The sequence below is a fragment of the Mesoplodon mirus genome (assembly GCF_964341445.2).
Source record: "Mesoplodon mirus genome assembly, chromosome: 16".
NCBI lineage: Eukaryota > Metazoa > Chordata > Mammalia > Artiodactyla > Ziphiidae > Mesoplodon > Mesoplodon mirus.
Window position 1 is genome coordinate 16,003,738 of NC_138992.1, and position 72,089 is coordinate 16,075,826.

The 72,089-nt window shown below is 45.5% G+C and overlaps 1 protein-coding gene across 1 annotated transcript; it reads right to left on the reverse strand.

Annotated features, from left to right (window-relative positions):
- Positions 1-18,457: 18,457 nt before the first annotated feature.
- Positions 18,458-34,866, reverse strand: ZHX2 (zinc fingers and homeoboxes 2). The gene is made up of 2 exons (XM_082600822.1): positions 32,129-34,866; positions 18,458-19,680 (listed from the first exon to the last, which is right to left on the reverse strand). Exon 1 carries the CDS (start codon positions 34,647-34,649, stop codon positions 32,133-32,135), a length of 2,517 nt encoding a protein of 838 aa, XP_082456948.1. The 5' UTR covers positions 34,650-34,866; the 3' UTR covers positions 18,458-19,680; positions 32,129-32,132.
- Positions 34,867-72,089: the final 37,223 nt, after the last annotated feature.

Genomic DNA, 72,089 nt, shown 5'->3' on the forward strand with positions numbered 1-72,089 from the left:
GAAGCCAAAAACCTCTCCCCTATTTGTCCTAAGGAAACAATCAGAGACACAGGAGAAGAAGGATGAACAAAGATGGCGGTAGCAAAAAAGTTGGAAACAGCCTGCCTGCCCATCAGCAGGGCGTTGGGTTAAATAAATCATGGTCTGACACTGGAAATGACTCATTTCAAAATCCACTGAAACTGATCTGCATGTGTTGACATGGAAACAATGTCCAGAGCAAGTTGTGAAAGGAAAGGAGTTGGGTTACAAAAGAGGGCACATGGTGGGGTGCCATTTTTGTAAAAAATAATCTTGATCTGTTTTGCTCTATCTCCATATCCAACCGGGCAGTCCTACAACCTCCAGACTTTAGGCCCATTGGCTCCTCCGTGATTCCAAACACACCTGTAAGGCTCATGTCTCCATTGCTCTTGGAGAACTGTTCTTCCTTCACGATGGTGCCAGTGCATCTCCCCATTCCTTCCTCCCGTGCTCTTTCCTGGAGCACGTTGCTCATCTCTGTGACAGCGCCCATTGCACTGGGATGAAGTTACTCACCTGACCTCCTGTCTTCCTCACTAGTGAGTACATGGATTCAATTTGGGGGCTCCAGAGCTCGGCCCCTAGTATGTGCTGTATGTGTTTTTTTAAATTTTAATTTATATTGGGGTATAGTTTTTTTTTTTTTTTTTTTTTTTTTTTTTGCGGTACGCGGGCCTCTCACTGTTGTGGCCTCTCCCGCTGCGGAGCACAGGCTCCGGACGCGCAGGCTCAGCGGCCATGGCTCACGGGCCCAGCCGCTCCGCGGCATGTGGTATCTTCCCGGACCAGGGCACGAACCTGTGTCCCCTGCATTGGCAGGTGGACTCTCAACCACTGCGCCACCAGGGAAGCCCGGTAATGGTTATATTAAAAAAAAAAACATGATTTTGAGTCTATTCTGATACTAGCAAATAAGCAAATGCTAGGGGGAGAAGGGAAAGCTCTTCTTCTCAGTAGAATGCCAACTAATAAACATAGAAGGAAAGATAGAACTACGAAAATCACCATTTTGCAACCATCAAAGTACTCATTGATTCAAGCGAGAATCAACAGTGGATGCCAAAACCATTGGGTGAAACATTGGAGAACAGGGTGTTTGCACAGTCTCAAAGTATCTGCCACAGATTACAGACTATTTACAAAGGGAAAAATGGGCCTTTTACAGTGGAGACAACTGGCAGACACCACCTTCACCAAATTATCAACATCTACGTCACCAGTGAGAGGACAAACTGACATCTGGTACCTCCCAATGCATGGCACTGAGAAGGCCACACCATCTTATGTAGTATTCCTACTAGAATCCTGTAGTATTCGAGAATCAAATCATGAGGACACAATCAGACACGTGCAGCAACCGGTGAGCTTTACTCTTTAAGGACGTCAGTCTCTCTCTTTTTTTTTAAAAAGGAGTTCCTTTATTTATTTATTTGTGGCCGTGTTGGGTCCTCGTTTTTGTGCGAGGGGCTTCTCTAGTTGCGGCAAGCAGGGGATGCTCTTCATCGCGGTACGCAGGCCTCTCACTATCGCGGCCTCTCTTGTTGTTAAGCACAGGCTCCAGACGCACAGGCTCAGTAGTTGTGGCTCACAGGCCTAGCTGCTCTGCGGCATGTGGGATCTTCCCAGACCAGGGGTCGAACCCGTGTCCCCCGCATTGGCAGGCAGATTCTCAACCACTGCGCCACCAGGGAAGCCCCGATGTCAGTGTCTTTAAATGTAGAAGACAAAGGCTGAGAAACGCTTCCAAATAGAAAGAGAGCAAAGCAGCATGACAAGTAACTGCAAAACGTGATTCAGGATTGGATCCTGGAAACAAAAAGTTGGTGTAAAGGGAAGTATTAGGCGATGGGTAAAATTAGAATGTGGATTATATATAAGATCGTAGGATTGTAGTAATGATACTTTCCTGAATTTGATAATGGCACTGTGGTTATGTTAGAAAACTGCTTTATTGGAATTTTGTGTGATGAAAAATTTTGAATGTACAGAAAACTGGAGAGAATAGTATAATACACATCTGTGTATTCATTATCTTAGAGATGAGTAACATAAGATCTTTGCCTCAGGGATCTCAGGGCCTAATGAAGGAGGAACAGTCACAGGAATAGATAATTATAAAACAGTGTGTGAGCTCTGCCAGAGACAGACGCTGCGTATTCCACAAGTCTGCAACTTCTGTCAAATAACAGAAGAAGAAAAAAAGAAAAATTGGTTCAAGGAGGCAGTTGGAAAAAACAACTAACTAAAGTTTTACAGGTCATGACATGGATGTCAAATTCCCTTAATCTCCTGGTCCTTCATTCTTATGAGTCAACAGGAGTTGATAGTTAAAATCATTTGATACCCCAGTTGTGCAGTCTGTTTTTATTTCTCTTCAAAGCTCCTTCAAAGACAGCACCTAATCCATGCCTCCCGTTCCAGCCAGCCTTCCATGACCACAGACATGAAAGCCAGGCTCCCAGAAAGGAGGATGGTCTGCATACGTGGCCTGGGATAGGATGGAAGAGCCCTCAGGGACTATGACCCTCTGGGCGTGTATCCACGTACCAGCCCATTTTGAATGTGTGTGTGCCCATGGGCTGCTCCCATTTTGAATGTGCGTGTGCCCACGGGCTGCTCCTATTTTGAATGTGCGTGTGCCCACGGGCTGCTTCCAGTGTTGTAATGGGTCCTGAGCCACGAAGAGCACTTGATGAAGGGCTGGAGGCTTGTGGGTAAAAGCATGGGCTTCCCTCTCAGAGAAGCCTGGGTTCAAATCCTAGCTCTGACACTTACTAGTTTCTGTGGCCTTGGGCAGATTCCTGAATCCTACCGCAACAAAATCCTTCTGAAGTCTAAACTTTACTCTGATGTGGAAAAGTAAGCAATTTCTCCGTGCAGGGGATCAACGTTTTCATGTGCCGTGGAAGTCCTTCTGCCTTGGAGCCCTAGTCGTTTTTACACAACATGCTGATAATCTGCCACACCAGGGAGTTAGAAGCAGCACGTGAAACTTCTGGGACATATATATGTGTTAACATATGGTATTTATTTTTCTCTTTCTGACTTACTCTGTATGACAGACTCTAGGTCCATCCACCTCACTACAAAGAACTCAATTTCATTTCTTTTTATGGCTGAGTAATATTCCATCATATATATGTGCCACATATTCTTTATCCATTCATCAGTCGATGGACACTTAGGTTGCTTCCATGTCCTGCCTCTTGTAAACAGAACTGCAATAAACATTGTGGTACGTGACTCTTTTTGATAGGAATCTAAAAAAAAAAAATGGTTCTGAAGAACCTAGAGGCAGGACAGGAATAAAGACACAGACATAGAGAATGGACTTGAGGACACGGGGAGGGGGAAGGGTAAGCTGGGACGAAGTGAGAGAGTGGCATGGACGTATATACACTACCAAATGTAAAACAGATAGCTAGTGGGAAGCAGCCGCATAGCACATGGAGATCAGCTCGGTGCTTTGTGACCACCTAGAGGAGTGCAATAGGGAGGGTGGGAGGGAGGGAGAGGCAAGAGGGAAGAGATATGGGAACATATGTATATGTATAACTGATCCACTTTGTTATAAAGCAGAAACGAACACACCATTGTAAAGCAATTATACTCCAATAAAGATGTTAACAAAACAAAACAAAACAAAAAACCAAAAAAAACTTCTGGGACACCCACGGATTTAAAAATCCCCTATAGAGAGCTTCATCCTGCTAAGACCAACCGAGTTCCCAGCCTGATTCCCACGTTGGCACCTGGGAGGCTTTTTCACCTCTGCAGGGTAGAGACAGTATCCGGGCAGAGAGCTGGGGCAGCTGTCTTTCCAGGGCAACTGGTCAAATGACCCCAAACAAAGCTTCTCTGTTTCTCTAACAAAGGCCATTGTGAGTGTATCATGGTTGAGCAGAGCTGCAAAGAACTATTCCTGGACAGCCAGCTTCCTTTTCAGTTTTCCCTGCTGCTATTTGCTGCTCTTTAATTAAACGCTGTTTATGGGCACACAAGCTCCTTTAAAGTTCCCTCAGGGCGGTGCTGACAAACCTTGCTCAAAAGCTTTAGAGCTATTGCCCTAAAGCTTTCTTTAGCTCACTGCTGGCCAAGTGAGCTGGAGTCTGGAGACTTTTAAGACGAGGTTGGCTCAGATCCCTATGATCGTAGCATCTCACAGTTGGAATGAATACTTGATGGTTGTCTGGTTTAAACCCCCTCATTTTTCAAACGAGGAAACTGAGGCTTAAAGAGGGGAAATCACTTGTCCAGGGTCATATAAGCCATTAGTAGTAAAGCAGGGGCCAGAGTTCAGGGCCCCTGAATCCTGGGGTGGCCTTGCCATGGATACTCCCTGTGATTGTGGAAAGTCACTTGTCCTCTGCTGCGTAACCGTGTTTCTGTCTATTTCTGGTCTCACGAGAATTCCTACCAGACAGAGAACAGTATGAACAGATGTGAAGATGAGCATGGTCCTTGGAAATGGGTAATGAGGCTTATCCTATTAATAGCAGGATATGTTTTCAATTGGTTTTCCAGTTTCATTTCACATTTACTGAAACAACTTCTCATGTAACCCTATTGAAGCTGTGACCCACATGGTCCAGTCCTAGAATTAGTTACAGAAGAATAATCCAAATAAACCAAAACATGATGAAAAGGGAACTTAATATTTTTCTCATCTTTCTCAAAGGACATTCAGCAGGCTTCCAGGTATACCCCATGGCAGCATGTCTTCATGTTCTTTGGACCCTTGCCCAGTTTTTTTATATCCCACACTCTGTTTGAAGCTGTTCCCTCACTAGAACTTTGAAGAATTTTTTCCTTCTCCACCAGCTCCAGTGGCTTCTACTTACTGGACTTCCTCTTTTTTCTCTTTTCATTCTTTATTACATAGATTGATTTGGCCTGTTTCCTTAAGTCCTTTTGCTTCTGCTTCAAGCCCTCTGCTGCTGTCTGTCTTTGCTGACTCCAGACTCTGTACCAGAAACGCCTAGGAATTGGTCTCTCAGGTGATGGGGGAAGAAGAAGAATTAGGCTGTTAGTTAGGGTTCTCTTGGGTGGGTTGGGTAAAGGGAAGAAGTTTGTGAACATTAATCTATTTTATCCCATCCTGGGTATTTTCCCACAAATGATTAGTTTTTTCAAATATCTTACTACCATCCCTAGTCTAATTAAACTTCTGACATTGCCAGTGAAGATTTATTCATACAACACACTATATAATGCATGCTTGCCTCGTCTTGAGCCTGTGTTAGCAAAAAAGTTAAAGAAGACCCAGGTCAAATCATTATGCTGTACATCTTAAATGTATACAGTGCTGTATGTCAATTATATCTCAATAAATCTGGAAGGAAAAAAAAGAACTAAAAAAAAAAAGATGACATGGATTTTATCTGCAAGGAGGCCACAGGCTTATGTGGTAGACAAACACAGAGACAATTATAATACTGTGTGTCTTGAATTATGATAGAGACATACAGAAGGGGTTTTAGGAGCACAGAGGAAGAAGCACCTGACTTGGCTGTAAGGGGTCAGGAGAGGATTCTTGGAGCACATGATATTATTCATCTGGGCCAGGCAAGACAGAAACTGGAGGGTGTGGGACACAGTAGTTGAGGATGGGCTTCAATAGTGTGTGTGTGTGTGTGTGTGTGTGAACAGGGGTCGGGAGAGAGATGAGATGGGGGATACAGTAGATTGGAGGTTGGGAGGTACAGGCAGGATACCAAGAGGAGCAAGGGATGGAGCCAAGAGCAGCTTGGACTTAATCTGCAGGCAGTGGGAGCCACCGACAGTCAGATGAGAGGCATGATGGGACATACACTGTAGAAAAGGTTACTCTGGCTGCAGCCTGGAACACAGATGGGGCTGGTGGGGAGAAACTGGGGCAGGGAGACAAATTATGAGGCTGTGCGAGGAGGATATATGTATATGTATACCTATACATGGGGCGAGGGACTGAATGATGACAGTACTTCTGGGGCTGGTGGAGGGGTGATTCGGAGAGAGATTTGGGAGCTAGAAGTGAGAGAACTTGGTGTTTGGTTAAAACCCAGGTTGTAAAAAGTGCCCCCCGCCTTGTTTCTGGCTTGGGCAGTTGGATTGCTGCTACCACTCGCTCTTCACCAAGATAGGAAAGGTAGGAACAGGTTCTGGGGGAAAAGATAATGATTTTGTAGTAATTTAGGTGTTCCTTAAATCAGCTTTCCCTGTAACTCAAGGCTTAACTTTATTCGGTTTTTAGTTTCTATTGTCACATACTCTCTTTCTCTCTCTCTCTCTCTATACATATAAAATTATATGTTAAAAATAAAAATATACAATCATATATATTTATGTTATATAAATATATATAAAATATAAAAAGATATGAAAATGAAAATATAAATATATTTTTATATATATGTAAAATTGAGATACCATACAATTCACCCATTTGATGCATACAATTCAATGGCTTTTTGTATATTCACAGAGTCGTGTAACCATCACCACAATATCAATCTTGTAACATTTTCATTACCCCACAAAGAAATCTCACATCTCTTAGCCCCCAATCCTCTGTCTACCCCCTACCCACTTTCTGTCTCTATAGATCTGCCTATTCTGAACAATTCATATAAATGGAATCATAGCCAGTATATTTTCAAACTATCTTCTAATCTGCTCTTGCATTTTTTTAAACATCTTTATTGGAGTATAATTGCTTTACAATGGTGTGTTCGTTTCTGCTTTATAACAAAGTGAATCAGCTATACATATACATATATCCCCATATCTCCTCCCTCTTGTGTCTCCCTTCCATCCTCCCTATCCCACTCCTCAAGGTGGACACAAAGCACCAAGCTATTCTCCCTGTGCTATGCGGCTGCTTCCCACTAGCTATCTATTTTACATTTGGTAGTGTATATACGTCCATGCCACTCTCTCACTTCATCCCAGTTTACCCTTCCCCCTCCCTGTGTCCTCAAGTCCATTCTCTATGTCTGTGTCTTTATTCCTGTCCTGCCCCTAGGTTCTTCAGAACCTTTCTTTTTTTTAGATTGCATATATATGTGTTAGTGTATGGTATTTGTTTTTCTTTTTCTGACTTACTTCACTCTGTATGACACACTCTAGGTCCATCCACCTCACTACAAATAACTCAATTTCCTTTCTTTTTATGGCTGAGTAATATTCCATTGTATATATGTGTCACATCTTCTTTATCCATTCATCTGTCGATGGACACTTAGGTTGATTCCATGTCCTGGCTATTGTGAATAGTGCTGCAATGAACATTGTGGTACATGACTCTCTTTGAATTATGGTTTTCTCAGGGTATATGCCCAGTAGTGGGATTCCTGGATCATATGGTAGTTCTATTTTTAGTGTTTTAAGGAACCTCCATACTGTTCTCCATAATGGCTGTATCAATTTACATTCCCACCAACAGTGCAAGAGGGTTCCCTTTTCTCCACACCCTTTCCAGCATTTATAGTTTGTAGATTTTTTGATGATGGCCATTCTGACCAGTGTGCAGTGATACCTCATTGTAGTTTTGACTTGCATTTTTCTAATGATTAGCGATGTTGAGCATCCTTTCATGTGTTTGTTGGCAATCTGTTTATCTTCTTTGGAGAAATGTCTATTTAGGTCTTCTGCCCATTTTTGGATTGGGTTGTTTGTTTTTTTGATATTGAGCTGCATGAGCTGCTTGTAAATTTTGGAGATTAATCCTTTGTCAGTTGCTTCATTTGCAAATATTTTCTCCCATTCTGAGGGTTGTCTTTTGGTCTTGTTTATGGTTTCCTTTGCTGTGCAAACGCTTTTAAGTTTCATTAGGTCCCATTTGTTTAGTTTTGTTTTTATTTCCCTTTCTCTAGGAGGTGGGTGAAAATGGATCTCGCTGTGATTTATGTCATAGAATGTTCTGCCTATGTTTTCCTCTAAGAGTTTGATAATGTCTGGCCTTACATTTAGATCTTTAATCCATTTTGAGTTTATTTTTGTGTATGGTGTTAGGGAGTGTTCTAATTTCATTCTTTTACATGTAGCTGTCCAGTTTTCCCAGCACTACTTATTGAAGAGGCTGTCTTTTCTCCATTGTATTTTCTTGCCTTCTTTATCAAATATAAGGTGACAATATGTGCGTGGGTTTATCTCTGGGCTGTCTATCCTGTTTCAATGATCTATATATCTGTTTTTTGTGGAGTACCATACTATCTTGATTACTGTAGCTTTGTAGTATAGTCTGAAGTCCGGGAGCCAGATTCCTCCAGCTCTGTTTTTCTTTCTCAAGATTGCTTTGGCTATTTGGGTCTTTTGTGTTTCCATACAAATTGTGATTTTTTTTGTTCTAGTTCTGTGAAAAATGCCATCGGTAGTTTGATAGGGATTGCATTGAATCTGTAGATTGCTTTGGGTAGTATAGTCATTTTCACAATGTTGATTCTTCCAATGCAAGAACATGGTATATCTCCCCATCTGTTTGTATCATCTTTAATTTCTTTCATTCGTGTCCTATAGTTTTCTGCATACAGGTCTTTTGTCTCTTTAGGTAGGTTTATTCCTAGGTATTTTATTCTTTTTGTTGCAGTGGTAAATGGGAGTGTTTCCTTAATTTCTCTTTCAGATTTTTCATCATTAGTGTATAGGAATGTAAGAGACTTCTGTGCATTAATTTTGTATCCTGCTACTTTACCAAATTCATTGATTAGCTCTAGTAGTTTTCTGGTAGCATCTTTAGGATTCTCTATGTATAGCATCATGTCATCTGCAAACAGTGACATCTTTACTTCTTCTTTTCCAACTTGGATTCCTTTTATTTCTTTTTCTTCTCTGACTGCCATGGCTAAAACTTCCAAAACTATGTTGAATAATAGTGGTTAGTGGACAACCTTCTCTTGTTCCTGATCTTAGAGGAAATGCTTTCAGTTTTTCACCATTGAGAATGATGTTGGCTGTGGGTTTGTCATATATGGCCTTTATTATGTTGAGCTAAGTTCCCTCTATGCCTACTTTCTGGAGAGTTTTTATCATAAATCGGTGTTGAATTTTGTTGAAAGATTTTTCTGCATCTATTGAGATGATCATATGGTTTTTCTCCTTCAGTTTGTTAATACGGTTTATCACATTGATTGATTTGCATATATTGAAGAATCCTTGCATTCCTGGGATAAACCGCACTTGATTATGGTGTATGATACTTTCAGTGTGCTGTTGGATTCTGTTTGTTAGTATTTTGTTGAGGATTTTTGCATCTATGTTCATAAGTGATACTGTCCTGTAATTTTCTTTCTTAGTGACATCTTTGTCTGGTTTTGGTATCAGGGTGACAATGGTCTCATAGAATGAGTTTGGGAGTGTTCCTCCCTCTGCTATATTTTGGAAGAATTTGAGAAAGATAGGTGTTAGCTCTTCTCTAAATGTTTGATAGAATTCGCCTGTGAACCCACCTGGTCCTGAGCTTTTGTTTGTTGTAAGATTTTTAATCACAGTCTCAATTTCAGTGCTTGCAATTGGTCTGTTTATATTTTCTATTTCTTCCTGGTTCAGTCTCAGAAGGTTGTGCTTTTCTAAGAATTTGTCCATTTTTTCCAGGTTGTCCATTTTATTGGCATAGAGTTGCTTGTAGTAATCCCTCATGATCCTTTGTATTTCTGCAGTGTCAGTTGTTACTTCTCCTTTTTCATTTCTAATTGTATTGATTTGAGTCTCCTCCCTTTTTTTCTTGATGAGTCTGGCTAATGGTTTATCAATTTTGTTTATCTTCTCAAAGAACCAGCTTTTAGTTTTATTGATCTTTGCCATCATTTCCTTCATTTCTTTTTCATTTATTTCTGATTTGATATTTATGATTTCTTTCCTTCTGCTAACTTTGCGTTTTTTTTGTTCTTCTTTCTCTAATTGCTTTAGGTGTTAGGTTAGGTTGTTTATTTGAGATGTTTCTTTTTTCTTGAGGTAGGATTGTATTGCTATAAACTTCCCTCTTAGAACTGCTTTTGCTGCATCCCATAGGTTTTGGGTCATCGTGTTTTCATTGTCATTTGTTTCTAGGTATTTTTTGATTTCCTCTTTGATTCCTTCAGTGAGCACTTGGTTATTTAGCAGTGTATTGTTTTGCCTGCATGTGTTTGTATTTTTTACAAGTTTTTTCCTGTAATTGATATCTAGTCTCATAGTGTTGTGGTCAGAAAAAATACTTGATATGATTTCAGTTTACTTAAACTTACCAAGGCTTGATTTGTGACCCAAGATATGATCTATCCTGGAGAATGTTCCGTGAGCACTTGAGAAGAAAGTGTATTCTGTTGTTTTTGGATGGAATGTCCTATAAATAACAATTAAGTCCACCTTGTTTAATGTGTCATTTAAAGCTTGTGTGTCCTTATTTATTTTCATTTTGGATGATCTGTCCATTGGTGAAAGTGGGGTGTTAAAATCCCCTACTATGATTGCATTACTTTCGATTTCCCCTTTTATGGTTGTTAGCATTTGCCTTATGTATGTTGGGTGCACAAGTATGTACAATTGTTATATCTTCTTCTTGGATTGATCCCTTGATCATTATTTAGTGTCCTTCTTTGTCTCTTGTAATAGTCTTTATTTTAAAGTCTATATTGTCTGATATGAGAATTGCTAGTCCAGCTTTCTTTTGATTTCCATTTGCATGGAGTATCTTTTTCCATCCCCTCACTTTCAATCTGTATGTGTCCCTAGGTCTGAAGTGGGCCTCTTGTAGACAGCATATATATGGGTCTTGTTTTTGTATCCATTCAGCCAGTCTATGTCTTTTGGTTGGAGCATTTAATCCATTTACATTTAAGGTAGTTATTGATATGTATGTTCCTATTACCATTTTTTAAATTGTTTTGGGTTTGTTTTTGTAGATCTTTTCCTTCTCTTGTGTCTCCCACCTAGAGAAGTTCCTTTAGCATTTGTTGTAATGCTGGTTTGATGGTGCTGAATTCTCTTAGCTTTTGATTCTCTCTAAAGGTTTTAATTTCTCTGTTGAATCTGAATGAGATCCTTGCTGGGTAGAGTAATCTTAGTTGTAGGTTTTTCCCTTTCATCATTTTAAATATGTCCTCCCACTCCCTTCTGGCTTGCAGAGTTTCTGCTGAAAGATCAGCTGTTAACCTTATGGGGATTCCCTTGTATTTTATTTGTTGTTTTTCCCTTGCTGCTTTTAATATCTTTTCTTTGTATTTAATTTTTGATAGTTTGATTAATATGTGTCTTGGTGTGTTTCTCCTTGGATTTATCCTGTATGGGACTCTCTGCACTTCCTGGACTTGACTGACTATTTCCTTTCCCAAATTAGGGAAGTTTTCAACTATAATCTCTTCATATATTTTCTCAGTCCCTTTCTTTTTCTCTTCTTCTGGGACACCTATAATTTGAATGTTGGTTCGTTTAATGTTGTCCCAGAGGTCTCTGAGACTGTCCCCAATTCTTTTCATTCTTTTTTCTTTATTCTGCTCTGCAGTAGTTATTTCCACTATTTTACCTTCCAGGTCACTTATCCATTCTTCTCCCTCAGTTATTCTGCTATTGACTCCTTCTAGAGAATTTTTAATTTCATTTATTGTGTTGGTCATCATTGTTTGTTTGCTCTTTAGTTCTTCTAGGTCCTTGTTAAATGTTTCTTGTATTTTCTCCATTCTATTCCCAAGATTTTGGATCATCTTTACTCTCATTACTCTGCATTCTTTTTTCAGGTAGACTGCCTATTTCCTCTTCATTTGTTTGGTCTGGTGGGATTTTTACCTTGCTCCTTCATCTGCTGTGTGTTTCTCTGTCTTCTTATTTTGCTTAACTTACTGTGTTTGGGGTCTCCTTTTTGCAGGCTGCATGTTCATAGTTCCCATTGTTTTTGGTGTCTGACCTCAGTGGCTAAGGTTGGTTCAGTGGGTTGTGTATGCTTCCTGGTGGATGGGACTGGTGCCTGTGTTCTGGTGGATGAGGTTGGATCTTGTCTTTCTGGTGGGCAGGACCACGTCTGGTGGTGTGTTTTGGGGTGTCTGTGACCTTATTATCATTTTAGGCAGCCTCTCTGCTAATGGGTGGGTTTGTGTTCCTGTCTTGATAGTTGTTTTGCATAGGGTGTCCAGCACTGTAGCTCGCTGGTCGTTGAGTGGAGCTGGTTCTTAGTGTTGAGATGGAGATCTCTGGGAGAGCTTTCACCATTTGATATTACATGGAGCTGGGAGGTCTCTGGTGGACCAATGTCCTGAACTTGGCTCTCCCACCTCAGAGGCACAGGCCTGACACCTGGCCAGAGCACCAAGACCCTGTCAGCCATGTGGCATTAACTGCAGAGAGGTTGACTCTACCTGAAGATATGAAGAGTAAATTCCCTTGAGACAGATGGGCTTTGGAGGGCTCTGGAGCAGGGAGCAGCTGTTCTTCTGTCAAAGTTCCATGAAGGTAAGTGCAGAGTCAGGGAGCTGTGAGTGAGCTGGTCTTGCTCCAGAGGCTGCTGGCTCAGCAGCGTGGTGGGAGACACCAGTCGGCCTGCAGCTTCAATGGCTCCTGTGGCTCCTGCAGGATCCTTATTGGGCCAAGTGCTTGGTTAGCCCTGTGCCAAAGGACACTATGTTCTCCTGGAAGATATTCTCATCATGAAAGTTGAGGTCCCATCAGAGCAGGAGGAGCTGCAGACCAGGCTTCAGTAGGAAATTGCTGCTCAGGAACAGAGGAGACCAGCACACCTTCAGGCCCGTCTGCAACCTCAGGTTGGGGAGCAGTAAACATGAAAGCTGGAGCCGTCCATCTAGCCTGAAATTCCTGCTTGGGTGCAGCCATTCAGCAGCGGCCTACTCTTCGTTTTCAGTCTCTTCTTGCCCTTGCATTTTTAATTGTTATCAGTTCAGCAGACATGTGCTGGGCAGTAGGGTAAGAGTATGGGTTTTAGTCATAACTCTTTCATTAAAAAAAAATTATTTATTTTATTTTTGGCTGCATTGGGTCTTTGTTGCTGCGTGTGGGCTTTCTCTAGTTGCGGTGAGTGGGGGCTACCCTTTGTTGTGGTGTGCGGGCTTCTCACTGTGGTGGCTTCTCTTGTTGTGGAGTACGGGCTCTAGGCACGCAGGCTTCAGTAGTTGTGGCACACGGGCTCAGTAGTTGTGGCTCGCAAGCTCTAGAGTGCAGGCTCAGTAGTTGTGGCGCATGGGCTTAGTTGCTCCACGACATGTGGGATCTCCCCGGACCAGGGATTGAACCCTGGTCCCCTGCATTGGCAGATGGATTCTTAACCACTGTGCCACCAGGGAAGTCCCTCATTTCTGAAGTAATGCAACTCAAACTAATTTTTTTTTTTTTTTAGTTTCTGCTTTATAACAAAGTGAATCAGTCATACATATACATCTGTTCCCACATCCCTTCCCTCATTCATCTCCCTCCCTCAAGCTAATTTTTAAGCAAAAGGAGGATCTGTTGACACATAACTGAGGGAAGATGGGATGTATCTAACTTTAAGGTTGGCTGGATCTAAATACTAAAATGATGTCATTTCTCTCTCTCTCTCTCTCTCTCCTTGCTTCTGTCTTTTTTTCTATCTCTTTCTCTCTCTCTCCACCCCGCCCCCTCCCCGCTTCAATTTCTTTAAACCTCAGGAAAGACTCTGATTGGCCCAGCTTGGGTCATGTGTGTACCCCTTGGGCACTCACTGAGGTCAGAGATAGTGCTACGATTGGTTAGGCCTGAATCACATGACTACCCATGGACAGAAGGATCCTGTCCTGTGCTGGTGCCACACCAACATCTTAGAGTTGACACAGGGAAAGAGCAGATCTGTAGAAGACTCTCCCAGTGGGAAGGGGTGTGAGCGTTGCTGAAAGAGATGGGGAAGGAATACTGGACAGATGTTCAGTACATTTCCTGGCCAGGAGGAGCATAACACAAAGAGGAGATTGAACAACTAACCCATACGTGGTTAGAACTAGATACATCCCGTTGATGCAGGAGTTCAGTGCAGCAGGGCTTCCAGAGAGCAAGCTGGGATATGTGTGTCTTCCTTAAATCCAGCCTCTCTGTCACCCAAGATGTACCTTTATTTGGTCTGGTGAAACTTCAACTGGGACTGGAAGAAATGGGGAAGGGGCACATTCTGAGAGGAGAAGCTGCGTGGACCCAGGGAGTGCTCACCAATCAGCAAGCAGACCAGAGTGGGCAGGGGAAGAGACTGGGTAAGGAGTTGGGAGATCCTTCGGAGAGATGGACCTGATCCCAAGGTTTGTGACCCAGATTCAGCCACGGGAAGCAAGTCCAAGTTAAAAGACTTCAAATGTATTTTGTTTCACTTCACATCAGTTTTATACAACGTTTTACTCATCTTGGTAAATCCCAAACCACTTTTTGATTTCCCATCATACAAGCAAATAGCATAATTCTTTGGCAGTTATTCAGGGTCTTTCCAAGTGGATAATCACTTCTGTTTTTTTATGACTGGGTTTGAATCAGCGTGACTTGGTTGCTTTTCAAAGTTGGTTGTTGAAAACTGATGGTTTCTTCTTTTGTTACACATCATAGCCTCCTCGTTGGATTTCTACTACTTAACACCCTGACACTGTATATATACACTCTTTCTCTCCTGCATCTTGTGCCTTCCTCTGATTTATCCATTTGGCCAACTCCTACTCATCCTTCAAAATATAGATCAAGTTTCCTTGAGGAGAGAGACTATACATAACTTACCTCTCACCTGGCAATCAGCACAGGGAAAAATGAGCTCATGCATGAGTGAGAGGATTCATATCTCTCCAGCCTAAGGATGGCACAAAGGTTTTGTGTCACTTATGAGCACATTTGAATGCAAGTATCAGACCAATGCAATGAGTGGTGGATTAAATGAAAAGATATTTTTCTCACATATCAAGACGTTTGAAAACTTTCAGCTGTGACTGGTTCAGGGGCTCAAAGAAGCTATTAAGGATGTAGTCTCAAGATCAGCAGTGCACACAAGGTAAGAACAAGGGAGGAAGAAGACAGGCACCCGCTATGCAAGAGCCTTCTGTGTGCATCTCATTAGCCGCTCCTGGCTGCAAGGGAAATTGAGTTTCTGACCTGAGCCTGGGGTACGTCAGTGCCTGGGCAATATCTTGGTTCTGTTAGTGAGGAAGAATGAGGGAATGGATACTAGCTAGGCAACCAGGGGCACCCACCCAATGTGTCATCTCATGTTCCAAGGTTAATAGATTCAAGGTGAGGCTCTGTGTTCAGTATTGTGAAGGCCGTCCAAGCCCAGCAGCCAAAGGCACTCCAATTGATTATTAATGTTGGCCATGAGTGGGGCATATAGCATCCTTGGTGTGTATTTGTCATCTTTGGTCCAGCCCATAGATTGATCTGTGTGCTGGACCATCTGTTTCCCCCCACCCCCACCCTTCCCCCACCTGCTCTGTGTGCTGAGAGGCGGACTCTGATGGACTGGACCAACAGATCCCCTTACCCTCTGACTTCTGGCTGGGTTTGGCCATTGGGAGGAAGTGGCAGGAGGGCAGAGGAAAGGAGGAGAATGATGTCAGGGTGTTTGTTCCCCAGATTCTCCCCCTGCCGGGTCACCATGGTTTCTTGAAGGCATGTGTCCTTTACAGGTTCCGGTAACTGCCTCATCCCTCACCCCTTCAGGCCAAGATCTCTACGTCCTCCCCTGGTGGCTTCCCGAAGCCCTGCCCACACCGTGTGAACATCCATTTAATGCACTTCCCTTAAATTTCCCAGTTTAAGTGTTCTCTTTTTCTCAAGGATCCAGACTGAGGCAGTCTGTAATGCTTTGGGGGCTGGTTCTGGGGGAGGGTGTGAGGGTTGCTGATGGAGACCTTTGTCACCTCCCTTCCTGAAAGTCCAGGGCAATGTGCCTGCTACACTCTACAGGATACCCGACTTGCCACATGTCATGGGATGTACTTGGATGTCTTTTTTATTCCTTCTTATTGATCAAGCGCCCAGGGGTAATGATGGTGCCTGTACTGTGGTTTGTAAGTACGTCCAGCTGTTAGGTGCTCCAGATGGGAGCTTTCAGGAGTCAGTAGGAGGGAACTGACGTCTGTCCTGGTTCTCTCCAGATTGTGTTGTGGCAGGCCAGTGAGAGCTGTCATTTCCGCATGCTGTTGGCTAGAAGTGGCTGTGCACCAGGTGGTCTGGACAAGAGCGCCCGCACCTGGGGTACCACGTGATCTCCATCCCGTTGCCTCCTCTGCCTTCCTGCTCCCCAAGGCCTCGGAGTCTACACTCTGAAAACAGGCTCCGTGGTGTATCAGATCCCGCCCCCAGCCCTCAGTGTGCTGGAAGAGGCTGGGGAGGAGCCCTTCAAAGCCTTCAGAGCAGAGTTTCTTAAACTTGAATGAACAGTTGAGTCACCTGGGGATGGTGTGAAATTGCAGATTATGATTCAACAGGTCTGGGGCAGGGGCTGGAGATTCTGCATTTCTAACAAGCACCCTGGTGACGCTGCCGCTGCTGAGCCAGGGGACACACTTGAGTACCAAGGACTTAGAGACGGACATCCAGCATAGTAGCCACCAGCTATATGGGGCTGTTTACACTTACTGTCTTTCCTTTGTTTTTTATCTCATAATCTCATCCAACCATCAGAATGCTGAGTTTCTAGCAACAGAAACCCAATTCAAAAGGTTTTTAGTCTAAGTCAAAAAGAGAAATATGTTGGTTTTTATGAAACTGGAAAGATAGGGAGCTGGCCTCAGGAATGGCAGGGTCCAGGGATTCAGTGATGTCACCACTGTCACCACCACCGTCATCACGGCCACCGTCATCCCTTTCTTCTTCCTTCCGTTGCTCCTCTGCCTCTTTTCTTGAGTTTTCGGCCTCATTCTTGCTACCTGCAGACTGGCTTCCTCTCTCGGGCGGGGGATTTGGATGCTGATGGCTCCAGGCTAACATCACACTCGTCATCTCAATGGAAAAAGGGAGCTCTCTCCCAGCATCTGAGTGCGCCTGCATCCCACCGCACCCAGCTCGGTGAACAGGGGGCTGGAGCGCCAGGCTTGTCCTGTGGGAGGGGAGCGGGTCCCCGTGATGCGCAGCCCCTCAGAATCAGATGAACAGAAGGGGAGACAAGTGAACCCTGAAGGAAGAGATGTAGTGCAAAGAGGTACGGGGCAGACAAAACCAGCAGGTGTTCACGCCACTCCGCGGCTCTCTTCCCCCTCACCTGCCCAGCTATTCCCCTTAAGAACCCCTCTCCTAGTTTCTGCCACCCTTTGATCATTCCCGGGGCGGAAGATGTAGCTTGTCATATTTTGCTGGGTGCTTAAAAGAGCACAGCTGTTTTCCCTGTGTATTTTCATTGCAACCAATTAGCAAAGCTTTCTCTTTGGTGCAGAAATTAAAAATAAAAAGACAAAAGTTCTGGCAAGGTTTTCCCTTTGGTTTCTTCAGGCATTTAATAGCATCTCCTGCTGCCTTGCTGGAAGAATTTACTTAAATTGCTTGAGAGTGGCAAGCGGAACGGCAAGGGAGGTAAATAGCAGGAGGGGAAGGCAGCTGCCTGCCAGGGAGAAGCTGGAGGGGGCTGGGATGGGCTGACGTTCGTTAATGGTCTGGAAGGACAGGACAGCAGGAGGAGATGAGGTCTGCGGAGGGTCCACCGCTTGGAGCGTAGACAGGAAAGGCAGCGTAGGCAGGACGCGGGAGATGAGCCAGCTACAGCCACTTGGCACTTTTGTTTTTGTAATAAGAAAAGCGCAGGTTGGATTTTTTTTTTTTTTTTTTTTTTTTTTGCAGCGGGGGAGGTGGGTGGGGAAAGTTTGGAGGCCGAGGGGTGGATAAACGGCCCAAAAGTCTGTAAGTCCCTGTGAAAATGAAACATCTAGACCAGAGATTCCCAATGTTGGGATCCCGAGTTGGCAGTACCAGCCTCACCTGGGAGTAGTGGACGTTCTCTGGTCCACCCTGACCTACTCAGAAACTCTAACCAGCCTTCCAGGTGATGCCACTGCCTGCTCAAGTTTGAAAGGCACTGGTCTAAACGAGGGTCACCTTGAACAACGAGGGGCTTTTTAAACCTCACCCGGTCAGAGACACAAAAGCCAGCCTTCTCGGAGAAATGGCAGTGTCCCAGTGACCAGCAACCCGGGACAGAAGTGGCTTGCCTGAGGTCCCCCGAGGGCAAGCGGTGGCCTGCAGGCAGGTCTCATTCCCACGCCTGTGCTCTTCTCTGTAGTATTTTATGAGCCTATGTGTGAAGACCCTGGAGAAGGGTGGGCCTATCACTCACTTCTTCTCTATGTCACAGAGATGTGATGAAGATTCCCACGTCGACACTTACCCCCTGTTTTTATAGTCCCACCGGCGCTGTCAGGCCTCACCGGGACGGAAGATGAGAAGTGTGGTCATAACGGATTTGAAACAGATGGGTGAGTTGGAACCCTCAGGCTGTGTCCTGCGAGCCAGACAGCAATGAAGAACCAGGAGCAGAGGAAAAGGTTATAAAAATGTGTAGTCTTTGCTTTATTGAGTTACAACAAATGAGCAACAAGTTAGAAAAATTGTTTTTTTTTTCAAACTCCCTAACCTTTTATTTGTGCAGTGCACTCAAATGAGGGGCAGTGTGGGCAGGGGAAGGGACTGCAAACACAACTCATACTGCAACGTTTACATCAGATTTGTCTCCTGGTTTTTCTTCTTTAGAAGTTAGGACTAACTGAGGGAAAAAAAAAGTGCACTCAGGAAACTAAAATTGGCCCAAAACAAACACACAAACAAACAAAAAAAGCAATTCGTGGTGAAGCTTCAAGCTGAAATCTTGTCCAATACCACACTGAGAAAAGGCAGCTAGGAACGGAAATGAAAACCAAAGCTGTTCATCTTTGTACCATCTAGACACGAAGATCTTTTTCTTTTAATTTCACAAAAGTAATGATGATGCTAATGCATCCGGGAGCCTTTTCTGCTGGTCACTAAAAAGGGGCTCAGAGGGTAGCTGTCTGCCACCCAGTTCTCCGGGTGCTGGCTCGGCCCAAGGTCTGAGGCCAGGCCATCAAAAAAAAAAACCAGACTGGCCTGGTGGCAGTTCAGAAAGCCTTGTGTGTGGCTAAACAGGGACCCCCAGAGGAGGCCGGGGAAGAAATAGAAATGGATTTGATTTGGAAGATCTGTCATCTGTAAAACCCTCTCCAAGTTAAGACAGATGCCTGAATCCCGGCCCTTTCCCCTGAAGAAATCTCCCAAACTTCAAACTCCCTTTAAAAATGAACTCTCCCTACCTAAAATCCAGTAGATATAATGGCACTAATGCTAACATCCCCCCTCCCCCAAATTAATAAAATAAAAAAAAACAAAAAGAAAGGAAAAAAGAGAAAAGCACGTATGATCAGCCCTCCCTCCTGGAAAAAAAACCTTACAATGGTAGTGCTGGGAAAGGAAGTTGCCCTTGGTTAAAAAGGTAACAAAATTTTCCCACATTGTACAAATTGGTTCCAGTATAGCAAGAGGCGGGGGGCCTGGGCACAGGAGCAAACTATTTACAAGGACCCATGGAAAACGCAGTGGTAGGACTTTGGCACTATGAACAGTCCCCACCGGGCCTCGGGGAGGTGCGTACGAGTGAAGGCGTTCCACTTGGAGTCTCTGGCCAGGGCGGCCCACAGCCAGGGACGGAAGTTCTCTTCTCTCTTTGAAGACAGAGTGTCCCCTTCATCAGCACAGCAGTTCTGATGGACTTCCCTAGAAGGACAACACAAAGCCAGAGATGTCAGGGAGATGACCATGATTCCCTGGGTGCAAGGCATCGGGGGTGGCCTCTCCTTGGCTCTCCTGGGGAGACACTTCCAAAGCCATCCTGGGGCCTGGAGGAGAGACAAACACCCTGTTTTAAAGAAACAAGTGTGTTTCCTGAGCACAGTCTAACATTATGGGAAGTGCCTTCAGAATAAGGCCTTTGAAAACCGGATGACTTTCTGGGCAAGTGAAGGAGGTGATGCATTTCATCATTACAAGACCCTTTTCTTATTCCTGGAGACGCAGCCAGTCACAATGGTTCCTAAAAGGCCCCAGAATCAGACAAACCTGGATTGGGGTCGAGAGTTCTCTCTATACTGGCCATGGGGCCATACACACGTCAAAATCTCTCTCGGGCTTAGTTTTTGCTTCTGTAAAACAGGGATAATAGCATCCACAAAGCAGTTGTGATAAGAAGTTGATATATGCACCAGCATATAAAATAGTGCCAGGCGTGTGGTAAGTATTACACGTGCTTTTGTTGTATTTGTTAGATGGAACCCTTTCCAAATAGGATATAAAATAATCATAATAAAATGAGAAATTTTAAGTGTATTTTTAATTTAATGTTTCTGTCAACCCTCAGGTGTAGATAAAATTGTTATTCCCATTTTACAGGTGAGGAAACTGAGCACAGAGAAGCTAAAAAACTTGCCCAAGGTCACACAGCTAGAAAGTGGCAGAGCCAAAATCCCAACCCAGGCAATTTCCAGAGCCTGTGCTCTTAACCAGTGTTTACTGAGTCAGTATGGAGAAGAGTTTAATTCTTATGTACTTTGAAGTAATGAAAATAGTCCAAGGACCTTCTTATGGGTTAAATTGTGTCCTCCCAACCCCCAAAGATATGTTGAAGTCCTAACCCTTAGTACCTCAGAATGTAAGCCCTATTTGGAAATTCCTTTACAGAGGTGATCAATGTTAAAATGAGGTCATTAGGGTGGGACCTAATCCCATAGGGCTGGTGTCCTTATAAAAAGGGGAAATTTGGACACGGAGACAGACACAGGGAGAACATCAAGGGAAGACGAAGGCAGAAATTGGGGTGTTGTATCTATAAGGCAAGGATTGCCAGCAACCCGCCAGAAGCTAGAAGAGAAGCAAGGAACACATGTTCCCACACAGCACTCAGAAGGAAGCAACCCTGCCAACACCAGACTTCCAGTCTCCAGACCGTGGGAGAATAAATTCCTGTCGGTTAAGCCAGCCAGTTTGTGGTACTTGATGGCAGCCTTAGGAAACTAAGGCCGACCTCCATTTCCTCTGTGGGCTCCTGGGATCCAAGGATCCTGAGCATGAGTCCAAGGGGAGGGCTCAGGGCTGTAAAGGACATAGTATTCCATGACAGACTGGAAGGTGATCAAATCTGTAGATGCCTGAAGCCACTGGCTTTTTCTTTGCCTCCCTCCTGGGTTACTGCTTGGTAGCCGAGAAGGCCCTGAGAAGTTTTTGTGTTTTTCTTGTGCGGGGGACCAAGAGCAAGAATACCAGACTTCTCAGCCGAAGGCATCAGCAGATTATCTATATTGTTTGTCATTCTTAACGTCTGGATGTCCAGTGTACCCACATTCCCTACATGCTCCCGATAATAAGACTCAATATTGGAGTTAAGGAAACAGCTTGTAAAAGAAACGTCTGTGGATGAAACCAGATTCCAGGGTGTCCTTGGGATCTGGTACCACCCAAAAGTGATCCAGCAGATGTCACCGAATCGTAAGAGCTACAGGGGTCCTTACAGGTGACGCGGCCAACTTCACTCATTTCATGAGAAAAAAAAAAGGAAGCTCAGGGAGGAAAAGCGATTTCCCCAGGTCACATGACTGCTCAGCGGCAGAGTCAAAAGCAATAGTGATCACGGTTATGACAACAGTGAGAGTAGCTTAAATATCTCTCATGATTATGATGTGCCAGGCCCAATGCTAAGTGCTGACTTGGATCATCTCATTTACTCCTCATGGTAGCCTGGTAACCCGGGAGGTAGGCCCACCTGCAGTGAAGAGACGGGGGTTTAGGGAGATTAAATGGTGTCAGGCGAGTAGTAAGTGGTGGAAACTGGATTCTACTGCGGCCAATGCAACTTTCGCTGCTCCCCGCCACACCTGACCCGCCTTGCCCTACGTTCACAGCTGCTCGCTGCACGGAGCCACGTGACGACAGGAGAGCGCAGGTCTGCTTCAAAGACAGGCTGGCGGTCCCAGGCAGCTGAAGAGGACCACGAGCCTTACCGCTGATCCCATGCAGAGCCACACGCACCCAGGATGGGCACGCGGACCACAGTCGGCCTCCCGCCGTGCTCCCCGAAAGAACAGGATTTCCCGCAGCGAACTGGGTCTTTCACCGTCTTCGGAAAGGAGGCTGCCTGTGGGTGGATGTCCACGCGAACAGTTCTCAAGCCTCCAGGAAAACAAGGCCCAAGGTGGGTAAAGAGCGACTGCGCCTTCTCCCAACCAGGCTGGGGAACGTCAGCTCAGCACAGGACTGTGGTCTCCGCCGTGGAGCAGGGAGGAAAGCGCCGTGGAGTCAGAGGAAGCTGGATCCAGGCTCAGCCACTTCCGAGCTGTGTGCCGAGGTCAGTTACCTAAGCTCCCTGAGCCTCACGTCCACAATTCATAATCAACCGGCTGCTGGGAGGGCGACAGACGAGGTGCGCAAAGCATACATGTGCTCCAGAAATACTGCTTCCTTTTTTCCTTGAGGAAAGCCAGGTGCAAAATTACAGCCTTAGGGGTAAGTCAGCTCACCTGTGTGTGTGAGAATTTATACATTTTCTCTCTCTCCTCTCTCTCATATATAGAAAACTGAACCCTGTCTCTCTAAGTGATTGGCAAAAATTTGCTTTTTATTTTTATTTATTGATTTCTTTTGTTTTCTGAGTTTGAAGATGACTAGTTAATGAGATCAGTCGGGCTGCTTGAATTACCTTGCCTATTAATATTACACTGTTATAACGCATATCAAGTATAAATTATTAGAAGCAAAAGAAGTTGATTTTATCACGGTGATTTTTCTGTAACAAATAATTTTTAAACAATCCGATTATTGATGAATTATAAAATATCTTAGCAACTATGCTGTCGGTTTATTTGAAAGTAATAAAAATATGGAAAAAATTTGCTTTTTAGATAAACCTCAATATTAAGGTGGTTCTCCATCTGGCAGTTTTTTAAAAATTGAAGTATAGTTGATTTACAATATTGTGTTTCAGGTGTACAGCAAAGTGATTCAGTTTTATATATATATAAATATTTTTTCAGATTATTTTCCATCATAGGTTATTACAAGATATTCAATATAGTTCCCTGTGCTATACAGTAAATCCTTCCTGATTTCTATTTCCTAGTTAGTAGTGTGTATCTGTTAATCCCGTACTCCTAATTTATCCCCCTGCTCTCTCTTTCCCCTTTGGTAACCATAAGTTAGTTTTCTCTGTCTGTGATCTGTTTCTGTTTTGTATATAGATTCATTTGTATTATTTTTGAGATTCCACATGTAAGTGATATCATGTAATATTTGTCTTTCTCTGATTCATTAAGTTAATGTTCTCTAGGTCCATCCGTGTTGCTGCAAATGGCAATGTTTCATTCTTTATGGCTGAGTAGTATTCCATTATATATATATATATATATATTTACACACACACACACACACACACACATATATATATATATATATATATATGTTACATTTTCTTAAGCCAATAGTCTGTTGATGGGCACTTGGGTTGTTACCATGTCTCGGCTATTGTAAATAGCGCTGCTATGAACATTGGGGTGCATGTGTCTTTTAGAATTAGAGTTTTCATCTTTTCCAGAGTGGGATTGCTGGAGCGTATGGTAGCTCTATTTTTAGATTTTTAAGGAATGTCTATACTGTTTTCCATAGTATTTACATACCAATTTATATTGCCACCTACAGTGTAGGAGGGTTCTTTTCTCTCCACACCCCCTCCAGCATTTACTGTTTGTAGACTTTTTGATGATGGCCATTCTGACAGGTGTGAGGTGATACCTCATTGTGCTTCTGATTTGCATTTTTCTAATAATTAGTAATGGTGAGCATCTTTTCATGTGCCTGTTGGCCATCTGCATGTCTTCTCTGGAGAAATGTCTATTTAGGGCTTCTGCCCATTTTTTGATTGGGTTGTTTGTTTTCTTGATACTGAGTTGTATGAGCTACTTGTATGTTTTGGATATTAACTCCTTGTTGGTTGCATTATTTGCAAATATTTTTTCCCACTCAGGTTGTCTTTTTGTTTTGTTGATGGTTTCCTTTGCTGTGCAAGAGCTTTTAAGTTTGATTAAGTCCCATTTATTTTTGCTTTTATTTCTATTGCCTTGGTAGACTGATCTAAGAAAATATTGCTACGATTTTTGTCCAAGAATGTTTTGCCTATATTCTATTTTAGGAGTTTTATGGTGTCATGTCTTACATTTAGATCTTTAAACCATTTTGAGTTTATTTTTGTGTATGGTGAGAAGGTGTGTTCTAACTTCATTGATTTACATGAGGCTGTCCAGCTTTCCCAGCACCACTTGCTGAAGAGACTCTTTTTCCTCCATTGCATATTCTTGCCTCCTTTGTCGAAGATTAATTGACCATAGGTGTGTGGGTTTATTTCTGTGCTCTTCTGTGCCATTGATCTATATGTCTGTTTTTGTGCCAATACCGTCGTGTTTTGATTACTGTAGCTTTGTAGCTGGTCTTATCTGGGAGGGTTATGCCTCCAGCTTTGTTTTTTTCCCCTCAGGATTGCTTTGGCAATTCTGGGTCTTTTGTGGTTCCATATAAATTTTAGGATTATTTGTTCTAGTTCTGTGAAAAATGTCATGAGTATTTTGATATGGACTGCGTTAAATCTGTAGATTGCTTTGGGTAGTACGGCCATTTTAACAATATTCTTCCAATCTAAGAGCATGGGATATCTTTCCATTTCTTTGAATCATCTTCAATTTCTTTTATGACAATGTTTTTTTCCGTCTTATGGGGATGAACATGTATAATCCTCCAGCCATATGCATTAATAATGAAAAATAAATGCTAAACAAGGCCATTAAAAAAACAAAACAAAAAACCTCACAAAAAAATATTGCAAGGCCAAAGGGTGACCTGGAGAAGGGGAGACAAAGCCACTTTTTTTTTGGCTTTTGCAGTGATTCCAGATGTCTGTGGATAGCTCTGGGCCCCAGTAGCACCCTTGGAACTGCCAGACTTCAATTCTCCTCTGACCTCTCCCACACTATGTAGCGGTGGGCGGGACTTGGGCTGTGGGAGCTGGCGGTACTCTCAAAGTGAGGCTGGGAAGATGCAGGACACCAAGGGCACACAGCCTGGCCCCATTGCCTTCCCCTTGGGCAGCAGGTCCCAGCTGCAGGTCACTTCTACAGAAGACCCTGCTCCCAGACACCCTCAGTTCACCTTTTTAAACGTATGTCCACAGAGTTCACTGCTGACCCCCGCCCCGCACTGAGTCTGGCTCACTGAGGATGCTCAAATGTTCGTTAATGAATGAAAAACAAGAAGAGAGCACAGTGCTGTTAGAGGTGGCTGATTACACAAGATTGACGACAAAGTTCACATTTCAGGTGTTTTTTTGTTTTTTTTTTTTAAAAAGTATTACAGTGATTTTGACTATGTGGCCTCTTGCTAAGCCCCTGGGCTTCTACCTGGAATCCTACCACTTGGTCAGGGACATTCCGCATGGTAGAGAACCTACCGCCCGATGGGTCACTTGATCCCAGAGCACTAGTTCTTAGCATTGGGGTAAACTGCAAAGTCACTGGGCCCCTTTTCTTATGGCCACTGTTCGAACGTTTCCACCAAGTGGATGTCCTCCCTCTCCCTGAACACTATCCAGGACAGGGAGCCCACTGGCTCCCACAGCTGTCCCTTTCTATCTCGGTGACACCTTGGAATGTTAAAAAGTACTACCTAATTCTTCAGCAAAATCTGTTTCCCTATTACCTTACCTTTGGGAAAGCATGAAACAATTAGAATTCTTTTCCCATGTGCTAGCTTTCTGTTCCTATTTCTCTTTACTTTTCCCTGTAGGGATTTCCCTTAGGCCCTGTGGACTTGAGAGAGAATAACACCGCAGTCCATGAGATAGAAAAGCAAGTACTGTGATTGTAATTTATTCAGTCTTATCTCAATCACATTTCTGAGTCCAAGTTTCTTTTATTGGGAAGGGGCATGGTCTAATTTGAATTAGAACCGAGAAAAGGAAAACATGGTGACACGGAGAAAGAATAAGTAATTTCTCAGCGGATGAGGAAAATTTCACACTATCCTACATTATGTCAGCTCTGAACGTCCGGCACTTCTTTGAAGTGTGAACTCAGACAAGTCATAGCCACGATAGTCACCTTTTAGGTTCCCTGATGCACCAAGTTCCCTCCTGTCTCAGGGTCTTTGGGTATGTGGTTTCTTCTGCCTGGACTGTTTCTCCTCTTTGCCCAGCCAACTCCTACTTAACCTTTTGCATTTCAATTCATCCACTGCTTGTTTAGAGAAACCTTGCCCAACCCCCTAAATCAGGTCAAATTGCCCTAATCTATGTTCTCACAGTTCCATGCTCCTTTCCTTCAAAAAATCTTGTCACCTGGCAACATTTCCTTTTTTTTTTTTTTTAAAGAAGATGTTGGGGGTAGGAGTTTATTGATTAATTTATTTATTTTTGCTGTGTTGGGTCTTCGTTTCTGTGCGAGGGCTTTCTCTAGTTGTGGCAGGCGGGGGCCACTCTTCATCGCGGTGCTCGGGCCTGTCGCTATTGTGGCCTCTCTTGTTGCGGAGCACGGGCTCCAGACATGCAGGCTCAGTAGTTGTGGCTCACGGGCCCAGTTGCTCCGCGGCATGTGGGATCTTCCCGGACCGGGGCTCGAACCCGTGTCCCCTGCATTGGCAGGCGGACTCTCAACCACTGCGCCACCAGGGAAGCCCAACATTTCCTTTTTGTTTGATGGAAGATTATTTGGTCAAAGACTATGGGCTCCACGGAGGCAGGGACATTCTGGGCACTGCTGCCTCCAGAGCCTGGCACACTGCAGGCTTTCCACAAATACTGATGGATGAACAGGCCAAGGCGCTTACTATGAGCATCTCTGGACTAGGTGCTCCTCCTCCTTGGGGCCAGCATCCTTCCTCTGAAAAACGAGGGGCTTCGATTTCACGATGTTCCTAAGTCACTACAAGCTGCCTAAAGCACGGTGGAAATTCCTACTGTGAGAAGCTCCAGAATTAGGTAAAAGGAAGTGATAGCGGTTAACTCTCCATGAGGTACCAGGGCAGGGAGGCTAAGGTACAGTCCCTGAGAAGTATCACCCAGTAAATAGCTAGTGATCGATTCTCCAACAGACCTTTCCCTCAAGCTGCCCACACACAGGGAAAGCAGATTGTCCCCAGTTCCTCTCCCCTGATGGCTGTCATCTGATGGGACTAGTGAGTGATAGAAAAAAAAAAAAATGAGGAGAAGCAAAGGACTGAGGTACCAGATCCTGGATAACTGGAAGCCAACTATCTTTGTTAATTCTCAGGTTGGTTCGATAAACTGCTGTTAAACATCTGTTCTGAATCAGGCACTGGGGGATTCAGAGATTAATGGCCTGTGGTGCCTGCCTTTAAGGGTCTGATAGGGGAGAGATGGGGAAATAGTTAATTACAACATTTTCATTTATCCATCCATCCATTCACATATCTGTATTTGGACGGCTAATCTGAACAGATGATGGGGGTATACTTATCCTAGATCCTAAATTGTAGCCAGGATCCAATGTTGGCAGCCTTGAATATTTTAAGCAAGCTGAACTATGGAAAATACTTTTTTTCTGACATTTCACAGATTTACCTCTTCCCCAAAGCCATCCCTAATTCTCAGGAGATGGAAATTGTCAGAAGTCAGGAGGCAGCCAAGTAGTGAATAGTTGTGTATTAGTTCCCACTCCACATAGAATTAAGAAATGACCATGTCCTGTTGGTCCATCCTGGGCGGTGATGGTGGTGCCACTGTTGGCAAGGTGGTGGGCCACGGTGGTTGGGTCAGGCAGTGACCTGACAGATGAGAGGGGGCCTCCAGGCTCCACCAGCCGCTAGCTGAGGAACCCAGGGCAAGCATCTCTGAGCCTCCGTTTGGCCCTCTGTAAAATGGGGAAAGAGCCGTACCTCTCTCAGAAGGTCGTCATGAAGTGTAAATGACTTAATAGATGTGCTGGGAAGAATGCTGAGCACATGGCATATACAAATAAATGGAAATTCTTCGTGGTAGCAGAGCCGGGCAATTCCGTCTGGCCAACCATCAAGGCATATGTCTGACATTCTCTGGCTCAAGTATTCTGACTCATTTTTTAGGAAAGGAGTTTATTTTTTGGCCTCTTACCAGGACAGATCTCTCAGTGGATGGCTCGATAATTGTTTGGACCCAGAGACTGAAGCAAGATGCCCCAGTTCAAGGCTTGGGAAGGATTCCTTATCTTTGTGTCTAATCTCAGGGCCAGGGTGAGCCTGGACATTCAAATACTGTCCTGAGCCTTGCCAAGCTTCAGCCAGAGGAATTGGTCGGGGTGGGTACGCTTCACTCCCACAGAGGCAATCCCGTCCTAGAGTCAGCGCCCAGCTGCTTACCCAAGTTTTTTCTCACTCTCTCTCTCATATGTGCCTCACATAACACCTTTCATGAAATCAAAACCATGCATCATTCCCAGGATTATTATATGTGTGGCAACTGCACTCAACTGCAGGTTCCTAAATAAATATGTGTTTAAATAAAAACATCACTGAATATTTATGACTTTCAAGAGACCCATGTGTTTGGTTCATAAAAGCTGTGAAGTATTTGGAGAGGTTTTTTTCCCCTCGAGGTTGGAAGCTTCCTTGAAGGGGTGTCTCTGTTGGGACTTGGGAGAACTTTTGGCCGCCGCCACCGGCACACAGACGGCGGCCCCCTTCTCAATTCAGTGGCACCTGAAAAATATCAGGAGGCCCATTAGGGATATCGGATGTCACAGGTGTTGAGTAGATCTTAGCATGTTGTTTAGGAATGTTTTCTAGCACAGGGTTGTGGTGTTCACCATAAATAAACATAAAAGAGCGGTTCCTGGGTGCTCCTGTTTTTTGGGGGGACTTGACTAGTTCCTACATCTCTGAATTATTTGATGTTAATTCAAAAGTCAACTCTAAAAACCCTAGGTATCTGCCGTCACAGGAGCGGGTCAGGGGTGGGAGGTGCTATCAATCAGAAATGGGGAATTTCTGTCAGAAATAAAGAGGCAGAAACAGCAGTAGGAAGAGTGAAGGCTCCGGAGTGAAACTGAGGTGCTGGTGGGGAGAATGTGGATAAGTTCCTTGGTTTCTGAGTCTCAGTTTCTGGTTTTATAAAAATATAGAGAAGCTTACCTCTCAGGGCCGCTAGGAGAATTGAATGAGACCATCTGTGGCCACAGCGCCCAGCTCAGCCTCTGAACTCAGGAGGCCTTGCATTTTTCCTTCCTTCCTCCCTCCCTCCCTCCCTCTCTTCCTTCCCAAAGCTTCTCTTTATGGTTTCAGCATTTCTTCCCCCTTCTCCTTCTCTTGGGCCTCAGGTGGGGGTCAAGCACAGTGGCAACCAACTCAGGTGGGCGCTGTCAACTGCTGGTGTTTGTATAGTTTGGGAGAGAAAAGATGGGGACAGGTGGCCTTGGGGGCCTCTGGGGGGCTGCCATCCCTAGGTACCTCCCACTCAGCGATGTGCATCCAGAGCTCACTCTGGACACAGGAACAGTTAGCATCCTTATATCCAAATTGAGCAAACACAACTGGTTCAGAAGAACTTTTGCCTGCTGTGGAAAGCCATCAGGTTTTCTTTTAGTTTGCCTCTTCTCATTTGTTTGCTGAATCCCAAACTCAGCTTGCTGGCTATGCCAAACCTCTTTTGGTCCCTCAGCTGCACCATCCCTTTTCTTGTCTCTGGGCCCTTGCTTGGCTCTTCCTTCCACCTGAAACACTCTTTTCCTTGTCTGTGCACTTGGCTAGCTCCTGAGTCAGCTGTCCCTTCCTCCAGGAAGCCTTCCCTGACTCCCAGCCTGGGTGCCCCGCCTGCGTGCACGTCTTCTTCATGCCACGGAGCACCCTGGCAAATAAAGGAAAGAGCAATTTCCCCTCTTGTTGGTCTGACTGAGCTCCAGGTGAAGGAGGACTCGATCTTCTTCATCCTGTCCTCTCTAGTGCCTAGCACATTCGCCTACACACAGTAGGCGCTCAGGACGTATTTGTTGAATTGAATTGAACCCAACTGTTTACTGTGTGGTAGGTGGAAAAAGCAATCACGTAGACTTATGTTTATGCATCAGAAAAATCTGGGATGGAAGACGGGGCAAACTAGGAGCTCTCAGGCAGAATCTGATTGGACAAAAAAAAAAAAAAAATGCTCCTTCATCTCAACAAGGGGGATATGGGCTGGTTTGGTAGGGTCTTTTTTTTTTTATCAAATTTGTTACAAATTGCTTCTGTTTTATGTTTTGGTTTTTTGGCCAGTGAAGCATGTGGGATCTCAGCTCGCCAACCAGGGATTGAACCCGCACCCGCTGCATTGGAAGGCGAAGTCTTAACCACTGGACTGCCAGGGTTGTCCCTGGTAGATTCTTATAAGAAGCAAGAAAATGGCCAGAGGCAGGATGAAACCGTTGTAGCCAGGTGGAGGCGGGTGGTTGGTGCGCTGCATAATGCCCTTTAACCCTTCCTATCACTAGCTCACCTTCCTCACCTGCAACCTATTACCACTTCCTCCTGCAAAGTTGGAGGAGAAAGACTTGATGGCATTCTGTGATTGGCTGCTCATTAAATTGCTCTTTTAATAGCTGATGGAGCCGGCTAAAATAAGGTTTCTAGAGGACTTAATTTATTTGCCAGGTGCCTCGTTTTATTACTGAATAAATGAATTAATGAGGGACATGGCTGGCCAAAGTTGTCCGAGTTCATAAATAAAAAGGTATGGTAATTTCCAGAGCTCCCTTGGGGAACTTATCAATCATTCTAGAGGTTTTTACCTTTCACTATGTTTAAAGATGACATGGTGGTGGCGTGGGGCTTCCATTGCCTTTTCTTTTTGTTTTTTTGTTGTTTGTTTGCGGTATGCAGGCCTCTCACTGTTGTGGCCTCTCCCGTTGTGGAGCACAGGCTCCGGATGCGCAGGCTCAGCGGCCATGGCTCACAGGCCCAGCTGCTCCGTGGCATGTGGGATCTTCCCGGACCGGGGCATGAACCCGTGTCCCCTGCATCGGCAGGTGGACTCTCAACCACTGCGCCACCAGGGAAGCCCTTTCATTGCCTTTTAAGTGACCTCTGGAGAAGCTAAGCCGGGCAGATTGTAAATCGTGCATCTCCCTCCTGGATCTAAGCTGCCCTTGGAATACTTCGGCTTCGGCCAAGGTAGACCTTTCCCTCCTGTATCCCTCTCTCTACCATCCCCCCCACCCTGCCCCCTTTTCTAAACATACCATCGAGAAAGCTGCCATGCTTCAGGCCCTGATTTGCACAGACCTCTGGTGAAGCACAAACACCAAGGGCTTGGGTGGCATGTCCCGTTTTGTGGATGACATGGCCATTAGTGACCATGGTAACCTCCCCTCCCAGGCTTTTGTGGCTCCACAGACCTAATTTACACCAGTCTCTTCCAGATTTGAAGGGGCTCTGGGGACCCCATCAGCGCAGCAACAAGTGGGGTCACTTAATGAGACACGCACGGGCGCGCCTTCCTTTAGCCGCTGCGAGGTAAATACCAGGTACTTTCAAAACCTTTCAGGTTAAAGGAAACAATCCCAAATTTTTATTCAGTAAATGTAGACACTTATTCTTTAAAAAATCCAAAAAGAAAAGAAAAAGGAAAAGACATATCCTTTCATGTTTGTTTCTTACACCACTGAACACAAAACAGGCCTTGTGTTGCATTACCTTGTTACTAGACTTTAGAATGGACGGACCCCCAAAGGCCACAGGCAGCAATGCTGTCACCTCTCAGCACTGCCTTGTAAATAAAAACAAAATCTAGCAACACCTATTCTTCTTCCTTTGTCTTAAAAGAGCTTGAAAGAAGAACCCATGGGGCTTCCCTGGTGGCGCAGTGGTTGAGAGTCTGCCTGCCGATGCAGGGGACACGGGTTCGTGCCCCGGTCTGGGAAGATCCCACATGCCGCGGAGCGGCTGGGCCTGTGAGCCATGGCCACTGAGCCTGTGCGTCCGGAGCCTGTGCTCCGCAACGGGAGAGGCCACAGCAGTGAGAGGCCTGCGTACCACAAAAAAAAAAAAAAAAAAAAAAAAAAGAACTCATGATCTGTGTCAGTATCTCTGTACCCGACAACTGTATCGACTCTGGCAATAGAAAGAAAGAAACCCAGCCTCCTGCCCTGGCTCCCGGGGGGACAGGTGGTGTTACCTGTCTAGGCCTGGCTGGCCTCAGCAGGGACGCTGTCGGAGTCCGAGTCAGCCAGTTCCGCCGCCCCTTCCGCTGCCGTCTGACTCCAGCTGTCCGACCTGTCTGAGACGGCGTCCTCCTCTCCGACCGTCACCTCCACCCAATCCACGATGCCCGATTCCTCGTTCTCGTCGCTGCCCTGGCCGTCCCGACTGTTGCCCTCTGATCTGTCCGAGGTGGCCTCCGAGGGCTTTGCCAGCAAACCGTCTCTTGCTTGCTCGCCGCCTGCTTTCATCCTGGGGCCCAGCTTCTCCAAGTCCTCTTCGCAGAGCTTTTTGGGGTCCTTGTGATACTGCAGACCGCCCTCGCTCCCGTTCTTCGAGCTCTCGGCGATGACGGCTTTTGCCGCCTTCCTCGACGGGGCGTCGTAGCCGTGATCATCCGCCACATGCTGCTGCTGGTACTGCTCCAGCCACTTCAAGGTTCCAGTTTTTAGCAAGCATCTGTTCTCCTTGAACCAACGCACGATTTCAGTTCGGACCAGGCCGGTCTTTGCCGCCAGCTGGTCATACTCCTGGGGGGTTGGCCACTGGGTTCTTGCAAACGTGCTCCTCAGGAGATGAACCTGTTCTTGATTTTTTGTAATTGCTGGTGAAGGGCTGGGCAGAGAACTGGGCACCTGGGCGCTGGAGAACTGGTCGAGTCGAGACAGAGCACCGTTGGGGGCCACCGAGTCTGGGCCTTTCTTGCTGGACCCCATGGAATCCAGGACGGCCTGTTCCATGCTGTCCCGAAGCTTCCGCCTCTCCGAGAACCAGGAATCGATCTCTCTCCTGCTCAGCTTGGTCTCCACTCTTAGCCTGTCCAGTTCTGCTTGGGTCGGGAAAGAGCTTTTCAGAAAGCTGTCCTCCAGGATTTTCACCTGACCTTGGGTTTTCTCTTTGAACTTCTGCGGGGCAAAGTCTGGGTACGCGTGGTAAGTGCGGCCGTGTCGGGAAGCCGCGATGGCCAGCTGGTCTTTGGCGAGGGATTCGCTGGTGATGTGGACGATGCCCCTTTGACAGCGATACCGGTGGTCGCTGAACCACTTCTTGATCTCGCTCCTGGCGAGGCCGGTCACCTCGATGAGCCGGTAGACCTCAGCATCGTCGGGGAACTGGCTCTGGAGGAAGCTCGCCTTGAGGTGCGCGATCTGCTCCTTTGTCTTCTTGCGGTCGCTGGCTGGGGTCAGCGAAGGGTTGGCCCCCTTGGGTGGAGGCTCTGGCACTTGAGCGACGTGTGGGCGCTTGGGCTCGGGGGCCGCTTGGGGAGTCGCTAGAGGTCTCTTCTGGCCATGGTTGGTCACTCCGGCCACAGTGAGTGTGATGGGGGAGCAAGAGACGGTCGTCGGCCCGCTGGTCACCTGAGTCAGCACGAGGCTGGTCTGGCCGAGGATCTGGCACGGAAGCGCTGTCTGGAGGATGGGCTGTGACATCTTTGTGGGGGCCAACTGGGCGGGCAGCACAGTGATCGTTGGGGGCACTGACTGGATGGTGCCATTAAACATCTTCTTCCGGGCCTCCTCCACCTCCTCCGGGGACCAGCTGATGCCATGCTTTAAGCGCTGGGTGGCAAACCAGATTCTGATGTGCTCTTCTGGGTGTTTGGAAGCGGCTGTGAGCCAGGACAACTCAGCCTGCGTTGGGTAAGGGAACTTGTTGAAGGAGTTGATCATGGTGGCGTTGGTGTCCAGGGCAGAGTTGTATTTGGTAGTGTTCAGCGGCACGGGGACCTTGGGGACAAGGTTGATGTTTGGTGGAAGCTGGACAGAAGGCATAACGTGTCCTAACGTGTCCTGGAGGAGCTCCACGCCCCCGAGTCTCGAGAGGATCTCAGCCGCGTCTGTCACCAGGCGGGTGGTCCCTTCCGCGTGGTTCTCGGGGGCGGCCTCCTCTGGCTTCTTGGGCACCTTCTTGGCATCGGCTTTCGGTTTCCCTGGCTTCATGATGGGGGTTTTACTCACCGAGATCCCGGGGTCATTGTCCCCGCTTCCGGGGCCGCTGGTGGTGATGGACATGATGTGGTTGGTGGCATCGATGGACTGCTCTAAGACGGTCTGATTATTGCGCTTGATGAGCTTCAGCTTGAAGTTGGTCTCCCCGGGGTGGAACTTGGAGTTGTGGTCAGACAAGGAGTCGTACTTTTTGGTTGTGAAGTTACATTCGGCACACACGTAGAGCGGGTTGAGAATCACGTTGGGGTGCTGCATGTCAACGTGCTCCGTGAACTCGTTCAGGTTTTGCGTGGAGTAGGGGCAGTATTTGCATTCATAACCACCTTGGAGTTTTTTGGATTGATTTTCCCCTGTAGATTTCACCTCTATCACTTCATTTTCTTTGGAAGAGTTTTCAGGTTCTGCTGCCCAAGTGTCCTTGGCCATTTCGGGCTGTGGCGTGCCGATTCCTTTCTCTTTGGCCCTGTCTCCTTCCTCGGGCACGTCTTGTTCTACTACTTGTGATGTCCGAACCATGCATGGGGTTGTGGATTTTCGTTTGCTCGCCATGCTGTCTGTCTGTGTGCAATGGCTTATTTTGGGGATGGGGGCGGGTAGGGAAGGGGCAGTGAAATTTTTGGAACTACTAAGATAAAAGGCTTTTGGCTTTATGCCCCGCTCCAATGGCTTTGGCTTCACTTGAATGCTGAAGTCTGGTGCTTGAGTTTCCAGAATGATTTCAGTGCAGAAGATTGTAACTGTTCCAATGGCTAAACACAAGGGACAGCATCATATCTGTGGGACAAGAACAAAGAGAGTGTCAGTGTTTCCTCACAAGGCAAAAGAAACCAGCATTTCTCTCTAAGTTGCTCCCATGACCCATCCCAACTGGCACCCAAAGCAAATACCCAGGTGCGCACAGATGGTGGGAGAGTGGATACTCCTAAAAATGAAAGATCACATTCTTCTTCTCTTCCATTCTCTGGGAAGGGCAGTGGGAATGGGCCCAAAGCAAGCAAATGAGGATGCAGGTCACTCTTTCATGTTTAGAGACCAAGGGATACAGAAAAGCAACAAGGGTACTGAGATCTTATGAAGCGGTGGGTAGGGGCCTGGAGGGAACCTTGCAGTGAAGTGTTGGCTGGGTTCACAAGCCACTTTTATGGATGGTACATCAGAAGCAAGATGCTTGCCTGGGGCTGGCAAGTGGAATTTGTATAGGAGTTAGAAAATGGATGTGAATGTTTCATTTATTACCATAAAGGTAAAATCACTATAGAAAATCCAGAAAAGGCATCAAAGTATAAAAAAGAAAAACATCACACTAAATATCATAGTTCCTTTATTTCACTTGAACATTTCCCATTTTCACAAACTTTGAGCAAAAGCATGATTAAAAAGTGGCTGCATGATGTTACATTGTAGGGATATACCATACATGATGTATTTAGCCATTGGATTTTTGTTGGACATTTATTCCTAATTTTTGGCTCTTCTTGACAAAATTGTAGTCAATACCCTTAGTCCTTATTTCTGAAGTAAAAGCACTAGGTCAAAGGAGGTCAACATTTTACATTCTCTTGACTCATATGGCCAAGTTTTTGCATCATTTGGCCTTTTCGCCGGCAGTGAATGAGTGCCCGACTCACCACTTAGCTTACATGAAATATTACCCTTAAAAAGCCTGGCCAATTAGGTATGGGAAAACTGCTTTAATATGCTTTGGTGCTTCTCTTGATTGCTAATAAGGGTGAACAGTTTTCAAAGATTCACTTGCCATTTGTATTCTTTTGTGAATTGTGGATTTATGCCATTAAAAAAACATACTTTATTATTATTTTTAAAAATTATTTATTTATTTATTTATTTATTTATTTATTTATTTATTTATTTATTTCAGCTGTGCCGGGTCTTAGTTGTGGCATGCAGAATCTTTAGTTGTGGCATGCGGACTTCTTAGTTGCAGCATGCAACTAGGATCTAGTTCCCTGACCAGGGATCGAACCTGGGTCCCCTGCATTGGGACTGCAGGGTCTTACCCACTGGACCACCAGGAAAGTAGTCCCTATGTCATTTTTATATTGTGATGCCCAGTGGTTTTATTATTAATTTATGAGTTCTCTCTATATTAAAAACATTAGTACCTTTCTATATTTGTTGCAAAAATTTTCCAGTCTGTCATTTACCTTTTAATTTTGCATATGGTATTTTTTCATGTTTTACAGGTAGAAATTTTTTATTTTTAGATGGCAAATTTATCAATCTTTTTCTCTTGTGGTTTCTTTCATTGTGATTTTACATTTAGAAGGTGATTCCCTGCTTTGATAGTTGAGATCTATTATTCTATGTTTTCTTAGAGTGTTTTGGCTTTATTTTTTATATTTAACTTGTCTGGACTTGAACCGAACTGATCTTGGGGTAAGCTGTGAGATACAATTCTAACCATTTTTCTTGAAAGTTATCAATTATCTCAATAGCATGTATAGTGTTATTTATTTCTCACTAATTTGTGAAGCCACCTTGGCCATACATTAAATTTTTCTATATACTAGGGTGTTTCTGGATTATCTGTTATCTATATCTGTTATCTGTACCTCTTATCTAGCTCTTGAGCCTTACACTTATGCTTCACTTAAATTTTTTTTTTTTGTAGATTAGAGCATGTTTTAACATCTGGTAGAGTGAGTTTCTCTTTATCATTCTTCTTTTGCCAAATAATTCTGGGTTATTCTGGTCACCTATTAATGTAAGTCAGTTCTCATAAATCAGAATCATCTGCAAAATAAAATTCTGTTAGAATGTTGATTGGAATTACATTAAGCAAATATTAATTTAGGAGTACAGGAACAATTTGCTTATTATAAGGTAGGTTATGTTAACAGAACCCCCACAGGGGAAGTGATGGGCTGGACCATGCTGAGTATCTAAATGCACGGGCTTCCATAGAGGATGGCCTTTCATTGTGTGTTTGGAAACAGGGGTAGCCGACACGACATCCGGGGGAAAGGGGATGGAGGGGATAGCATATCCTCTCCCATCCCTCCCACTGGCCTAGGTTTGAGTTCCACTGAAGAGAGGGCTCAAGGCAGAATTAATGGACTTATTTTCAAGAGCAACCCTCTGGGACTTGGGGCCCCACTTATCTGCTTAGGGGGTCAGGTGACAAACCTGTGCAGGACTCGGGGGAGGGGCATCCCTCCCCTGTGAACCCAGAAACGGCCACTCTGAGGCATTTTCATGCTGGGCAATTTCTTTCTTTCTTTCTTTTTTTTTAACATCTTTATTGGAGTATAATTGCTTTACAATTGTGTGTTAGTTTCTGCTTTATAACAAAGTGATTCTGGGCAATTTCATCAGCAGTGGGTGAGGGTCCCTCAGGGCACTGGTGAGGACAGGAGATAGGCACAGCAGAGCACAGGGGAGCTGTGTCTTTTTGCTGACAACACCCAAATTGACATGTTTAGCTGAACATCAGACTCTTGATTTTCCCCCTCAAACATGGGTCCTGCCCCCCCCCCACCATGTCTACAGCTCTTCATCTCCATCTCTGTGGCACACTCAAGCCAAAATCCTCTTTACCTCACCCCCAAATTAGTCCATCAGCGATCCTGTTGACTCTGTCTTCAAAATAAACCCAGTATCGGACCACTTCCATCTCCCGTCTGGAAGCCTCCCACAGGCCTCCTGCTTACTTCCTCTCCAGAGCAGCAGCACAGGGATTTTCTTTCTGCTTCTTGAGGGGCTTTATTTATGGTTTGAAATTCATTTTGGTACTGAAAAGCACTTAAATGTTATTTTTTAATCTCTAAAGGTTTTTTTAAAAATCGAAGTATAGTTGGTGTATAATATTATATAAATTACAGGTATACAATGTAGTGATTCACAGTTTTTAAAAGTTATACTCCATTTATAGTACTACAAAATATTTGCTGTATTCTTCCTGGTGTACAATATATCCTTGTAGCTTATTTTCTGACTAACAGTTTGTACCTCTTAATCCTCTCCTCCTGTATTGCCCCTCTCCCCTTCCCTGTCCCCACTGGGAACCACTAGTTTGTTCTCTGTATCTGTGAGTCTGCTTCTTTTTCGTTATACTCACTAGTTCGTTGTACTTTTTAGATTCTACATATAAGTGATTTGTGATTGCCTTTCTCTGTCTGGCTTATTTCACTGAGCATAATACCCTTCAAATCCATCCATGGTGTTGCAAATGGTAAAATTTCATTCTTTTTAAGGCTGAGTAGTATTCCATTGTGTGTGTGTGTGTGTGTGTGTGTGTGTGTGTATCACATCTTCATTATCCATTTATCTGTTGATGGACACATAGGTTGCTTCCATATCTTGGCTCTTGTAAATAATGCTGCTATGAACCCTGGGGTGCATATATCTTTCCAAATTAGTACTTTTTTTTTTTTTTTTTTTTTTAAGAAATATACCCAGGAGTGGAATTACTGGGTCATATGGTAGTTCTATTTTTAGTTTTTGAGAAACATCCGTACTATTTTCCACAGTGGCTGCACCAATTTACATTCCCACCAACAGTGTATGAGGGTTCCCTTTTCTTCATATCCCTGCCAACATTTGTTATTTGTATTCTTTTTGATGATAGTCATGCAGAGGGAGATTTTAAGATAGGAATCAGTCCAGGACACTGTTCTGCACGAAGCCCTCTCTCGGCTTCCCATCAGCGTGAACGCCAACCCCGGCGCGTTCTGGTCCACGCTCCCCTCCCCACTTGCTCCTATCACTCCGGCTGCTGGAACAGGCGTATTCCTTCCATCACAGGGCCTTTGCCAGGAAGTCCACCCCTAGAGCTCCTCGGTTTTCACGGCTCCATGTGAAAGTCACCCTTCCACAGAGAGGCCTTTCCTGACCACCATTTCATGTAAAATACTGCCTCTCCCAGTTCCCCAGTCACTCTCTCCCTGCTTTGCTTTCTTCATAGCACCATATATATATATATAGTCATTGAAATATAATTGATTTACAATGTTGTGTTAGTTTCAGGTGTACAGCAAGATTGTTCAGTTATACAGATATATATATATATATATATATATATTGGGTTAGCCAAAAAGTTTGGGTTTTTCCATAAGATCTTACAGAAAAACCCAAACAAATTTTTTGGCCAACCCAATATATATATATATTCCTTTTCAGATTCTTTTCTATTATAGGTTATTACAAGATATTGAGTATAGTTCCCTGCATAGCACTTTTTAATATTCAAAATTTACTTATATATTTTTGTGGTTAAAGGAAGAGGCAGGAGAGAGTATCTACCCATTTTCTCCTAATACAGCAGCCACTGGCCACATGTGCCTCTTTAAATTTATATTAATTAAAATTAAATAAAATTTAAAATCCCATTTTCAATTGCACCAGGCACATTTCGAGTGCTCAGTGGTCACACGTGGCTGGTGGCTATTGTATTAAACAATGCAGGACATCGCTCTCACTGAGGGATGTTCTACCGGACAGCGCTGTTCTAGAATATAAACTCCACAAAGGCAGGAACTCTTCACTGTGATTTCCCCGGAACCTAGAGCAGTATTTGGTCCACAGTATGCTTTCCATAAAGATTGGTTGAATGTTAAATTAACTGCAGAGTGGCTACCCTGAGGGAACTGCTGCTGATGCAGACCAGTGATGTACGGGAACATCTCTCGTGGATGCTCAGTGATGTGGGTGCGTGCATGTACATTGCACATGTGCGCGCGTGCACACGAACATGCCTGCAGTTGCATGTACGTGCACACATGTTGCATGTGTTGTGTGTGCATGCGCATAAGCCTGCATCTGCACGTATGTGCACGTGTGTGTGTGCACGTGTGAATGTGTGTGAGTGTGCACGAGGGCTTCTATGAGCGGAGGAACTCGGTCAGGGAAAGGGGGTCCTACAGTTCTGTAGAGGTTACCACTGACGTAGCAGAATGTGGCCAAATCAGTGCCCCCTATCCAAGAGGCCTGGGCCTTTGAATTATGATTTTTAAAAGAGAGGCAGCAGAAGACGACTTTTCTTTTGCAGAACAAAGAAATTGGGCAGGAATAGGTGCAGGGGAGAGAAGAGACTTTTTTCACAGAAACTCCTTTATCTAGAATTATTTAAATCCGTTGACAAGTGAGGCCAAGAAATGAGCCAAATTTATGGTGAAATATCCTAAAAGCTTTTTGATGTTCTAAGAACTGTGGTTCAGAATAGACAGTATATTCTAAAACATATTTGGCAACCAGGGATGCAAACCACAGCAGATTAAAAAGAAGGGAAGATGAAGGAAGGAAAGAGAAGGGTGGGGAGGGCTCAGAAAACAGTGAGCCTTTGAAGAATTCCTCTCCCAAGGTCCCCCCAGTGAAGCTGCAAGAACCACTGCCCTTGGAAGACTAATCCGAGCACAACAAGGGGGTGAGTGTCTGCAGAGCAGTAGAGACTTGGCGTCTGTCTTTCTGAAAGTCTGTGAGCCACCAGTGAGGGGACCAGTGCCACGAGGCCTGCTACTCGCTGGCGTGAAGGCTGCATATTTCTGGCCAAGTCTTCAGGTTCAGGTGTACACTTGCCCAAGTTAGCAAAAATAAAAAAACAAATGAATGCATGAATAAAATGCACGTTAAAACTCCGACACAGTCCCTTCCATGGCGGGTGGTGAGTATCCCAGCAGACCGGTTTCATGTCGCGGGCCTCGCCCTGGGCCAGTTTCCCAGCGGGTCTGAACTGCATGCAGGCACATTCTGTACCGACCTGAAAACACTCCACTTCAAAGCAGCACCGAGTGGTCCCCAGGCTGCTCCAGCCACCTAAACACCATTGTGTTTAAGATCCTGGTGCCCAGAAGGAGAGGAGAGGTGAGAAGTTTCCTTCCTCTATGACTCTTCTCCATCATGCCTCTTTCTGTCTTGAATCCCACGCCTCACAGGACAACTAAGAGCGTCACACGTACGTGTTACATGGAGAAGGAACCCAAACACCAAGTACAGACTCTTGCCTCCTTTGCCTGTTTTTGCGATTGACTGGATTTTTTAAAAAATAAATTTATTTATTTATTTTTGGCTGTGTTGGGTCTTTGCTGCTGTGCGCGGGCTTTCTCTAGTTGTGGCGAGTGGGGGCTACTCTTCATTGTGGTGTGTGGGCTTCTCACTGCGATGGCTTCTCTTGTTGCGGAGCATGGGCTCTAGGCGCATGGGCTTCAGTAGTTGTGGCATGTGGGCTCAGTAGTTGTGGCTCGTGGGCTCTAGAGCACAGGCTCAGTAGTTGTGGCGTACGGGCTCAGTAGTTGTGGCTTATGGGCTCTAGAGCACAGGCTCAGTAGTTGTGGCGCACGGGCTTAGTTGCTCCGCAGCATGTGGGACCTTCCCGGACCAGGGCTTGAACCCGTGTCCCCTGCATTGGCAGGCGGATTCTTAACCACTGAGCCACCAGGGAAGCCCTGATTGACTGGATTTTCCTTTTATCCACTACGGTATTTATTATGTGCCACAAAGAAACCCCAACGAGTAAGAAATGACACCACCTTGGAATATATAATATATAAGGAAAATGGCCAACCTGTATAGACAATTATGAACAACTCATTCCTGGATGTCTGTGCAGGGCTCTCCCTTCACCACTTGGCGCTTCTTCAGTCGTCACTCTTCCTGTTGTGAGTGGAATGCAATTCGATTAGAACCCTATTTACTGAGTATGGGTTTGGGCCAGAACCCTGTGGATACGGGGCATACAAAGATGAAGAAACCATGGGTCTTGTCCTCAAGGAGTTCACAGCTGGTGTATTAGTCAGCTCGGGCCGCCATTACAAAGTGCACAGACTGGGTGGCTTAAACCACAAAAATTTATTTCTCATGGTTCTGGAGGCTAGAAGTCCGGGACCAAGATGTCTGCAGGGTTCGTTTCTTCTGAAGCCTTCCCCCCTTGGCTGCAGATGGACCCCTTCTCACCGTGTCCTCACATGGTCTCCCTTCCGTGCGTGCCTATCTCTAATCTCCTCTTCTTACGAGGACACCAGTCAGACTGGACTAGGGCCCACGCTGAGGACTTCATTTAAGGTGACTTAATCCCCTCTTTAAAAACCTTATCTCCAAATATAGCCACATTCTGAGGGTTGGGATTCCAACATATGAATTTGGGTGGGGACACAATTTAGCCCTTTACAGCTGGGCAGGGCAGGGCCATCTGAATACCCCTGGATGGCACACAATGATTTTCACGTGCAGTCTTCAAATCCTGTCCGAGAGCCTATGAGTGCCAGACACATTTGTTGGTGCTGAGGATGCAGGAGTGAGCAGGCAGGAATCTCTGCTCTTGTGGAGCTCACATTCACACGAATAAACAAGCAGAAGCCAACACTGATAAGCACAAAGGAGAAAAGTCAAGCAGGGAAGAGGATGGGGTGGGAAGTGGGGTGACCTATGGTTATTTTATCTTATTGAAGTGTAGTTGATTTACAATGTTGTGTTACTTTCTACTGTACAGCAAAGTGATTCAGTTATGTGTGTGTATGTGTGTGTATATATATATATTCTTTTCCATTATGGTTTATCACAGGATATTGAATATAGTTCCCTGTGCTATACAGTAGGACCTTGTTGTTTATCCATTCTATATATAATAGTTTGCATTTGCTAACCCCAAACTCCCAATCCATCCCTCCCCCATGCCCCCTCCCCCTTGGCGACCATAAGTCTGTTCTCTACATCTGTGAGTCTGTTTCTGTTTCCTAGATAAGCTCATTTGTGTCATATTTTAGATTCCACACATAAGTGATATCATATGGTATTTGTCTTCCTCTTTCCTACTTATTTCACTTAGTATGATAATCTCTAGGTCCATCCATGTAGCTGATAATGGCATTATTTCATTCTTTTTCATGGCTGAGTAGTATTCCATTGTATATATGTACCATATCTTCTTTATCCATTCATCTGTCAATGGACATTTAGGTTGCTTCCATGTCTTGGCTATTGTGAATAATGCTGCAATGAATATTGGGGTGCATGTATCTTTTCAAATTATGGTTTTCTCCAGATATATGCCCAGGAGTGGGATTGCAGGATCATATGGCAGCTCTACTTTTAGTTTTTTGAGGAACCTCCATACTGTTTTCCATAGTGGCTGCACCAACTTATTCTCACCAACAGTGTAGGAGGGTTCCCTTTTCTCCATACCCTCTCCAGACTTTGTTATTTGTAGACATTTTGATGATGGCCATTCTGATTGATGTGAGGTGGTACCTCATTGTAGTTTTGATTTGCATTTCTCTAATAATTAGTGATGTTAAGCATCTTTTCATGTTCCTGTTGGCCATCTGTATGTCTTTTATGGAGAAATGTCTATTTAGGTCTTCTGCCCATTTTTTCTTTCTTTTTTTAAATTTAATTTAATTTTTTAAATTATTTTTTTAAACATCTTTATTGGAGTTTAATTGCTTTACAATGGTGTGTTAGTTTCTGCTTTATAACAAAGTTATCAGCCATACATATACATATATCCCCATATTTCTGCCCATTTTTCAATTGGATTGTGTGTCTTCTCAATATTGAGTTGTATGAGCTGTTTGTATATTTTGGAAATTAAGCCCTTGTTGGTTGCATCATTTGCAAATATTTTCTCTCAGTCTTTAGGTTGTCTTTTTGTTTTGTTTATGGTTTCCTTTGCTGTGCAAAAGCTTATAAGTTTGATGAGGTCCCACTTGTTTATTTCTGCTTTTATTTCTATTGCCTTGGGAGACCGACCTAAGAAAACATTGGTCAGATTTATGTCAGAAAATGTCTTGTCTATGTTCTCTTCTCAGAGTTTTATGGTGTCATGTCTTTTTTTAAAAAAAAACTTTAATATTTATTTATTTATTTGGCTGAGCCAAGTCTTAGTTGCAGCATGTGGGATCATCATTACCATGTGTGGGATCTTTGTTGTGGCACACAGGATCTTTTTCAGCTGCGGCACATGGGATCTTTGTTGCAGCATGTCGGATCTTTTAGTTGTGGCACGCTGGATCTTCACTGCAGCATGCGGACTCTAAGTTGAGGCGTGTGGGCTCTCAGTTGTGGCATACGAACTCTTAGTTGCAGCATGTGGGATCTGGTTCCTTGACCAGGGATTGAACCCGGGCCTCCTGCATTGGGAGCATGGAGTCTTAACCACTGGACCACCAGGGAAGTCCCTGTCATATCTTATATTTAAGTCTTTAAGCCATTTTGAATTTATTTTTGTGTATGGTATGAGGGTGTATTCTAACTTCATTGAATTACATGAGGCTGTCCAAATTTCCCAACACCGCTTGCTGAAGAGATGGGTTTTTTTTCATTCTATATTCTTGCCTCCTTTGTCAAAGATTAATTGAACATACATATGTGGGCTTACTTCTGGGCTTTCTATTCTGTTCCATTGATCCCTATGTCTGTTTTAGTGCCAATACCATGCTGTTTTGATTACTGTAGCTTTGTAGTATAGTATGAAGTCTGGGAGGGTTATGCCTCCTGCTTTGTTCTTTCTCCTCAGGATTGCTTTGGCAATTCTGGGTCTTTTGTGGTTCCATATAAATTTTAGGATTATTTGTTCTAGTGCTGTGCAAAATGCCACGGGTAATTTGATAGGGAGCACATTAAATCTGTAGATTGCTTTGGGTAGTATGGGGCGGCCTGTGATCTTAAGCAGAGAGGTCAGGGACTCCTTCTGTGAGAAAGCCTCACTGGAGCATTCAGACATTGCAGAGACAAGAAGGAGAAAGAGTTTATGAAACACAGAGGAGGCCGAACTTAATTGTGTAGGACAGGCAGGAAAAGGATGCTAAAGGCTTCACAGGGGAGGTAACTTTCTTCTTAAAAGAAAACGGCCTTGACTATGATTAATTGAAATTTTCCCTACTTTGTTGATGAACCCTCATAACAACCCTGCAAAGCAGTGGTCATTAGCCTCAACTGATGGAAGGGAGAACCCAGGCCAGGGAGGATAATTGCCTTGCCCAAGGTCACGTGACTAGTTCGTGGCAGAGGTGGGATTTAAACAAAGTCCACTCAAGCTGCAGCCGTTCTCTCTGCACACTGCACAGCCTCCCTGGGTAAACAGGGCTCCAAAGGCGGAGTTGGATCCTGCCGGGTAGAGAGAAGGGGAGTGACTCCAAGTAGAGGAACAGAGTACTGCCAGGCAGAGGACACAGCAACAGCAAGGAAATATCAGAGGAATGACAAGGACTGAGGCTAAAGGGCAGGCGTGAGGGCAGCCCAGAGGTGGCTGACAAGTCAGGTTGGGCTAGATTGTGAAGGGCCTTGAATGCCATGCTAAGGAGGTAGGATTTCATTCTGCTGGTGAAGGAGTGGCAAGGCCTTTTAGGCAGGATCATGGAAGCATCAGGGTCTGGGAGATAAGTTTGGGGGGTGGGGATGACAGGAAAAGAAGGCACAGTAATGAAGGTAATCCCCAAGCCAAACAGATGAATAATCATCTTTAACCTCAAGTTCAATAGTGAGGCTCAGGCTGCTAAGACACATCCCTCTCTCCAGTCTTTAGGTTTGCTCTTTAAGTAGATGTTGAGGGCTCTTCACTTTGTATTTGGAACTATCTCCCATTCAGTTTGGACTTCCTTCTCCACCAAGGAGTGGCTGGATAATTTGGGTTTAAATGTGGCAAAACGGATTCTCCCTTAATCATTTCCCCGATAACAATGATGGCGAACATTCACTGAAAGCTTAGTATGTGCCGAGTGCTAAGTGTTTCATTTCTCAAAAACCCTGTGTAGACACTGAAGCTCAGAGAGGTTAAAGAGCGTGGCCATGGTCACACAGCCTGGAGCAGTAGAGTTGGGATACAGCTCTTTAAGTGTAGACAAATCACCCGGTGATCTTGTTAAAATACAGATTTGGATTCAGTAAGTCTGGGGTGGGACTGACATTCTGCATTTCTAACAAACTCCTAGGTAAGGATAACACTGCATGGGTGGAAGGCTCTCCAGGTCAGCACTTTCCCGCTGTCATCCCCTTGGTCTCCCTCCTCCCCACTCTGCTCATTTCCAGACACAGGGCACTAGCATTTCCTGACCTTTCCTGGGAGTGACCTGTGGCCCTCAGGGGGAGGAAAAATGGGTCAAACTGTCAAATCAGCCCCTGGAAACTCTTTGCGAGGTGGCTTGCACATAGCCTGGCTGTCAGATGAGGGAAATGTCCAGGCCTTGACCTCCCTAGGGAGGCTCTGGGGGAGGTGAAGAGTCAGACCGCAGAGGCCCCCTGTGGCCGGGGTCTCCAGTCCGAGGGGGGTCAGAGGTTGGAGTTGGTGGAGGAGCCTGGGGCCCTCGGGGGAGGGGGGGCAGGCACACGTGCCACTCTCAAGGAATCACACCTTCAGGCTCTGGCGGGACGCCACTTCTGATTTCAGAGCTTTTCACTGGGGCTGTCAGAGGAAATAACGGGACTGTCTCTGAACTTTCAAAGGAAGCATCTTGTCAAGACATCAAAGCCCAGAGGATGCTTTTAGCTTTGCTGGGTCTTCTGACAGAACTGTTAACAGATTCTGCCGCAGCTCATCAAGGGTAGATCTTTTGTGTGTGTATGTGTGTGTGTGTGTGTGTGTGTGATTGTTCTTTTATGTTTTAAAGTCACAACATTGTCCTCACTGCATTGCACCGCAGAAGAAGGAATTCTGATGGGCAGGTATGTTGTGATGGTGATGGCTGCGGGGAGACAGGTGGAGAAAGGAATGGGATTCAGGGATCCTGGGTTTTGCTCTAAGCTCCCAGCTCTCTCCTCATCTGTCTCCATCCTTGTCTCCATTTACCCCAGCTGTTAAATGGGAGAGGCTTTTGAAGTGTCACTGGTGACCCCGAGTTAATTCCTGAGCTTTACTGATTTCTCCCCAGCTTACTTGAAATCTGAACTTGAATTTTGGGGGTGGGCCTATAGGGTGGCCCCCAAACCATCAGATGCCACCTGGGATGCTTTGTAAAAATACCCATTCCTGAGCCCCAGTCCAGACTTATTAATCCCAAGCATCCAGGAGCAGGCCCAGGAATCTGCATTTTTAACAAGCAGCCACCATGACTGATGGGCAGCCAGGTTCAGTGGCCTCGGCAAGAAGCCATCAGTTGGCCTCTCCTGATTCAGAAGTGGTTGGGCTCAGGCCAACCCTGTGCCGTGAAGATGGGGAATATTCCTCACTGTGTTCTGTGCTGGACCAGGGTAAATTAGCATGCTCCCCGGGGAATGACAGTCGGAGGATGATGCAGAAATGGGGGAAGAATTGTACAAAGTAACGATGCTGGAAGAGAAAAGAGCACAGAATACAGGGCGCTCGATAATGGAGTGTAAGACATCTTTAGAAACAACAGGGTACATAGCAGCAGAGTCAGTGGCTGGGGAGGTGAGCTTTAAGAAGCTGTTTCCCATTATCTCTGTTTGTGCTTAACTTTTTTTTTTTTTTTTTTTTTTTGCGGTACGCGGGCCTCTCACTGTTGTGGCCTCTCCCGTTGCGGAGCACAGGCTCTGGACGGACGCGCAGGCTCAGCGGCCTTGGCTCACGGGCCCAGCCGCTCCGCGGCATGTGGGACCTTCCCGGACCGGGGCATGAACCCGTGTCCCCTGCATCGGCAGGTGGACTGTCAACCACTGCGCCACCAGGGAAGCCCTGTGCTTAACTTTTATTGCTCAGTTTCGCAGACTTTTTTTTTTTTTTAAAGTAAAGAAGGGTTTGCTGATCTGGTCAAATGTAGGCAGGATAATGTAGTCACAAGATGCCATTTACATGCATAATCTTTATCATTCCCACAACACCAACAGATGGTGATGCTCTCCATTTCACAGATAAGGAAACTGAGGCTCAGAGAGGTTGAGTGGCTTGCTGAGGAGGGTGGAGCCCCGATCATCCTTAGCTCTACACCCACTGCTGGGTCCCAGTAACACACAGTTGCTAATTGTTAACAATTCCATTTCCTGACACTGGGTCTGTAAATTAGGTTTCTCACAAATTCTGAGTGGCTCTTCCTCACTGGGAGTGTTCAGAAGAGTAAGCTTTTAATTGAATTGTAATGTCTTTTTCAACTTGCTACTCCGAGATGCTCTCTTATTAGGTGGAAGAAAGCTTGCGTGGTCTCTTCCAGCCAAAAGTTTTCAGCGGATGAAATGAAATTCATGAAATGAAATGGTGACATTAGCGTCACCATGCATTTAGGTGACACAGAGCTCTGAGAGGAGGCTGGTGTCCTGCTAGCAGTGGGTAGGAGTGCTGACTTGAGGTGGGGTAGGGGGACAAAGAAAGCCAGCCACGCCTGAGAAGGCAGGTCCATTCTGGGCCCACGTGAGCCTGGGGCCCAGAATTTGCTTTTACTCAAAGCAATGAATTCCAAAGCTCAGACTCTTTCGACTCTTCACTAGGTGAGGACGTGGCCTCTGGCTGTCCTGCTCCCCCTCAGTTCCCACCGCTAGTGCCCACGTGGTGGGTGGAAGGGGCCACAGGCTGGAACCAGGCCACCGGTTTGAATCCTGGCTCTGCCACTTACTAACAGCAGTCCGCCCTTCTCTGGCCACAGCTGGGATGCCCACTGCCCAGGTCCCGAACCCACATGCAGCCTGGAGAACACCAACCGCAGCACGCTCGTTCACCGTTGCCAGCCTCAGTCCTTGTGTCTGTGAAATGGGTGGATCTCCACCTGCAGGATTGGACTGAATGAGACCCTTTAAAGCTGGCACCATCTGGTTCCCTAAAAGGGTGACTTTAATGAGTGAGCAGGTATTAGTGATGAGGGACTTGACAAAGTGAGGTTCAGAGGTACTGTTCTGCCCCTCCTCCTTTTCAGGCCCCCCCTGGGAGCATCCTGACCTTTTCCCCCACAGCCCCTCAGCTGCCAACCCCCGTGCCAGGTGCTGTGTGTTTACACCCGCTCATCTCACCTGAGTCATGCTGCTCCGACTTCTTTTTACTCATATTTTGTTCATACCCATAGACATTTCTATGGCAACTGTGCCAATATTTTTAATTCTCCCAACTTTTCCTCTCTGTTTTAGTAGAAGATTTTGCTTTCTATCTTGCTGAGAAGATCAAGCTCACTTTCCTCCCCAACTGCACACTCGGCTCTTTTCTCTCTACGTCGGAGGAGGTAACGGGTCTCCCTGTTATAAGTGAACCCATCCACCTGGCCTCGAGGCCTGCCCTCTGCTCCCCAGGGACCCCCGCCCAGCACCCATCAGCTCCCCCAACTCTTATCTCCCTTCACTGGATCCCCTTCCCTTTGGGTTACGAGCACCTCCGTTTGCCATTTCCCTAAAAAAGTAGACAAAGCAAAACAAACATGAAAAGCAACATCAAAGTTCCCAAAGCTGCTCAATTCCACCAGCGTCTACACATTATTATGCACCTCCTGCTTTCTAGGGCAGAGGCTCCCGAGTGAGAGAGACTGGCCTTCTGGGTCTGGTGCCACCACTCACTGGCGTGTGAGCCTGGCCAAGTGACACCCATCCTCCGAAGCCTCAGCCTTCCCATCGGTAATCTGGGGATGAAAACGGTACCCACGTCGAAGGGGTGCTGAGAGTATCCAGTGAGCTCTCTGCGCACAGTGTTTGCCTCCGGGCGCCAAATACAATAAGCTCTGAGCTTGCAACATAGGGACGGTACCTGCTGTTGAAATCACGTAACCATCAAACGTCTCAAAGGAAGTTCGAGATGACGGCCGCTCGCCCCTCCTGTTACTGCTCCGTTCACCCCTCACCTCTGCGCATCCTGTCCTCCTTGCTCTTTCGACGCTTTTCTCTTAAACTGCCAAATATATCCCGCATCACTGACTCTGGGGTGCCAACTGCCTTCCTTAAATCGCCTCCCCTTGGCTCTCCTGGGTGGGGCCCCTTGTTCTCTTCCTGGCAGCTCCTGCGTTGCTTCCTCATCCATTTTCTGCTCTCATCTCCATGCCCTGGGCTCTTTCTCTCCTCTCTTCTCAGTGATCTCATCCATCCCAAAGCGCTAAACTCACCCTTGCAGACAGACATCTACCCAACGAGCCTTTCTAGCCCCGGCTCCTCTTTGCAGAGCCCCAGACCTTCCTTTCCCACCTCTAGCTGACCGTGAGGACAGGCTACATGGACTTGTAACCGGACGAACGCTGGAGCAGCTACTCTCCGCTGAAACACGATTTTTTGAACAAGACCAAGATGATTCATGAGAACCAAGGAAAATAATACACGAATTCAAAACAAACAAAAAAAATGCACGATCCACTCCCACTCAGTTGAACAGACTCTGATCCGTCCCCCCCACCTGGAAGGTGGCTCTGAAGGGGAAATTTGGTCTTGGAGCCTCTTGCGAGCGTGGCTTCTGTGCATCTCTGACCCTCACCGGGAGCCTCAACTTGAACTCGTGTAGAACCAGGCTCCCCACCCGTCTCCCAGACCCGCTCTTTCCGTAACACTCCTCATTCCAAACAGAAGCATCCCGGTCTTCTTAGTCATTCAGGCTGCAAACCCAGACTCCTCTTGCTCTCCACCCCCTCCCCGCCCCACAGTTAATTATGTCCCACACCCTCCCGACTCTGCTTCCACAATGGCTCCCCATCCTTCATTCCTCCGCTCCAGGCAGGGTCCCCCCTCCTGGCTTCTCCCGGCAGCTGCAATGACTCCCTACATCCTGGCCTGGCCTCTGGGCTTCACCTGGCTGTGGCAGGCACTGCCTGTCCGGCAGCCCTTCCTCTTCAGGCCAGGGCAGTCCACTTCTTTCTAGAGAAAGACCCCCACCCACTCTTGGCCCCTGTGGATCCTCCAGCAGTGGGCATGTGACTTGGTCCTGACCACTCAGTACATCATGTCCCCCCACGAGAGTGAGTGATTTCAGGAGTGGCCTGACGACCCGAGTGGAGCGGTCGGAACCAGCTGAGCTGAGAGGTGCAGAGTCCCCATCACATCCCGCTGTATGCCGCCATGCCTGAATCTGACACACGCATGGACCGTCCCTTTCGGCAGTTTGCGTACGCCAGTTTGATGGGGCTTTCTGGCACCTATGACTGAAAACGTCCTGACAGACACGGTTTCAGGCCAACCTCCTCGCTGCTACCATTTCTTTCTAAGATGGCAATCCTTAGTCTTTCCCTGCCACGGTAGACATGCTAGGTGACATGCCCGTTTGCAACGTTCTCTCACTCTTGTCATGTTGGGTGTCATTCCACACCATTCTCTTTCCCTTAAGAAAGAACCTCAGGATGTGAGCGGGAGTGCCATTCACATAGGGCTAACCTGGAGTCCTTGCTAATCAATAAAAGTACATCCTTCACAAACTTCAGTGCTGTTTTCAGAAACAGATCTCTTGCCACTGCCTACGTCACAACAAATGCCATGATTAAACATCATGTCTCTAGACGTGAATCTGACCATGTCATCCTCATCTTCAAAACCTCCTTAGGAGTATTGGGAACTGGCTGTGAGAGGTGCTTTCTGCCACCCAATTTCACCTCCATGCTCCATTCCTGTCCTACAACAGTCCTGGTGTTTTAAAAGGGAAATACAGCAGAAGACCTATTCGTTGGAAGCAGAAACATGGACCTTGGAAAAGAGAACGCAGCTCAGATGTTCATTCATTCATTACTCATTCATACATTCATTCATTCCTTCATTCCTTCTTGAGTGCCTGCTCTATGCCAGACACTGCGTTGATACTCAGGAAATAAGACATAAGATTCCTGCTTTCAAGGTGCCCATGATCTAGGAGGGGGAGACAGAAAATAGAAAACAAAGAACTTGTAGATAGTGGTTAAGTATTACTCTGCAAAGAGTTCTTAAAAATGATGTGATGGTGGCTTCCCTGGTGGCGCAGTGGTTAAGAATCTGCCTGCCGATGCAGGGGACACGGGTTCGAGCCCTGGTCCGGGAAGATCCCACATGCCGCAGAGCAACTAAGCCCGTGAGCCACAACTACTGAAGCCCGTGCACCTAGAGCCCGTGCTCCACAATGAGAGAAGCCACTGCAACGAGAAGTCCACGCACCACAATGAAGAGTAGCCCCCGCTCGCCACAACTAGAGAAAGCCCGTGGGCAGCAACGAAGACCCAACGCAGCCAAAAATAAATAAATAAAATAAATACATTTAAAAAAAAAAGAAAAAAAATGATGTGACTTAAGACCTACTTTCATTTTTTTTTTTTTTTTTTTGGCCGTGCCACCTGCCTTGTGGGATTTTAGTTCCCCAACCAGGGATCGAACCCCAGCCCTTGGCAATGAGAGCTCGGAGTCCTAATCACTGGCCCACCAGGGATTCCCTAAGACCTACTTTCAAGGAAGTAATCAGGAAAGCCTCTTTGAGGAGAGGACGTCTAAGCTGAGCTCTTCATATCAAGAAACAGTAAACTTGACACAGTAACGAGTATCAATGAAAACAGGCAGAGACTCTCTGACTACCTGTGACATTTGATGTTCACTGCAAAGTAATTTTCAAATTATTCAGTTATTATTTAAAAATTATATTCCCTCTCAAAATACTTTTTTTGGAAAGGTCTTAAAAAACTGCATTGAAAAGTACAACTTTTCACTTGCTAACATGAAAACAAAACAAAAACAAAACTCTTCGATGGTTTCATGGTGGGAAAAAGTTCTTTTCCCTACTTGGGACCATTCAGGGGTAGATAAGCATGAGATGAGAGCTCCAAACATCTCCAAAAAAGAGGGAGGGAAAAGTCACCTGTGAGTCTAGATCAAATACTAAGAGAAATTTTAATCCCAAGAATACTTTGTATAAAGTGGATTAAAAAACAAAACCATAGCATACGGTTTTGTTTTCTTTTAATAGATTGTTATTGGAGTATAATTGCTTCACAATACTGTGCACACTTTCTGTTGCACAACAAAGCGAATCAGCCATATGCATACACGTCCCCATAACCCTCCCTCTTGAGCCTCCCTCCCACCCTCCCTATCCCACCTGTCTAGGTCATCGCAAAGCACCGAGCTGATCTCCCTGTGCTATGCTGCTGCTTCCCACTAGCTATCTATTTTACATTTGGTAGTGTATACATGTCAATGCTACTCTCACTTCGCCCCAGCTTCCCCCTCCCAGCCTGTGTCCTCAAGTCCATTCTCCATGTCTACATCTTTATTCCTGGCCTGCAACTAGGTCCATCAGTACCATTTTTTTTTTTTTAGATTCTATATATACGCGTTAGCATACGGTATTTGTTTTTCTCTTTCTGACTTAACTTCACTCTGTATGACGGACTCTAGGTCCATCCACCTCACTACAAATAACTCAATTTCATTTCTTTTTATGGCTGAGTAATATTCCACTGTATATATTTTTATACACTGTATATATATATTCTTTATCCATTCATCTGTCGATGGACACTTAGGTTGCTTCCATGTCCTGGCAATTGTAAATAGTGCTGCAATGAACATTGTGGTACATGTCTCTTTTTGAATTACGGTTTTCTCAGGATATATGCCCAGCAGTGGGATTGCTGGCTCAATGGTGGTTCTATTTTTAGTTTAAGGAACCTCCGTACTGTTCTCCATAGTGGTTGTATCAATTTACATTCCCACCAACTGTGCAGGAGTGTTCCCTTGTCACCACACCCTTTCCATCATTTATTTATTTATATTATTATTTTTAAAAATTTATTTATTTATTTTTGGCTGCATTGGGTCTTCGTTGCTGCACGTGGGCTTTCTCTAGTTGTGGCAAGCGGGGGCTACTCTTCGTTGAGGTGCGCGGGCTTCTCATCGCAGTGGCTTCTCTTGTTGTGGAGCACGGGCTCTAGGCATGCGGGCTTCAGTAGTTGTGGCTCATGGGCTTCAGGAGTTGTGGCTTGCGGGCTGTAGAGTGCAGGCTCAGTAGTTGTGGCACACGGGCTTAGTTGCTCCGCGGCATGTGGGATCTTCCCGGACCAGGGCTCGAACCTGTGTCACCTGCATCAGCAGGCAGATTCTCAACCACTGCGCCACCAGGGAAGCCCTCCAGCATTTATTGTTCCTAGATTTTTTGATGCTGGCCATTCTGACCGGTGTGAACTGATACCTCATTGTAGTTTTGATTTGCATTTCTCTAATAATTAGTGATGTTGAGCATCTTTTCATGTGCCTCTTGGCCATCTGTATGTCTTCTTTGGTGAAAAGTCTATTTAGGTCTTCCGCCCAGTTTTTAACTAGATTGTTTGTTTTTTTGATATTGAGCTCCGTGAGCTGTTTGTATACTTTGGAGATTAATCCTTTGTCTGTTGTTTCATTTGCAAATATTTTCTCCCATTCTGAGGGTTGTCTTTTTGTCTTGTTTATGGTTTCCTTTGCTGTGCAAAAGATTTAAGTTTAATTAAGTCCCAATTGTTTATTTTTGTTTTTATTTCCATTACTCTAGGAGGTGGGTCAAAAAAGATCTTGCTGTGGTTTATGTCAAAGAGTGTTTTCCCTATGTTTTCCTCTAAGAGCATACGGTTTTTTAAAGTCAAAATGAAGCAGTATCTTGATGGCTTACAAATAAAGACTTTGCACCCAAATGCCATTCTCTGTCTTTAACGAGAGAAGCCAAAGGAGAAACACCAGAATCAAGAAGGTTCACAGGGCATCAGAGTTGGGAGGCTTGTAGAGGTGACCTAGGCCTGCCTGGTAGGTAAGGCCAACCTTGAGATTTGGGAAGGGACAGGATGTAAGTATGGCGAGAGGACCCAGTGTCTCATGGCCTATCTGCCCAGGTAGGTGGGTGAAGTTTCTCCCAGAGGTGGTTGTGTTGGGGTGATGGGTTCTGCTGGGTGGCTGTCTGTCCTCAATGTCATCGTGGGATCAAGCTGTTTTGAGCTGAACTGGTCCTTAAAAAGCCAGTTAAGCAGAGTGGCTAAGTCTACTAGCTTTGGAATTAGAACAGACTTTGGTGTGAATCGAGGCTCCATGCAACACTTACCACTGTGATGAATTATAAAGCAGAAATTAGTGCTGTAGAAAGAGTATGACAAAGGCAAGTTTAATTTGATCCCATGGAGGGGCTTGATACTTCATGCCTGTAGATCCAAGCCAGGACAACCGGGAAATAGTCTCTGTATGTGTCTGCCTGGGTTTCATATCGCAAATCTATCACATTGTAGCATCTTTACACCCTCCCTTTCTCTGAGCAATAATCTTGTGAAAAAAAAAAAAAGCAACAAGATTAAGACATATTTTGAAGCAAAGCAGCTTCATTATTTTTGCAGTTAGTTCCCGGTGCTATCATCTTCTTCAAGGCAAAGCATCCTTTTTCTGGGTAGAAAGAATCATAACAGCCACCACCACATACAGGCCCACACACCCACAAACACAGAAAACCGGGGCTGGGGGAAGAGTGATGTGTTTCTGAAAGCAGGAAAAAAAAAATCTCCCTGAGACAGAAAGAAAAAGGAATCAAGTCTGGTTTTACGTGTCACATACATAAATAAATAAGGTGCTCTCAACTGTTTAAGATGGGCCTCCTCTGATTTACAATCCATCATATTCTGCTATCAAAACATTTAGAGAGGCTGTGAGACCGCAGGGATTTATCATATCGACAATTCCCAGTGTAACCGTTACTTTTTGCTCCTGCTGGTGATTTGCACACACTTCATCTTCTCGGAGCTGGGAGAGAAGTGAGATTTTTCTGCTCCCCAGGCACGGATCAGGGCGAGACAGGGCTTTTCAGCAGACGCTTAGATTCTGTCAGACCCCCTTCTCCGTTCTAGCCCCTCCCCCTCCCTCCAGCCCTCCAGCCCCTCCTTTGCATCCCCAAACCCACAGCTTTCTCTTGAACCCCTTTCATCTCTACCTCGAAGAGCCTTCCCTTCATCTCAAAGCCTGGGATAAAGGCTGAAGGTTGACTCGTATTCTCTGATAGAATCTCCTCCACAAAGCCATTCATCCAAGCCAGTTAAATCCCAGACAAAAGTCTCACAGATTTAAGCCACATCCAGGGGTTGTATTTCTGCATCTCTTTGCACAGGGCCCAGGGTACCACAGGCTGAATCATGGGCCTCAAAGATATCCAGGTCCTAATCCCTAGATCCTGTGGATGTAACCTTATATGGCAAAAGGAACTTTGATGATGTGATTAAATTAAGGATAGTGAGATGGAGAGATTATCCTAGATTATCCGAGGGGACCCTAAATATGACCACATGTGTCCTGCTAGAGGGAGGCAGAGGGAAATTTGACTACAGATGAGGAGAGGGCGATGGACGCAGAGATTGGAGTGATGCACTGTGAAGACGGAAGCAGGCACCACAAGCCGAGGAATGCAGGCAGCCACTAGAAACTGGAAAAGGCAAGGAGCCGGCAGAAGAATCTAGCCCTGCCAACACCTTGACTTGAGTCTTGTGGATCTGATTGTTGATTCTTGACCTCTACAACTTTAAGAGAACAAATCTGTGCTGTTTTGAGCCAACACCTTTGTGGTCATTTGTCACAGCAGCCATAGGACACACCCCTACCGTGGGCCAGCTGAGTGAGGTTTGCAGCCTGTGACTTGCCCGTCACTCCACACCTCCTCTTTGGTGAGCTGCTTCCTGCTCCCAGGCAGAAGCTGGAGGCCCCAGTTCCACCAGCCCTGGAGAAGTAGGCTGCTGTCTCTTGGGAATGAGTAATGAGCTGGAGACCATAGCCCTGTTGGACTCTGATCCACAAGGCCACGATCTGCTGCCTTCAGTTTCCACAAAATTGCCACAGTTAGGATGATTCCCTCTGCTCCAGATTCTAAGATGATAGTCTTTAGGGAAACACACGTGAGCGTGCACAGATTCACACCAGCACGGCCTGTTTGCTCTCCCTCCAAACCAGGTTCCGGATTCACCCTCCCTCACCTTCCACGGCCACCACCCTGACCTAGGTCGCCATCACCTCTCATCTGGGCCCCTGTGATCGCCTCCTGCCTCCTGCCTGGTCTCCCAGCTTCCCATTCATGCCCCACCCTCCCCAACTCACTAATCCTCCAGAAAGATCCTTTAAAGTCATAAACCACATCTGCTTACATATCCTGATGCTCAGACTACACCCCCGGGTGATAACATGAGAAACCTGGGGTGGGGACCAAGCTTCGGTGTGATTCAAAGCTCCCAGGTGATGCTGATGGAACTGTGCGAAGTGAGTGACGAGGAGACACACGTTTGACCCACACCCTCAGCTGCACCCCCATGTTTAGAACACCTTTCTCTTGGAGGTGGAGTTCCTTACCTTGGGTGTGTCAAAGCCGAACTGTCTTTAAGGTGCCCTGATCCATATCTTCCTTCTCACTTCCCAGGGCTGTGGTGAGGGTCACAGGAGATGACGGGCACACAGGGGCCTACCTGCCTTCTCCCCCTCCCCCTCCCCCCTTCCTCTCTGTCTCCTTTCTTTCCCCCTTCCCTTCCCCATCCCCCTCCCTCGTCCGTCCTTCTTGCTGTTAAAGGTCATGTAAGGGATGGATGTCCTGTGGTAGGTCACTACATGGTGGCATCTTCCTCTCTGGGCCCGAAGCACAGACTTCAGCCCCTCCCATGCAGCCAGCAGTGCACAGCTCCTGCAGAAATACTCTTGGCTCCCGGGGGTGCAGACACAGAGCCCCTTGCACAGCTGCACCCTAACACAACTAAACAGCTTCGGCCAGGCAGGGTGAAAGCCAGTATTCTTGGACAACTATGGGCCACAGACTACAAACTTGAATCCAGGCTTGTCCAGCCCCACTCATTTTACAAATGATGAAACGGAGGCTTAGAGAGGTATCAATGCCCTGGAACGGTACATGGACCAGGGGGCTTTGGACAAGTGGCCTCTGGTGGCCATTGGCAAGGCCTGCCCCACCTGGACCTGGAACAGCTCTCAGACCAGGGAGGGCCCCCACGATAACACGGAGGACCAGTCTTGGGTTGAAAGGGAGAGGATTCTGGTTGGCTTTGCCGACACGATGTCTTGGTTGAATAGACCAAGGACTGGCTGGGGGATGGAGGTAGGAGTGGGTGTGCCGGCCACCCACTCGCATTCCCTCTCCCAGCCCTCAAGTCTAGTCGTGTCCTGAGTTTCCCCACTCCCAGCACGTTGGGGACTCACAAGGAAAATGGGAAGGCAGCGTCTCTTTTGGGATCACCTTCACCATGGGGGCAAAATTCTTACCAAATCAGTCTCGTGTGAAAGGGCCCGAGAAAATAATGATTTTTTTTTTTTTTTTTTACAATTTAAGCTTGAGAAAGAACCTGTAGGGGTTCCCTACTCTTCCAGCATCCCCCTTTCACATTTTCTGAGCAATTTTGCAAACTGCTGCTCTTTGGTAGAAAATTACTAGTCTGTGTGTTCCTCTTTGCCAACAGCTCTCCCTGTCTCCACGTCAATAATAATAACAGGGGCTTGCTTCCCTGGTGGCGCAGTGGTTGAGAGTCCACCTGTCGATGCAGGGGACACAGGTTCGTGCCCCAGTCCAGGAAGATCCCACGTGCCGCGGAGCGGCTGGGCCCGTGAGCCATGGCCATTGAGCCTGCGCGTCTGGAGCCTGTACCCCGCGACGGGAGAGGCCACAACAGTGAGAGGCCCACGTACCGCAAAAAAAAAAAAAAAAAAAAATAAATATATATATATATATAATAACAGTAACGATGCTGACGGCAGTGAGCGCCCCTCAGCTCTGGAACGTGCACTGCAGTTCACAGAACGTTTTTACGTACATCACCATGTAGGAGCTCTTAAATCTCAGGAGTCAGAGCGGGAAATATTATAGCCTCTATTTCCCCATAAGGCCCCTGAGGCTGAGAAGAGGTTTCCTTCCGTGATCTGTCTCAGAACCTTCCTTATACCAGGTCTCTACTGTTACCTTCCTGTTGTACAAATAGAAGTACAGCGCTGAGCTGGCCTGCTGAATGGATGTCCGAACCCAAGCCTGATCCTTCGTTTGCCTTTGTGGTTTCTTTTTTTGGTGGGATACAATATTAATTAATTATAACCAACCACGTGGCATCCATAGCTTCCTATATAGTTAGGTCTTTATTGGCAATTGATGTACTCTATAAATCAGTGTGAAAAAGACTGTGAGTTATGGATATATAAGGACAGGAAACAAAATAATACTTAGTGGATTTTTTTTCAGACATGAGGGGCCTGTCTTTGTGATTTTTTTGTCCTTTTCCAGAGGAATTTCCAGCTGACAGTCATAAGGCTCCAACATGCTATGACCCTGGGTATGGGAGCTTGGTCAAAATATTTAAAAAATATATGCTGATGAATATCAAGAAGCAAAACCCTATACACGAATGAGAAATGGGGTTACTTCTTGGCTGACTGAATGGGTCAGAATGGTCACTGAACATTGGTCGATGAAATATCAGCAGGCTCACAGGGAAGAAATAAAAAAATTAGTATGTCAGTGTCATGAGTGGTATTAAAAAGAAACACGTTATAATATCATCTTGTTTGAAGGACAGAGCATTTCAGAGGGAAAAGGATATCTCCGTTTTCTCATTTGTATCATGGGGATACTAATTGAAAGTATTCCTCAGAAGGTTGTTGTGAGAATCAAATCATACGATCCATTGAAGAAAAGCATAGTACAACTTGGTATATGGAAAGCATTCAATGTAAATATTCTAACCAATTAGAGAATAAAAATAGTAATAGAAACAGCAATAACAGTAATAATAGGATGTCCTGTTCTCTTTTCTGCAAACCCAGCTTGTTCCAAAGCCAAGATGATCACCTGGCTTCCACATTTTCCTGCCTGCAGGGGCACCAGATCCTCTGTCACCTGGGCTGGTGACACAAAGTCATCTTGGCTACTCCCTCTGGTGCCATTCTTCCTTTGAGTGCCCGGGACATGCTACCTTAGCTCACGAGTGTCTCTCCTTCCATCTGAATCCAAGCTCTATCATTTGCTTGTAACACCGTACATGTTTCCACACCAGTCCAAACCATCGTCACACCTTGTCTGGACTGCTGAAATGGAGGGACTCTCCTTCTGTCCACGGTCTCCACTGCTCCAATCTGCCTTGTGCCTGCTGCCAGGCACATCTCCCCCGATCTCTGACTTTACTCCATCTCTTACGTCAGTAACGACCAGTCATGGTTCCCATCCTCCACTGAAGCCCATTCCAACTCGTCTGATGAGCTTTCAGGGTCTCTCAAGACATGATTCCAAGGCTCTTACCAAAACTCACACACTTTTCTCCCTGAAACCTCTGCCCCCAGCAGGCTCTTTGCATCTCCCCCTATCCCCGTGCCAAATATATCTTGATGACTTATCAGCCAGGCCTCTAGTCTAGGCAGTTCGGAGTGAGCCAACAGCCGTTGCCCCTGATAAGCCAATGTTCTCAAAAGCAAAGCTGTGTGGCTTTTAACAACCCATTAGCCTGAAGTTCCTTTGTTCACTTAACAGATATTTGAATACCTACTATGTGCCAGGTTCTGTCCTGGGGGCTGGAGATAGGGGAGGGGGGTGAGCAAAGCTTAGAGCTGTTCATGGGGAGTGTAATCTAGTAGAGGAGACAGAAAGTTACAGAAGCGGTGAAAATGCAAGAGTGCCCTATGTAAATAGGTGGTATGAGGTGTTAGGAGAGAGGTGTGGGGAGGTGGGAGAGGTACACAGGAGCCCCACCGGACTTTATCCTGAGGGTGATGGAAAGCTAGTGAACGGGGAGAAGGTGTGTGGTGTGTGGTGTTGACTGACGTGCGTTTCGGAAAGCACCGAGTTTAATCCCTCCACGCCTGGCACTTCCACAGCTTTGCCTCCAGCCCTCCTTCTGGATCCCTGTGAGTCGGGTTCACAACGTAATCGGCCAATGCATCGAGTTTACTCTATTCATCTATTTGTTCACTATGTCACTATCTCCCAGGTGCTGCATTAGGTTGTGACGCTACAAAGGTGGACAAAAATAACAAGCCCTGCGGGAGGCTGAATAATGGCCCTCCCAAAGATGTCCAGGTCCCAATCCCTGGAACTTGTGACTGTTACCTCATATGGAAAAAAGAACATTGAAGATGTGATTAAGGTAGGCCCATCCTCATATATCCAGACAAAACGACAATTCGAAATGATACGTGCAGTTCGTAGCAGCAGTGTTTACAATAGCCAAGACATGGAAACAACCTAAATGTCCATTGACAGATGAATGGATAAAGAAGATGTGATATATGTATATATACAATGGAATACTACTCAGCCTTAAAAAAGAATGAAATTAATGCCCTTTGCAACTACATGGATGGACGTAGAGATTATCATACTAAGAGAAGTCAGAAAGAGAAAGACAAATACCATACGATATCACATATATGTGGAATCTAAAATATGACAAAAGAACTTCTCTATGAAACAGAAACAGATCCACAGACATAGAGAACAGGCTTGTGGTTGCCGGGGAGAAGGAGAGGTGGGGGAGGGATGGATTGGGAGTTTGGGATTAGTAGATGCAAACTATTATATAGTGAATGGATAAACAATAACAACAACAAAAGTTAAGGCCCATCCTGGATTATCTGGGTGGGCCCTAAATGCCATCGTAAGTGTCTTTATAAGACGGAGGTAGAGAGAGATAGGAGACACAGCCTTTAATTAAGAAATCACACAAATGAATAGCTAATGACAAACTGACAGCAGCTGGACAGCCTGACTTTGTAAGGGAAGACGCTTCTTCAGGGCAGGGGCTCTCCACCCTGGCTCCGCACTGGGGTTAGCAGAGGGGCTCTTAAGTACCCCGACCCTCAGGCCACATCCCATACCGACTGAGCCAGACTTCCTGAGGGTGGCTGCAGCAAATGACCTTCCCATTGGCAGTGCATGAGGGTTCCCTTTTCTCCACATCTTTGCTGACACTTGTCATCCCTTGCCTTTTTGATGATGGCCATCCTGACAGGTGTGAGGTGGCATCTCATTGTGGTTTTGATTGGCATTTCCCTGATGTTTAGTGATGTTGAGCATATTTTTATATGCCTACTGGCCATCTGTATGTCTTCTTTGGAAAAAGGTCTATTCAGGTCCTCTGCCCATTTTTTTTTTTTTTTCGGTACGTGGGCCTCTCACTGTTGTGGCCTCTCCCATTGCGGAGCACAGGCTCCGGATGCGCAGGCTCAGCGGCCATGGCTCACGGGCCCAGCCGCTCCGCAGCATGTGGGATCTTCCCGGACCGGGGCATGAACCTATGTCCCCTGCATCGGCAGGCGGACTCTCAACCACTGTGCCACCAGGGAAGCCCTATCTCTGCCCATTAAAAAAAAATTATTTATTGATTGATTTATTTTTGGCTGCAGTGGGTCTTCATTGTTTTGTGTAGGCTTTCTCTAGTTGTGGCAAGAGGGGGCTACTCTTCGTTGCGGTGCATGGGCTTCTCATTGCAGTGGCTTCTCTTGTTGCGGAGCGTGGGCTCTAGGCACACGGGCTTCAGTAGCTGTGGCTCGCGGGCCCTAGAGCGCAGGCTCAGTAGTGGTGGTGCACGGGTTTAGTTGCTCCGCGGCATGTGGGATCTTCCCGGACCAGGGCTCAAATCCATGTCCCCTGCATCGGCAGGCGGATTCTCAACCACTGCACCACCAGGGAAGTCCTCTACCCATTTTTTAATCTTTTTTTTTTCTTTTAATGGTCAATTGTATGAGTTCTTTGTATTTTGGATATTAATCCCTTATCGGATATATCATCTGCAAATATCTTCTCCCATTCAGTAGTTTGCCTTTTTGTTTGGTTGACAGTTTCCTTCACTGTGCAAAAGCTTTTTTCTTTTTTAAACATCTTTATTGGAGTATAATTGCTTTACAATGTTGTGTTACTTTCTGCTGTATAACAAATTGAATCAGCTATATGCATATACATATATCCCCATATCCCTTCCCTCTTGTGTCTCCCTCCCACCCTCCCTATCCCACCCCTCTAGGTGGTCACAAAGCACTGAGCTGATCTCCCTGTGTTATGCGGCTGCTTCCCACTAGCTGTCTATTTTACATTTGGTAGTGTATATATGTCAATGCTGCTCTCTCACTTCGTCCCAGCTTACCCTTCACCCTCCCCGTGTCCACAAGTCCATTCTCTACATCTGCGTCTTTACTCCTGTCCTGCCCTTAGGTTCTTCAGAACCACCTTTTTTTTTTTTTTTTTTTTTTTTAGATTCCATATATATGTGTTAGCATACGGTATTTGTTTTTCTCTTTCTGACTTACTTCATTCTGTATGCCAGACTCTAGGTCCATCCACCTCACTACAGATAACTCGATTTCTTTTCTTTTTATGCCTGAGTAATATTCAATTGTATATATGTGCCACATCTTCTTTATCCATTTGTCTGTCGATGGCCACTTAGGTTGCTTCCATGTCCTGGCTATTGTAAATAGTGCTTCAATGAACATTGTGGTACATGTCTCTTTTTGAATTATGGTTTTCTTAGGGTATATGCCCAGTAGTGGGATTGCTGGGTCATATGGTAGTTCTATTTTTAGTTTTTTAAGGAACCTCCATACTGTTCTCCATAGTGGCTGTATCAATTTACATTCCCACCAACAATGCAAGAGGGTTCCCTTTTCTCCACACCCTCTCCAGCACTTATTGTTTGTAGATTTTTTGATGATGGCCATTCTGACTGGTGTGAGGTGATACCTCATTGTGGTTTTGATTTGCATTTCTCTAATGATTAATGATGTTGAGCATTCTTTCATGTGTTTCTTGGCCATCTGTATGTCTTCTTTGGAGAAATGTCTATTTAGGTGTTCTGCCCATTTTTGGGTTGGGTTGTTTGTTTTTTTGATATTGAGCTGCATGAGCTGCTTGTATATTTTGGAGATTAATCCTTTGTCAGTTGCTTCATTTGCAAATATTTTCTCCTATTCTGAGGGTTGTCTTTTCACCTTGTGTATGGTTTCCTTTGCTGTGCAAAAGCTTTTAAGTTTCATTAGGTCCCATTTGTTTATTTTTGTTTTTATTTCCATTTCTCTAGGAGGTGGGTCAAAAAGGACCTTGCTGTAATTTATGTCATAGAATGTTCTGCCTATGTTTTCCTATAAGAGTTTTATAGTGTCTGGCCTTACATTTAGTTCTTGAATCCATTTTGAGTTTATTTTTGTGTGTGGTGTTAGTAAGTGTCCTAATTTCATTCTTTTACATGTAGCTGTCCAGTTTTCCCAACACTACTTATTGAAGAGGCTGTCTTGTGTAAAAGCTTTTTAGTTTAATGTAGTCCCACATGTTTATTTTTGCTTTTGTTTCCCTTGCCTGAGGAGACAGACCCAAAAATCTTCTGCTGAGACTGATGTCAAAGAGCATACTGCCTATGTTTTCTTCTAGAAATTTTATGGTTTCAGGTCTTACATTTAAGTCTTTAATCCATTTTGACTTTATTTTTGTATATGATGTGAGAAAGTAGTCCAGTCTGATTCTTTTGCATGTAGCTGTCCAGTTTTCCCAACACCATTTACTGAAGAGGCTGTCTTTTCCCCAGTGTATATATTTGCCTCCTTTATTGTAGATTAATTGACCATATAAGGGTGGGTTTATTTCTGGGCTCTCTTTATTGATCTATGTGTCTGTTTTTGTGCCAGTACCATACTGTTTTGATTACTGTAGCTTTGTAAGCATGGTTTGAAATCAAGGAGCATCGTACCTCCAGCTTTGTTCTTCTTTCTCAATATTGCATTGGCTATTCAGGGTCTTCTATGTTTCCATACAAATTTTAGGATTATTTGGTCTAATTCTGTCCCCTACATTTTTCTTAATAGCAGGATGTCACTGACTCAACTTCAGAGGAGGACAAGAGGCCTGTTAATACTGCTGTATTGTTAGCAGCATAAGTAACTGCAGCAATGACTAACAGAGACCCTCCACTACCTCACTGCTTAGGATCAGGGCCCACAGGGTATAGGGCATATTAGATCTTCTGCTCTCTCTGTCTGGGCCACTCACTGTTCATTGATTATTTGACTGGTTCTTGCATTCAGTCATGCCTGCATTTATTTATTTAATAAAATATGTGTTGCAAGCCTAATATATGCCAGTACTGTTCTGGGCACTGGGAATACTGTCACCTGGAGCTTATCCTTTGATGGCCTAGGTTATGACCCTAGAGACAGAGAGAGACACTGGAAGTGAGATGGCATGAGGTCAGGCTTTGGCCCCAGTCTATCTCTGCTCATCACCTGTTCTGGGTTGATTTTAATCCCCCCCCCCCCAAATATATGTTGAAGTCCTAACCCCAAGTACCTCAGACTGTGAGTGTACTTGGAAACAGGGTCTTTATAGAGGTAATCAAGCAAAGATGAGGTCATTAGGGTGGGCCTCTCTTCAGTATGATTGGTGTTTTTTATAAAAAGGAGAAGTTTGGATGCAGAGACAGACTTGCACAGAGGGAAGTCAATGTGAAGAGACACAGGGAAAAGATGACCATCGACAAGCTAAGTAACGCCTGAGGCCACCAGAAACTAGGAGATAGGTCTGGAACAGACCCTTCCCTAGTGCCTAGGGGGAGCATGACTTCTGGTTTCCATCACTGGGAGACAATAAGTTTCTGTTGTTTTAAGCCACCCCGTTTGTGGTAATTTGTTAATGGCAGCCATAGGAAATTAGTATGCCACCCAAAGCAGGGATCTTTTCTTTCCAGGCAACCAGGGCCTGGAGACCAGGTGGTAAATGCTGACCTGGCTGCTTTTGCTAAATTTGAAAACCTGGACCCACCTTTCATTAGGAAAGAGCACAGTGACTTGGACAGGAAATGCCTCACTTTTAGCAAAACTGGTGTGTGAACACTTGGTATTTACACTTGAGAGAAATTGAGGGGTTGTTGTGTTGTCAATAGGAATCTGCCAGAGAGCATACCCAGGGGGCATTCACAGGTAGGGGTCACTCAAAAATTCTGGTTTGCATACAACCCTTTGAGCAGCCAGCTACCTGAAAGCATGCTCTCTGGGCTCCATCTTCACCTGTGACCAGTGATGTTGGTCTTGCCTTTTGGTTCTGCTCTCAGGTGCCACCATCAGCTTCTGAGATTTTCTTTGTAGGGCAAGCAGACAGGTAGGTGTGGTGATTTTGTGGCAGATACTGTGGCAGATTAAAGATGGCCACACATTCTTTGACATTTCTCCTATTGAGAGGTGGGGTTCATGTCCCTGTCCCTGCCCCCTTGAACTGGGGCTGCTCTGTGGCTGCTTTGCCCAACAGAATGTGGTAGAAGTGACACTATGACAGTCCTGGACCAAGACATTTAAGAGGACATGCAGTTTCTGCTTCCTTCCCCTTGGAGCTCTGGGCCACCATGTAGGAAGTCTGACTACCCTGAGGCTGCCATGCTGTGAGGAAAACCAAGCTACCCACGTGGAGAGAGAGGTGCTCAGCCAGTCCCCACTGTTCCAGCCCCAACATTTCAAGTCATCTCAACCAGACAGCATGGAGTAGAGATGAGTCATAACTGCTACACCGTCTGAACTTCTCACTCACAGAATTGTGAGATACAACAGATTTCTGTTTGAGAAACTCCTAAGTTTTGGTGTAGTTTCTAGGCAGCAATAGTTAACCAGAATAGAGACAGACCCAAGATATCAACCAAGAGTGTGAGAAGATGCTCTGCATCTGGACTTTGAGACCAGCAAGTAATTTTCAGAATGAATGAAGGACACTGAGGAAGGCCTTAGAGGTTGAGGCGGGGTCCACACCTGATGGGCCACCTGGCTGGCTCTGTCAGCAGGATGAGAGACCCAAGCTCACCTGCCCCCTCTGCAGCCCCCATCAGCCCCCGGGGCAGATAGGAAATGTGACTAGAAGACAAGAGAAGCTCTTTCTATTACACAACATTGCTACTAATAGCTCAGTGCTGGCCACTGTGCTAGGAGCTTCACGTGTTATTTGCTATACTTCACAAAGTCTTGAAAGTAGGTGTTTTACCAATATGGAAACTGCAGTTCAGATGCTCATGAAGAGCTCAGAAGAACATGCTCTAGGACCAGAGCTAGTCCAAGGCAGGGCTAGGGTTCAAACCCAGGCTCCAAGGCTTGGCTTTTGGAAGGAACCCAAGGGAGTCCAAATTGGGGTGACCTGACACTGGAAAGGTAGGGGGAGGGGAGAGGGAACAGGAGGAAGGCCTTTAAAACCAATAAACAAAACAGAGTCCAGTTATTCAGAGGTACCCCTTGAAACGACTGCCACATCATCCATTTGGCCAACACAGAAGGTTCCTGCCACCAACCTAGAAATCTCAAGCAGCCTCTCAGAGTTCTGAGGGAGCAATGACTGTGAAAAAGCTCTGCAAAGAGTCTTCTGTACGACTGAGAGTCTGACGCTGTATAAGCCCTAACATCTGCTGATTTGGTAAGTGGATATATTTAGTGGTGGAACAGTTTTCCTCCCAGTTTCATAACACTTAAAAAAAAAAACCTGCTTGTCCTATTTTTTTTTCTTTTTTCCTTTACTTTCTTTCTTTTTTTTTTTTTTTCATGAACTCGCGAGGGATGTTGCCATTCTTTCCATAGCAACACACTAGGATACTGACTCTGCTTTGCTGGGAGAAGTCTAAGCCGGCCCCGGGAGAAGCAGAAGAAAATGCCGGGCTGGGGTGGGGAATAAATTGCTAAAACTCCAATATCCGAAATGAAGGCAGAAAAAGCCTTGAGGTGTTTTGGTCCCAAGAGCTGCAGGTGTCATTCCAGCTTCCACTCCTGTCCTGTACTGAGGAGGCGCCTCCTGCACGTACAGGGCAGGTCCTGAAGGCCCTAGTGTATTTATTCCCAAAGGATCATGATTCTGACAGTTGTATCATTCTCTCCAAAGTGCTACCTTTCTCCAATGCTTTCTGGATCCTTCTGATGATGGTAGGGAGGCAGCTTCAACTAGGGGACAACCTGTCTTCAACACTTTTTGATAACATCAACTTGTCTCTCCTTTTTAAAGGAAGGTAGACCTGGACATTTGGGGAGGGAATGGGAAAACCAGCCCAAGTCGAGGGCATGTAGTTCCCACTTTCACACACACCATCTCCTTTCATCCCCACAATGGCCCAGTGGAGGGAACCTTCTTATCTCCATTTCCTTGAGGAAACTGGATCTGAAGCCGAGACTCTGAAGCTGTTACGACTAAGGAAGGGCTCTGAAGGCACAGAGCTGGATGCCCATGTTGCTGTCATGTATTGCCATTTGGTATTGTCCGGTGTGTCTGCATGGAGCTCGGCTACCTTGGCCTGAAGGCAGAAAAGCCAGCACCTGCTATCAAGGGTGATAAGGGTTAGCAGATCCATTCTGCGCTTGTTCTTTCCAACATGACATTCTACCTCTCATTTCTATTCTCCAAGAGGCTGCTGCGGGAGTGGAAGAGCACGTAGGAGGACGAGTGCCTGGGAGTCATTAAAAAATAATACTTCTGAAGAATATATAACGATGTAGGAACATACTCATAATATGTTAAGTAAAAAATGAAGCTGCACAATGTACTGTATGATGCCATTTACCTGACATCTGGAAAAGGCAAAACTAGAGAAAAAGCAGTGGTTTCCAGGGGCTGGGGTGGGGGCTGACTCCAAGGGGCATGGGGGAATTTGGGGGGTGATAGAAATGTTCTATGTCTTGATTTTCATGATGGTTACTCAACCACATGGGTTTATCAGAACTCATAGAATTGTTCACTAAAACGTGTGAATCTAATTGTATGCAAATTATACCTTGATTTTATTTTTGGGTTTTTCTTTGTCCATATCCTATGGCTTGTGGGGTCTCAGTTTCCCAACCAGGGATTGAACTCACTCCCTCAGCTGTGAAAGCGTGGAGTCCTAACCGCTGGACCGCTGGGGAATTCCCTTATACCTTGATTTTAAGAAAGACCAAAAAAAGGGCTTCCCTGGTGGTTCAGTGGTTAAGAATCTGCCTGCCAATGCAGGGGACACGGGTTCGAGCCCCGGTCCAGGAAGATCCCACATGCCGCGGAACAACTAAGCCTGTGAGCCACAACTACTGAGCCTGCGCGCCTACAGCCCATGCTCCGCAACAAGAGAAGCCACTGCGGTGAGAAGACCTCGCACTGCAACGAAGAGTAGCCCCCGCTCGCCGCAACTAGAGAAAGCCTGCACACAGCCACAAAGACCCAACGCAGCCAAAAATAAATAAATAAAATAAATACATTAAAAAAATTTGCAGCTACATATCAGTATATACAAGAGAACTCCAAGTTTGTGTCAACACACACAAACATCTGTAAAAACATGCAGATGATGTTAACATTGGCTATCTATGGGCTGAGGAATCATTCATGATTTTTATTTTCTGCTTTATATTTTTTCAACAATTTCTATAATATCCTAGATTGTTACCTTTAGAATCAGAAGAGTGGTTTTCTTTTGTTTTAGGAGAGAAAACACAGCTGAAACAGTTTTGGAGTCAAGCTCCATTTCTTAGAAGCTGTCTGACTTCAAGCAAGCAGGCCTATAATCTCTGAGCCCAGTTTTCTCATCTGTAAAATGGGATAACACCATTCACCTCTGAGGGTTGTCACTATGATTAAATGAGATAACAGTTGTAGAAGTACTTTATAAATTGGAAGATGCAGCTCGACTAGTAATCACTGCCATTCTCTCATCTTTGAGAACTTCTTTGATTTCCTAATCCAGTGGTTTTTAAGCATGATGTCATTACACATTTATGCTAGTAAGAGCTTGAAGCTAGCACATGACTTATTAAAAAAAAAGAGTACCTAGTATGTAGTGAGTACTCAATAAATACATGTGGAATGAATAAATGGCATGCTGTCCTCCATGTGTTGTACCAGAAAAAACAGTGAACCATGCCCTTGTTCATACACTGCAGTTGAGCACACCTTCAAAACTGTTGATCGTATACTGTGTACTGATTATGAAACCAGCACATTGCTACATCTAATGGCACTTTTAGGACATTTAAGAGGTATACCCCAAGAAGCTAACCATCTAAGTAGGGAGAGGTAAGTAACAGATGCAAAGGAGTAATAGATGAGAAGGAGAAGAACTTGGTGAAGGGGAGATTAGCATACAGGGCAGTGGTGGTGGGGAGGAGATTTTTCCTGGCTAGGTGGGACCACAGCTGAGCCTTGAAATTTCAGCAGGAAAGAATGGATGTTACAAAATAAGGTGGAAAGATGTTCCAGGTGGGAGAACAGTTTGGGCCAGGGGTTGACTATGATCTACCTCTTGCTTTTATAAATAAAGCTTTACTGGGACACAGACAGCCAGGCCCATGTTTGCTTTTACCCTTCCACGGAGGAGTTGAGTAGTTGCAACAGAGACCCTCTGGTCTGCACAGCCTAAAATATTTGCTATCTGCCCCTTGACAGAAAAGGTTGGCTGACCTCTGGTCTGGGCCAAGACACAGAGGCCTGAACAAACCATGGAGTCTGCTGAGGATCAGGTGAGAAAGGAGCTGGGTGTAACAGAGGAAGTGGGGTGGGAGGCAAGGAAAAGATGGGACAGGTAAGGTGCCGAGGGTAGTGGGGGTAGTGAGGAGGTAAATGATTGGACTGAAGTTCTTGTTTCCATGGAAGCAAAACAGCACTGCTGAGTTTGCTGGGGAAGAAGAGGTTCTGGGGACCTGGACCAGCCAACAGCCGGTCTTGGAGGGGTCTGGTGGTGATGACCCTACAGCTAGGACCACAAGAGAGAGTGTCCCACAGTGGTTCTGCCATCCTGCACGGGGGTTGGGAGAGGTGCCTCTGTCGGAACAGTGAGGCTGAGCGGGATGCGAAGGCGGGGCCCTCCCCACTGGCACCCACCCACACCCCAGGTGGCTTCGGCTCTTTCACAAACTGATGCCATCCTCTGAGCCTGGGGGTGTTGGAGAGGGAAGAGCCTGCTTCTATAAGAACAGCGAGGGCTGTCTGTCAGGGGATAAAAGACATTGGTCAGACTCCAGCTTTGTTCTTTCCTCTTTCGTTCATTCATTTTAAATGCCTTGAATGAAATTACTCCCTCAGTCTCCAATTCAGCTCCCCTGTTCTTGAGTTAACTCCCATCCTCCTATCTCTCCATGAAAACTGCACTCAGAGTAAATGGTTTCTTAAGGGCTACACCCAGGCATCATGCTAGGTTCTACTTTTGTCCTCAGGGCCTATTGCAGGGCCTGGTATGCATGGCTGTCTAATAAAAATGTTGGCTGGACCACTGAAATGACAAAGGTGGGTAGGACACAGTTTCTGTCTTGGGAACTGTGTCACTCCTGTGTCTCAGTTGCCTCATTTGTAAAATGGGGATGATAAGGGCATTTACATCATATGATTGTGAGGATTAAATTTGTTTAACAAGAGTCACTTAGAACAGTGCCTGAGTCAAGGCAAGAGCTCAGTAGGATACCACAAACCTACAGTAATCAAAACAGTTTGGTACTGGCACGAAAACAGACACACAGATCAATGGAACAGAATAGAGAGCCCAGAAATAAACCCAGGCACCTATGGTCAAATAATCTATAACAAAGGAGGAAAGAATATAGAGTGGAGAAAAGACAGTCTCTTCAGTAAGTGGTGCTGGGAAAACTGGACAGCTACATGTAAAAGAATGAGATTAGAACATTTTCTAACACCACCTACAAAAATAAACTCAAAATAGATTTAAGACCTAAATGTAAGACCGAAAACCTTACAACCCCTAGAAGAAAATATAGGTGGAACACTCTTTGGTGTAAATCATAGCAATATTTTTTTGGATGTGTCTCCTAAAGCAAAGGAAACAAAAGCAAAAATAAACAAATGGGACTAATTAAACTTAAAAGCTTTTGCACAGCAAAGGAAACCATCGGCAAAACGAAAAGACAGCCTAGCCTACTGAATAGGAGAGAATATTTGCAAATGATATGGCCAATAAGGGGTTAATATCCAAAATATAATATATAAACAACTCATACAACTCAACACCCAAAAAGCCCAACAACCAGATTAAAAAATGGGCAGAAGGCCTGAATAGACATTTTTCCAAGGAAGACATACAGATGGCCAACGGGCACATGAAAAGATGTTCCACATCGTTAATCAACAGAGAAATGCAAATTAAAACTACAGTGAGATACCACCTCACACCTGTCAGAATGGCTATCACCAAAAAGAACACAAATAACAAACGTTGGCGAGGATGTGGAGAAAAGGGAACTCTCGCATGCTGATGGTGGGAACGTGAATCGGCGCAGCCACCGTGGAAAAGAGTAAGG

What these genes read in the sequence shown, in the direction of transcription:
- ZHX2 (XM_082600822.1), bottom strand. Translation starts at nt 34,649, where the DNA reads ATGGCGAGCAAACGAAAATCCACAACCCCATGCATGGTTCGGACATCA.